The sequence below is a fragment of the Peromyscus eremicus genome, chromosome 22, assembly GCF_949786415.1.
Source record: "Peromyscus eremicus chromosome 22, PerEre_H2_v1, whole genome shotgun sequence".
In the NCBI taxonomy this organism is placed as follows: Eukaryota; Metazoa; Chordata; class Mammalia; order Rodentia; family Cricetidae; genus Peromyscus; species Peromyscus eremicus.
In genome coordinates, this window is record NC_081437.1 from 37,380,759 (window position 1) to 37,452,585 (window position 71,827).

The 71,827-nt window shown below is 50.5% G+C and overlaps 1 long non-coding RNA gene across 1 annotated transcript; it reads left to right on the forward strand.

Annotated features, from left to right (window-relative positions):
* The first annotated feature begins 14,618 nt into the window (after positions 1 to 14,618).
* On the forward strand, positions 14,619 to 57,437 carry LOC131897312 (uncharacterized). The gene is made up of 3 exons (XR_009375648.1): positions 14,619 to 14,729; positions 54,448 to 54,522; positions 57,266 to 57,437. It is a non-coding gene; the product is annotated as an uncharacterized LOC131897312 (long non-coding RNA).
* Positions 57,438 to 71,827: the final 14,390 nt, after the last annotated feature.

Consider the following 71,827-nt stretch of genomic DNA (forward strand, 5'->3'; position numbering starts at 1 on the left):
TGCGCTGTGAGGATTTCCAGAAAGGTATCAGGGATGTTCCCGGTGAGTATCTGGTACTCATCTGCTGATTATTTCTGTTTTCCTTCTACACACTGAACTCCTTAGGGTGTCTGCCAATGGTGTCTCTCATTCTCTGTCAGTTCCCAGCATCTAGCACAGGAAACCAGTGCAGAGAAATTCTAGGTGATATTCTGAGCAGACACGGAATCAGTCTGTAGGGAAGACGCAAAGGACCCGCGTGTAGATAGATGCCTCTTTCTCTGGAGCGAGCGGTGCCACGTGTTGGTAGATTTATTTGACAGTTTTCTACCTCAGGAACGTCAGGGCCTGAGGAGGCCTGAGTTTTGCTGTCAGGTTTGCTGGTGAACCGTGTGTGACTTTGGACAGTAAGGCTGCGTCAGGAGAGGCACACAGCCACCAGATTGGATCTGTGACAGAGCCTGGAGGAGCACAGAGAAATGAGCAGAGATGGAGGCTTGGGTCTTGCTGCCTCGGCTGGCTGACTGGAGCAGACTGAGGGATGGAGCCTTCAGCCTTGCATTCCAGCTCTCCCCTCCCTTATCTCCCCGAGGCCCAGCCAGGGCAGGAGGGCAGGGTGTGGGCTCTGGAACTGCTGGAGCTGGAGAGCTGCTTAGTGGAGCTTTTACTGTTGTGTTGCCGAAAGGTGCAGCACCGTGAGAAGCGCTACCTCTTCAAGAGAAGGGCCTTTCACAACTTTTTTCTTTGGGTTGTGTGTGTGTTTGTGTATGTGATGGGTAGAAGCCAGAGGACAATCTTAGGTCTCACTTCTCATTTCCACCTTGTTTGAGACAGTCTCTCTCATTCACGGTTGCTTAAACAGGCTAGCTGGTCCTTCCAACTTCTTGGGGTGGCGGGGAGGTTCTCCCATCTCCACCTCCTCTTTTCCGTTAGGGACATGCTTCAGTTACACACATGTGTTTAGGATCCGAGCTCTGGTCTTCAGTCTGCTATAGCCAGTGTTTTCTCCACTGAGGTGGTCACCAGCCCTATCCTTTTTTTTTTTTTCCTTCGGTTTTTCAAGACAGGGTTTCTCTGTGTAGCTTTGGTGCCTGTCCTGGATCTCGCTCTGTAGCCCAGGCTGGCCTTGAACTCACAGAGCTCTGCTTGTGTCTGCCTTCCAAGTCCTGGGATTAAAGGCATGCACCGCCGCCGCCGCCACCACCACCCGGCAACCAGCCCCATCCTATTGTCTTGGTTTTACTGACATTTCTTGAGATGCCTTTTCCCAGAGAACACTGTATGATGATCGGAAGTTCCCAGCCTCTGGTTAACAGAGACCTACGTTTTCCAAGGCAGGTCGGGAAGTGGAGAGCTGGCCCTAGTGGGAGGTACTAACTGCAAGATCCAACAGTGTAGACATGTCCCAGGGTAGCTCCTCTCTACCTGTAAGCAGCCATACCACAAAGCCTGCCGGCCCTCTTGGCTTTGGAGGGAGATGTGACCCCTCCAGCCCTTGACTTCTCCAGGCTACAGTCACTTCTTTCCACTGAGCTACCGATTCCTTTGAAGGAATTGAGGAAACAGAGGTTGTTTCACTGAGGAAAGGGTCAGAGTGTGAGATGGATATCACATCACTGTTAAGTCTTAAGGGGTTTTAGGGCGGGGCTTAGCCTCTGCATGTCCCCTTGACGTAGGCTGCTCAGTGCTTCTTAAATTTGGGAATGAGGTGCCGGGCAGTGGTGGCGCACACCTTTAATCCCAGCACTTGGGAGGCAGAGGCAGGGGGATCTCTGTGAGTTCAAGGCCAGCACATTATTTATGGAGAATATCAAGTCTCTCTGTTCTCTGTATAAGCTAGTTACTTTGGTCAAGACCAGACTGCAGAGAACCAGGTGGTGGTCTGGGTGGACAGAGAATCCTGGCATCTGTGTGCAATATTAGAGGGGATGACAATACCTTCAGCTTTATTTACTTTTGGTTGAAGGTAGGGAAAGCAGAAGCTGGAACAAGTGGATATCAGTGGTACTCGATGGCTAGGGCCCCTGAGCCTAGAGGACAGGCCATACGGATCGTGTTAATGTCACTGTTTGAAGAACTTTTTGTGAGATGGCTCCACCTCTAAGAGCCTGTACTTCTCTTGCAAAAGAATGAAGTTTGGTTCCAGCACCTGTGTCCAGTAATGACCGTCTGTGACTGCAGCTCCAGGGGATCCAGCATTCTCTTCTGACCTCCACTGATATGTACATACCGCACCACAGACACACGCGTGCACACACAGAGACACAGACACACATACACACACACACTCACACCCCCACCCCCACACACATACACACACACACAGATATACATACACCCCACACAGACACACATACACAGACACACACACACACAGACATACACAGACACACTCATACCCACACACAGACACCCCCACACCCCCCCACACACCCCACATAGACACACATACATAGACACACTCACACCCCCTCCCCCACACACATACACAGACACACACACACAGACATACATACACCCCACACAGACACACATACACAGACACACACACAGACATACATACACAGACACACTCACACCCCCCCCACAGACACCCCCACACCCCACACACACCCCACATAGACACACATACACAGACACACTCACCCCCCCACCCCCCCCCACATACATAGACACACTCACACACCCACCCACACACCACACACAGACACACATACATAGACACACATCCATAGACACACATCCCCACAGACACATGCACACACACAGATACACATAAACATGCACAGATACACAGACACACATACACAGACACACCCACACACACCCCACACAGACACACACATACACACAGACTCACTCACACCCACACACAGACAACCCCCCAGACACACAGACACACATACACACAGATACATACACACACACACACACACAGATACATACAAACATGCACAGATGCATACACAGACACATACACCTCTCTCTCTCTTACACACACACACACACACACACACACACACACACATACACACAGATACATACACACACACACACAGATACATACAAACATGCACAGATGCATACACAGACACATACACCTCTCTCTCTCTTACACACACACACACACACACACACACACACACACAGTCTCTCTTTTTCTCTCTCACATACACATAGCCTCCCCCCTCTCTCCCTCTCTCTCTCTGTCTTACACACACACACACACACACACATACACACACACACACACACATACACACACACACACACACCCTTCCACATAATTAATAATAAAATAAATCTTTAAAACAGACGAAGAGGCTTGGTAATAAACAGCCGAGCATGTACCACGGGATAGACGTACACATCCACTCACTCACTTCATTCATTGATATGATTTGAACATTAGTGCTGTGGCAACTGCCCAGACGGCAGCATAGGAACCTTTTTTTTTTATCAGTGAGGCAGATAACACAAAAATACATCGTAATACAGGGGGGTGAATTTCAAGAGACAGGAGGCCAGATCAGGGGCTCAGACCAGCTTGGGAAGCATGAGACCAGGAACTAAGACTTCTGGGTCTCAGGAGCTGGTGTCGGGGGCAGTTAAGGTCATGGTGGTTGAGTGTGTCGGGGACTATGCTGGTGCGTCCCCGTGCGTTCCTTCCTCACGATGGCCTTTGGAGGTTGGCACCGTTGACTATCTGGGTGTCAAGTGGTAGTTCAAGAGGGCAGGGAGGTTGAGGGTGTGCATATGAAGCTGCGGCAAGCCTCGCCCTCCTGGTCTAACTGTTCGTGTAGACATTAAGGTAGGGGCTTCAGACCAGGCCACATCCTGAGGGACTGGAGCTGTGCTCCCCTGCCCCCTGGGAGGGGTGTTTCCCGTGGGTGTTCAGTGGCTGACTTGGGACAGGTTAGTGACAACGTCAGATTCGCTGTGGCTCCCTATTTGGAGGGGTCCCCAGAGCCTCTGGATGGAGCACCTCAGAGGGAGTGAAGAAAGGCCTTGGCTAGGGACCCCAGCATCACAGTATGTAGGAGATAGGAGGGTCAGGTCAGGGCACCCTATGAGCTCCAACCTGTGCTTCAGGGGAGACACTGGGGTTCGACGTGGACTTTGGGAAGGTGGCAAACTGGTCGCTGTCCATTGTTACTTTATGACCCCCGGGTTAGCTGGCTTTCTACTGTACCATAGAAACAGTGACCATTTGCCTCACCCTTCTGAGGTTTTGTCTGAGTCTTTGACTGTAGCCTGCCGGGCTACAGACGGGTCCATTTCAGGGTCAGGGAAGGGAGAAACCCTTCTGCCCGAGCCTCTCTCTTCCCTTCTGCTTCGGTGGGCGTCTGGGAGCTTTGAATGGATGCCCCGGGGTTCCTGGCTTGCTTGGGTTAGTGGCTGACTCTGAGAGCAAATCAGCCTGTCTGTGTGGCCAGTCACAGTGGCTGCTGCAGGGTCCCCAGATAACACAGCAAATGACAGACCAGGGCCCTCTCTCACCTCGCAGAAATTCTTCCTCTTTCAAGTGGCTTCTTTTTTTATGTTGTGGGATTGCCTGAGGCCTGCCAGACGGAGCTAGCTCACTTTTACAGAGCTAGCTCACTTTTACAGAGCTTTGCAAATTGCTAGGAACATGTGGAAAGTCATGTTGGAGATCAGCGGATGTTTGGAAGCCTGCCTTCCACCCTGACAATAAGTTTGCAGCTTCTTTGATAAGACTGAAGAAACTTTGTTTAAAATGGCTGAGAAGGCACCTTGATGCTGACCCAGGCCACTGTTGGGAGTTCAGTAAGGAGGACTGTGGATAGAGCCTATAGCGGCCCCGCTGCTGGCACTGGCCCAGTGAGTGGCTACTCAGACCGTCCCTTTAATTAAATCCCTGGAGTATCCAAGTCACGGCCTCTCTTTCCTTGGAAATCCTCAGTAATGCCACTAATGACCAGATCGCTCTGCACACACCTTCCTTTCACAGCCCGGGTTACTCAGGCCAGCACTGTCCAGCTTCCCTAGCACCTGACCCCTTCACAATTGCCGCCTCCAGCCGAACACGGCAACTTCCTGCAGGATGCACAGGCATCCGCTCAGTCCAGGCTGGCACTCAGTCAGTGGCCCAGGCTTTGGGCTGGGCCCGAGGTCACAGAGGAAACGGGGGTCATTGAGCAGGATTCCACGCAAGAGCGTTTCCAGCTCCTGAGTGGAGGGGTTCAGCTGAGGTGTTTTCATTTTGCGGGAGGTGAAGGGAACAAGTCCGTGGAGGAACACAGACAGGAACGAGGGAGCTGTGGGTGCTGGGTCATGAATACTGTCTTTCATTTCTCCCAGAAACAAAATCAAGGAGATTACCACTAACAAAACAGCAAAGGGGGTAAAAAGCAAATATCTCAAAACTCATACCTTGAAACACTCAAAGGCTGCGTTTTTCAGGGGTAAAGTAAACTAGAAAGCAAAAATCTATGAACATTGTTCCTATCTTTAAAAACTGTGTATAGAGAGTTGGAGAGATGGCCCTGTGGTTAAGAGTGCTGGTTGCCCTTCCAGAGGACCTGGGTTCAATTCCCAGCACCCACTTGGAAGCTCATGACCATCTCTAACTCCAGTTCTAAGGGATCCAATGCCGTCTTCTGACTTCTGTGGGCACTGCGGGAATGTGGTGCACAGACATGCAGGTAGCCAAAACACCCATACACATAACAGTGAAAAGTATTGTTCATCATGGATTGGTTTCGATTTCTTACAATATTTCATTAAAATGTGATTTATCGTAATGCCACCATAGTGTCTGCATTCAAGGCTTTGACGTTCTCAAAGCTCACTCCGCTTCTGTGTGTAGCTGCCAGTGCCAACGTAAAAAAGGCCAGGACTCCTTCAGAAAGTGCTCTCAATGGCTCAGCTGGCTTCCTGCATGGCTTTGTTGGCCATCTCCTGGGCTCACCCTCTCTCACTCTGCACGGAAAATCTCCCCCTTCAAGGGCCTACTCAAATGCTCTCCCTCACTGTAAAGCCTTTCTGACAATTCCTCTCTGGGGCACCCCCATCTTCTTCCCATTGTGCTCACTTTGACCCTGGCCCTGACCCCTGGAATGGTACAGTCCTCACTTCAAACTCTTCAAAGTTGGCTGCTATACTTTGCCTAGTTCTCTTAGAATATGGTCTGAAGTCATCCGCGTCGTGAGTGGAGTTATTAGTCTGGGGTAGAGTTGAGTATTAGAGCATTTGCCTAGCGTGTGTGAGACTCTGCATCTGATTCCCAGCACTGCAAACAGAACAAATGCAAAAAAAATCAAAAACCAAACCAAAACAAAAAAAAACAAAAGACAAAAAAGCCCCAAACAAAACAAAACCCAGAAAATTGGAATTGGTTTTGACGGTATTCATGATTCTGAGTCTAGAACAAGTCCCTGGCTGCAGGTGTGGCATGCCCTTGTCATATGTGTCCTGGGGACTTCCATAGGTCCTTCTGTGGTTCTGAGGATTACGGGTCGGGTCTCTGTTGGCCTTGTGGGCCAGGGAAGAGTGTAAAGGTGACTACCCCAACAGGAAGTTTGGCAGACTGAGGAAGGGCCAGGCAGAGGAGCAGGGGCTGTAGGGGAGAGAGAGAGTTCGGGGCAGACTAAAGACACCACACTGCCCGGTTCCTCCACCAAAGACCTGTTAGCCAGCTGGGGCATCTGGATGAATAGGAGAGCAGTGGGTCGGCTGGGAAACACCTGTCAACAGGGAGGAGGCCAGCAGGAAGGGCCAGAGGCCCTGAGGTGAGGATGTTGGGAGCATAAGGAGGTACTGGAGATCCTGAATGCTGGGGATGGAGTAGATACCAATGGAGAAAGAAAAGATGACTCTGTGGAATGTTCTCCCCAAGTGACCTGTGTGTGTACATAATGTACATATACACACACACACAAACACACATATGTGTGCACAGACACACACACACACAGACACAGACCCATGTGCAGTGCACACACAGGTATACATACGTATACAGACACTATCTCTCTCTTACAGACAGGTAGACACACATGCACACACACACACTTCAACATAAAGATAAACCATTTACAGGTCAAATGCTGTGAAGAGGCCAGTGGAAGCCGCAGCCGTGGTACCTGTGAACACTTCCAGTTCTTCTCGCCTCAGTCGTTAAGGAATAAATAACCTTTTTGATGTGATGGTGGGCACAAACTGGCTATTGGAAACTGGGCTTCAGGAGAGGCATTCGTAAAAGGAAGAGTTATATAACAGGAACGTATTGCCCTGTGTTTCTGGAGTCCGAAGTGGAAGGCCAAGTGTGTATATGGTTGCTGCTTTGAGGAACGTGAGGAAGGACCGGTCCAGGCCTCTCTCCTCAGCTGGTACATGGCTGTCTTCCCTCACAGCTTTATACCTTTAGCATATTTGTGTCAAAATTTCCCCCTTCTTACAAGGATATAGGTCAGGTGGGTTGGGGCCACCCTGGGGAACCTCACTTTAACTCGACTGCCCCTGTGTAAACTCTATCTTCAAATCAGGTTATACTCTGAGGTACTGGGGGTTGGGACTTCAATTAAGAGAAGGAAATTACTTGCTTGATACCTGACCCACAGCTCCATGGAGAAGTCCTCAGACAGATCGGGCTGGAGTGAGGCCATGGGACCTCAGAGTCTGTGACCCCCGGTTCTGTAGACAGGAGTGGACAGAGAGGAGCTCAGGCCGGTGGCCTGTCCCTCCTGAGGGAGAAGGGCAGCGAGCGCAAGTGTGGCTGTGCTACAAGAAGTCTCTGAAGTCACTCTGAGCGAGACGCTGAAGGACAGAAAAGGGAGTCTCCGGCAAAGCTGGCTTCTCTGTGGCTTTGTCTCTGTTCCCCTGCAGGGCAGGTCTGACTTCTGTGTTTTCTAGATGCTATATGAGAGACCTCGTAGAAACAGGTTCAGGGAGTAAGGGTATATTTTGGCTCATGGTTGGAGGGATACATTAGGGCTGGGTGTGGTGGCGGGGGCTTGGTAGCAAGGACCGTGAGGCAGCTTCTTGTCACGAGAGGCTAACACAGAAGAGGAGAGAGACTGGTCAGAACTGGGGCCAGGCTAGACCCAAGGTCTAGCCTGAGTGGCTAGCTTCCTTTGGGGAGGTTCTACTCCTCATGGATCCTTTAAATTCCCCAAACAGTTTCATCAGCTAGGGACCAAGTGTTCAAACACAGGAACCTCCCTCTGGGAATGTCTCACATCGAACCATACCGGCTTCTTGGGCCCCTTTGGGAAGAACCGCCATATACATTCTATCGCCAGCTGAGAATGCCCAGGCAAGCACATTTTACACTCGCTTGCAAGCCTGCTAATCAGAGTTCAAGCCTTGAATCTCATAGGGCAGGCGAGAACTTTCCTATTGCGTGTTGTCCTCTGACCTCCACATGTTTACCCTGGCATGTGCCACCCCCATACATGCACTCAAATAAAATAAATAAATGCAATTGAAAAACACCAGCCAAACAAAATGCAGCTTGTTTAATTAATACACCCCTAACTCCTGTCCTCAGGTATGCCCTGGGAATGCCCAGCGAAGGAGCCTGACTCATACCTCCCCACCGAAGCAGCGCTCTGCATAGGAGGGCTGGCAGCTGTTTGCAACCAATGTGACATTTATTCTCCCCACCCCCCCTTCCCATGTGCAGAGTCAGGTGAAGTGATAGCAAATGGAACCCAGAAATCTCCATTTTCCCCTCCAACAAGAGTTTGTAAATGTCAAACTAAATTAAATGAAATCATTGTATCGGATGGAGCACATAGTCGACGCCAATAATGCTGGTCTAGAGACCCTCTCTGCCTTACTGCTTTCCCAAGAAGCATTTTATTGACCTGGGCCATTTAAATTAAGTTCAAATACACTTACTTATTGGTTGAGCAAATGCTATTTGCTGGAGTCTGAGAAAAATTCATTAGCTACCCCCTACTTTTTTTCCCCTCGGTTTGGCTTTCCCTGCTGGGGTAATTATAAGATTTTCTGTTAGCAAGTGTATAGGAAGTAAAGTTAGCTCTGCCTTCCACCTTTAACATCTGATCGAGCAGGGAAAGGTCCCAAAGTAGCATCCAAGCATTGGGGTGCAGGGCAAGGATCCCACGGGAGGACACAAAGGATTTGAGAAGGAATGGGAGGGAGGGGCCATGGGGCTAGTGGGCCTACACCCCAGGAGTGCTGGGGCCTGGCCTCACTCCGTGTGAGCCGGTGTGGGAGGCACAGCCCAGGAATAGGCAGGCTCAGTTCCAGTGTCAGGGATCCTGCGCACAGATGTTGCCGTGTTATGAGATAATTTCCAGGCCTCAATGGGGTGAAAGGGTGGATTTGTCAGAAAGGAGCATACCTCTGGGGGGCTTTTCAGGGAGCTGACCATGACTCCATTACCATGTCAATCCCCGAGTAGGCACTGATTTAACACAGCAGTGGGCTGAACGCATATGGAGTGGATGGGCCCCTCAATGAATAGTGAATGGGAAGCCGGCTGGAATCTGCCTCCAGCTTTGTTCAGGGATGACCAATGTAAGAGAGCCCTGAGCTTGGGCACAGATGGTGGGAGGCGCCCTGACATCCACCGGCCTACTCTTTTCTTTTACATTCTGCCGCTTGCCCGGCTCGGCAGTGTCTGTAGACATATTTCAATGGCCTAACCGAATTGCTTTGATTTCCTTGTTCCCCAAAAGCAAAATTAGCTGGGGGTGCGGTGAAGTTGGGCTGGTGGGGCCAGGGGAGGAGGAGAATTGCAGTGTAAGCGGTTAAAATTCTGTTGTTGAAATTTAAAAGACCCGATTTTGTGAGGTCCAGACCTAATCAAAACCGTCGTTAAGAAATCATGAAAAAGACAATTAAAATTTAAACGACATGGTCAGGATCGCTTCTTGAGTTCTATGGAATTTTTGAATCCGCTCAGTGTTTGGAAAGGAGGAGACACATTCAGGTGTGGGCTGGGGGGCCCTGTCCAAAGGGCCAGGAGTGTGTAAATCAAAGGGCACCTCGGCATTATTTAGACTTCTTTCTGTTTAGTTAGAACAGATGTCACGAGGGGGGCAAAGTAGATTTTTGCCCACTGAGAGGGGCCTTTCTGGCCACCCTTAAGAAGAGGCGCTTTGAATGTTAATAACACAGGGAGTGTTGCTGGGTTTGCATAGAGATGGTGGGAAACAGCCCTGATCCCAAGCAAATCTTTTGTTATGAATCGAGAAAATCTGGTCCACTGAAGCAGCAGCAAAGAGCTGGAACTGAGCGAGCCACCGGCTAGGAGGGCAGTGTGCAGACACGCAGCGATGTTTCTCCAGGTCCCTTGCTTTCTGCGACCTCCCCAGCACCCACGGTGAACGCAGCAAGGCCATGTCTCCTGTATGTTAAGCTTTGAAAATACTGTTTTGTTTCCCTGTGATTTTGAGAACAGGTTTGGGGATCATCGGTGGAGAGTCTGCCAGTGAGCCGGTTCTGAGGGAGAGAAGCTGATGGCTACTGCCAACATGGGGCATTCTGCTGGCTGACAGGCTCACGGAGACATCACGGCTGGAGGCATCACGGGTCCTTTAGACACTTGAGTTTTGTTTTGTGTCCAGGAAAAGGGAAACTCCCATTTGGTTTTAAACAGACATGCTCACACACCACAAATTGTCCTAACTTAAAATCTGCAAGAACAGAAGGAGGTTTTTGTGTCCAACGGAGGAAGGAATGGAAACAGGCCCACTGAAACGTGGACACGGATCAGTTCAGCCTTGAAGTCTGGTTTTATTTCCGTCTATCTTTTTCATCTTTCCCCACGTGCATATACATGGTTTTGCATGTGTGTGGAGATACATGTACAAGGGTCTGCACGTACGTGTTCGCGCTTGCGGAGATCTGAGGCTGCTTTAGGGAGCTGGTCTCAACCGTCCTTCAATTTTATTCACTGAGCCAAGGACGCTCCAGCAAACATTGAGTTCACCAATTTGGATAATCTGGCTGGCCGGTTTGTTCTGGGTAGCCCCTGCCCCTGCTTTCTGAGGCTGGAGTTACTGCCACTCCTGCCCAGCATTTACAGGGGTTCTAGGGCTCCGAACTCTGGTCACTATGCTTTGTGGCAAGGACTCTAACCATTGGGCAATCCCTCTAACTCCTACCCTCCTTATGAGTGGAAACAGAGGTCTAGAATTCAACCAAGTGCAGGTCTGCAGCTGCCCCGGGTGTTTTCCCTGGTTCTCACAATCGTCATTTGGTTACACAGTACTACGTGGTACCCTTTGGGGATAGGGTGCTGTGATGTGGGCTTTGGGAACTGGAGCTAAGGATCTGGTACCCAAGGAGACAGGGGCACAGAGATGTGGGGAAGGACGTTCCCTGAAGACCAATGTCACCTCCTCCTCCGCACTCTGACTGATGTGTGTGTTGTGGGGAAGTGGGGACCCCTGTCTGATTCCTCTTTCTCTTGGAACTGACCCCAGTTATTCGTGTGGGACATGAGCAGCTCTTGGGACTGATCTTGTGGTCTAGCCTGGGGACATATAGGGTGGTAGACAAACTGCCTCAGAGAGACAGGAGACTTTTGCACTGGAGTCATTTAACTTGGCAGTCACTTTCTGGAACACAGTGCTGGGGCAGGTAACACAGGGCTATGGTACCCACCCCCCACCCACTTCTCAGTCTTGTCCTATGGGCTTGGGTAATGGCCTATCCAGTGCACAAAGGTGGCCGCTTTCTCCCCATTGATCTCTCTCCACCCCAAGTGCTACAACACAATCCTGTTTAAGGTAATGCGGTTCACTCCCAGGCCTTAAGAAAATAGTCTGGCAAAGTGTGGGACGCTGCAGCTCATTCTCCCAGGCTGAGAGCTCATCTGTTGAGACTGAACTTGGAACATAAAAAAAGATACTTTAAAAACAGACAACAGAGGAGATGTGGGGGCCCCAGGCTAGCTCAGGCGGTGGGGAGGGGGTTCTGCATGGAGCTCACAGCCAACAGGAAAGCTTCGGGAGCCTTTGTGTTTGGACCAAAACTCAGGAACTTCCCAGGAGGAGCACAAAGCTTCTTTTGCCCTCTGCAGCTTTCATAGGCTCCTTTGGAGCCCTGCTGGGGGGCCTCAGGAGTTGATTTCTGGGGCTCTCTTCTGGGGAGTTACCTGAGGTCATGTGGATGGCCCTTCTGAGATAGTATAGACAAGTCTACGTCATCACAATGGATGGTTTCGGTATTGCCTAGAAGCATGTGTACCTTGGTTGGGGGGTGGGTCTGGGGTGGGGGTGGGGAGGTGTCGGAGAAGCTGGGATCCAGAAACGTGTAGAGGAAACTGAGGGCTCACTGAGCCCTTTCCAGGTGGATCCAAGAGGACCCTACCCTACTGACCTTTGAAATCAGAAATACCGGGTTAAAAATCCACTCCTCTAATTAAATCGTTATCTAGATGTGGCCCAGGGAGATGGCTCAGGGGTCAAAGCCCTAGATGTTCAAGCCTGAGTTCTATACCCAGAACCCACATAAAACGCCAGATGTGGTGGTGTGCATCTGTAATCCAGCATACCCAAAATGGAATGGGAGAGAGAGACGGGAGAATCATCAGGACGCTCATGCATGGCCCGCGAGGCTGGAGGATGCTGTACAGCAGCAGAAACATCGAGAGACCCCACGCAAAGAGCTCCTGTACACACAGGCTGTGGCATGTTTGTGCCCAAACACACATATGTAACTTACAAAATACTTTGTCCATATGTAATATTTTGCTGATAGGAACTCTTTCACACATACCCATAGATCACACACACACACACACACACACACACACACACACACACACACACACACACGGGCTAGAGAGATGGCTCAGTGGTGAAGGGCACTTGTTGCTCTTTCAGAGGACCAGAGTTAGCTTTTCAGTATCCACATGCACCCTGCCTTCACAGTGGCCTATACCTCCAGCTCCAGGGGAGCTGATGCCCTCTTCTGGCCTCTGTGACCACCTGCATGCGTGTGTGCATGCACTTGTGTATACACACGCATACACATACATACTTAAATAAAAAATAAATCTTAAAGGTATACTATCTATAGTGTGTCATATCACATCATATTTATATACAATGGGTATATCGTATAACATATTATTAATACGTACACTGTGTAAAATGATGACATTTCCCCTGTTTTTGTCAGGGAGAATCAGGGGAGACTGGCTGAAGTGATGTTGTGGCCGTCATTGCTCATGATGTCCTAGTCTTCAGGAGATGTTCTCACAGGGCTGTGACCTCGCATGGTGAGGGTCACGTGTTCTGAGAGGCAAAGGCCCTTTCTGTGCATTGGGGTTGGGACAGATGGCCACTGAGGAATGTTCCCTGGTGGCTTCCAGGGAACGGACACACTGGCATCCTCCATGTGCTGTACCGTGCTGGGAGGATGCCCTGGCTTCCACATCTCTGTCAGGTATCTCCCTAGCGGGCTCTAGGGCTAATCAGTCTCCTTTGATTTGGAGCTTTGCCTTTTCTCCTTCTCCAGAATGAGAAGAACAGAGAGGAGGCTGGAAAACGCCATCGTAACTTGCTCGCTTGGAAAAGAGGACCCGCTACTGTTAAAGTGATCTAGGGACAGACAGGGAACGTCAAACCTTGAGGTACATTGAGTGAACTGTAGTGAAAACCGTAGTGAAAAAAAAACGGTGAAAAACTGAGGCTTTTTCCGGGGAGATCTGCTGAGCAGTGTGCTGTCTTTTCCCGTTGGTCAAATGGCTACCGTCCTATGGAGATGCTGGGTCCTGTTTCTGTAGAGTTTTCTCTTCTCATGGATTCCGACAAGATCCTCATTTGGGTCGTAGATGGGCCACAGGGCTGGGAGAGAGTGTATCTGTCATTACAAGGGAGGAGGATGAAATGATCAATGAGGGATTCATCAGCTGTGTTCCTCCTGTGCTTCAAGAGACGCTGCTGAGGGCCACAGGGTCAGGATGAGGTCAAGGCAAAGCTGTAGGCCTGGAGATACGTGGAGGGTGAGGTGGAGAGCGGCTGCAGACGCTGAGGGCCGGGGAGAGAGTCCACGAGCACAGAATGCACTGTGCATCTTCAAAGTTGCGGCCTCTGGTGGCATTTTCACAGCTGTCCGACTTCACATTAGTGAGTCACGTGCTTGCTGTTAGCGGCCTGAGGAGGATTCATTGGGATTGAGTGTGGAGGGGTCTGGGGTCGGGGGACAGGATGGTGGGGGTGGAGGGACCGGATGGCAGATACCAGTAGAGAGCCTGTTTTCTGTTTAACTCCGCCCTGCCCCTGTGAGCCCCTCTGTGTTCCAAGTAATTGATCCTCAAAGACCCTTGATCTCTGCCTTCTCAGGGTGGGGAGCTGAACTCTGGGCTTTATGGAGCCTTGGAGGGTCTCTGATAACACTCAGCAAATATCCCCTTGTTGACTGAGCCAAACCCCTCAGCTCGGAAGAGACCGCTTCTGGCCTTGACGTCTCCCGCCATGCCGACTCCACAGGCCTTCAGTTTTGTATAATGCAAACAAGCTGGGCTCAGATTGCCTCTGTTACCTCTGTTTACACTGCAGGGAACAGGGGAAGTTAGGAGAGTTGATGGGGATGAACACACAATAGCCCTGCATCTGCTGGGGCCTTTCTCAAGGGGCTTCCGCCCAGAGCTGTGTGTCCTTACCTCACAGAGGAGATGTTGAGACACAGAGGGCGGCATGGCCTGCTCAGAGCTGTGTGTGACTGGGCTTGGCACTCTGTTGTCCTGGGCTCCACAAAAGGTTCCCACGGAGGCGCTTCATGGCTTTAGAACAATTGATAAGGTTCGTGAGAATTGGTATATGTTATATATTCTATATATTGGTATATGTTATAAAGGAGCATGTTTGTGGTGATTCCCTTAGGGGCTGGGGAGATGTCTCCATGAGTAAAATGCTGGCTGGGCAAGCCTGAGGGCCTGAGTGTGGATCCCCAGCACCCACGTAAAAAGCCGAGCACATTTGGAATCCCGAGCACATTTGGAATCCACAGGGTTCTGGCCAGTCAACACTCAGTGAGTGCCTGGTTCCTGAACAGAGAGCCCCGTCTCAAAACACAAGGTGGAAAGAGCTACAGGAAGACATCAAACGTTTGCCGCTGTCCCTTCCTCCAAAGAAACACTAGAACTTAGCACAGTCCAGGGTTTGGCCCCATATCATCACCTCAGTGTGGTATGTTCTTAGGATTGGGGTGGGGAGGAAGTGGGGGCAAGGGAGGGAGAGAGGGAAGGAGAGGGAGAAAGGGAGGGAGGGAGGGAGGGAGGGAGGGAGGGAGACAGCAGCTACTGGGCTTCACATACTGCCTTGCAAGAGTGCATCATGGGAAAGAAGCTGTAGTGGGCCTTGTCCCAGTTCCAACCTGCTGCTTGCACGGCCTCTTCAGAGCCTCTGGGTTGAGGTCAGAGAACCCAGACCCAGTGGGTGCAGCTGTGTGTCCAAGGCACACAGCTGGTGACGTGGGCACAATTGTGTTCCTGCGATGCTACATTTGAGTCTTAATCTCCTGCCTTTGAAAACATGGCTTTATTTGGATACAGTGTTTTTTTTCTTCTTCTGGATATAATCAAGATAGGATGAGATCTCATGCCTGGGCCCTAACCCAGTGACTAGTGTCCTTATAGGAAGGAGGGATACATACCACACAAAGATGGCAGTGGCGTTTGGAACGTTGCATCTACAAGCCAGAGTACTGGCCCACTTCGAGCTGAGCAGGGGTAAGGAAGGGCCCGCTCCTGAGCTTTTGGAGCACAGCTCCAGGACATCCTGACCACGCAGTTCTAGCATAGAACTATGAAGAGATAGGTTCCTGTTGTTACAGCCACCCTTACAGCAGCCCAGGGTCCACAGAGGCCCAGGCTTGCCTTTCCTGTGTGTGGAAGGCTGCAGAGGAGACAGGAAGGTGCTGGGTCCATTCAGTCACAGGGCCACGTAGGGAGTGCAGCCTGTTCTCTGGGCTTGAAAGGAGATCATGGGGCCAAGGGGATCTTCAGGAGGGAGGAGTGATTCTCACAGCCAAGGCAGAACCAGAGAAGTGGTACCGCAGATGGAGGGGGCAACCACCATCAGGGGTAGGGGTAACGCCCCTTCTGCTCGCTGGGACCTTCAGAAGGAACAGAATGGGGCAGATACTGGAGCCAGAGGCCACCGGTGTTAAAAACAAAGAGGGACTTGAACTTCGGTGTCCCTTGCGGGATAGGGAGCTTTGGAAATAAAACAGCGAAGGCACAGGAGTGGTAAGATGTTTGCTCATCTTAAGATGTGAGGATGAAGGACATGGTTGTTTCTGTGGCACCCTGGTACCCAAAGCGGGGAAGAGAACCACCAATTTCCTTAAGCACTCCAGGGAAGGGAGTAATTTAGGGGTGGTCAGGGGGTTGGGAGCCCAACACTGCTGTTCAGGGTCGTGATGCAGAGAAGGCCCCAGTGACCTGAGGGGTGACAGAGGGAGGAGGCACGAGAAAGAAGGGGGATTGGAGACGTTGAAATGGAGATGCGGCTTCCAAAGGGAGCCATCGACATACGAAGCAAGTGTGGTTCCCCTGAGGTGACAAGGAAGCCCCGGAAGGATTGAAAATCCCCATGAAGTTGTGATTCAGAACCCAAGCACGCCGGCCCTCTCACCCTGTGGGCGGCTGAGTTATGCTGGATGAGATGAAGAGGTTAGGAACTCACGCGCGTGTGTGGGAGGCTGGCTGCAACCGGGGAAAGAATTAATAATTAAACTGTTTGTGCTACTGTGGCCGGCCAGGGCTGGTGCAGGGTCCCTGGAGTTGACCTGACTCTGTGCCCGGCCCATTGGTATGTGGCCCACAGGGGAAAGTGACAGGAAGTCCCAAACAGCCTGAGTTTCAGAAACTGCCAGGACCGGAAACTAGTGAGGCTGATTAGGAAAAGCCATTTGGCCTCACTTTAAATGAGGAGGGTGTGAGCTGAGGTGGGGCGGGGACCAGTCTCTGGTGAGGTGGGAAGGATTTGTTCTTCTCTAGTGGGGGAAACTGAGGCTCGCAGAAATTGGACAGTGGGAAAAGGTGGCTCTGTCATGAAGTATGCCTGTGCCTCCCAGTCCCGTTTGAGGCCCCACAGCTGCTCTGATCTCCTGGGCCCCCAGGAGCTGTAAGGAAGATACAGTCTTCTGGACAGGGAGTACGGGCTGGCTCCCATCTTGGCTCTGTCTCAGAGGATTTTCTGAATCCAGCTGGCCACCAGGACCTATTTGACAGCATATGGGTTCTGTTAACAATGTTAGCTAATGGTCCTTTCCCCATAGGTAGTGAGGCCAGCTGAGGTTTTTTGGGGAGCTGTACCGTTTAAGGGTGGCACGAGTCTGTGTTGTCTGTGATTAGAAGTCGTTCTTCAAGGCCTTTATGACGGGAGCAGCTGGGCTCTGGGGTGGGAAGTTTCTCCTTGTGAGATGCGGAGCTGCCGTGTCTCCAGGGCCCAGTGGGCTTCATTCCTCTGGGCTGCAGGGAGTCAAAGGGTACCATTCCCCATCCTACCCCTTCCCCACATATCCTGAGATGGTAGAGTCCCTGGCCTGGCCTCAGGCTCCAGCCACCATTTTGTATCTTTACCCAACTGTCCTGCCATCTTCCCTCTGTGTCTGTGCCTAAGTGATGCCACTTGATCAGAGAAAAGTGCTTGAGTTTTGGAGGTCCTTGGGTACCCCTCAGGACCCCCATCCACACCATCTTATTCCTGCTTCTGGCCACCACAGTGGAGTCCTCAGGATATCCTTGTGGCCTGGGTTGCAATGAAATTTAGTGCCCTTTCCCGTAGGGTCTAGGGGCTGTGGTCCTGCCCTTCTAGCTGCCTTCTGCCTGTGACATACACTGTGGAAGAAATGGTACCTTTCCAGGACTGCGGGGGGCCTGGGAGAGCCCTTCCCACTTGTGGAATATTTCTTTACACTGTGTGAAGATGTGTCACTATGATTGGTCTAGTAAAGAGCCGAATGGCCAATAGCTAGGCAGGAGAGGATAGGTGAGATTTCCAGGGGGAGAGAAAACTCTGGAAAGAAGAGAGGTTGAGAGATGCCAGGGGACTTGGAACAAGTTGTGTGTACAGAAACAGAGAAGAGGTTAAAAAAAAAAAGCTTCTTGGTAGAATGTAGATTAATAGAAGCAGAGTAATTTAAGTTATAAGAGCAAGTTGGGGGCAAGCCTATGCTAAAGGCCAAGCTTTCATAATTAATAAAAAATCTCTGTGTCATTATTTGCGGGCTGGTGGTCCCGATGAGAAAGTACATGGTCTTCTGGACTATGAGCTGTGTTGAGGTGTGAGTCCTGTTCTCTTCTTCCATGACCATGAGGAGGGGGTCTACCATGCTGACACCTTCATGGTCTCAACACCTTAGCCTCTGAGAGATACTTGGTGTCCTGGTTGGCCTGTGCTTGTTGAGCCTGGGAGACTCCAAGGTAGCTTGTTACCTCTGCACAATTGGCATGTGTAAAGGATTCACGGGGCTCAGGAAGGGACCTGTGATATCGCCCCCCCCCAACGTCCAAGGTGCCTTTGTGAGTCAGCACAGTGAGTTAATGAGTGTTCTGGGAAGTCTCAGGGAGACCACAGGGTACAAGGTCAGTGCCAGAGGCAGAGGACAAAGGCCACCTGGGAGAAATCTTTACCTTCCCACTTCCCAGCCAGAGGGTGCTAGTTCCAAGGTGCCTCTGAAGTCTCTCTCTGCTCCAGCTGTGAGTCCTTCAGTCTTTTTGGGGACCTTAGTCTGGACCTGCGAGCAATGAAAAGTGCTAGAACATCTTACTCATGGGACGAAGGCAGTCATGTGTGGGCTAGCCAAGAGCAGGAGCTCTTAAATGTAAGGGTGTTCAGAAAAACAAAACTTGGGACTCGATTTTGATATCAGTAGAACTACACGCAAATCCCATTTATTTGAATGGATTCTGTTATTTTATGTAAAAATCCTGTTTTCTGAGCCCCTAAAGTTATAAGTCTGAGCCAGACACAGTGGTGTACAGCTTTAATCCTGGTGCCCGGGAGGCAGAGGCAGGCGGATCTCTGTGGGTTTGAGGTCAGCCTGGTCTACATTGTGGGTTCCAGGACAGTCAGAGCTACATAATAAGACCCCGTCTTTAAAAAACAACAACAACCAAAAAACCAAACAAACAACCTCCCCCGCCGAAAAAAGTAAATCTGTTATACTTAGTAACAGCAGCCCAAGCCCTTTAGAGTAGATTTTAAGTGAAGGTGAAGGTGTGGAGTATGGTATGTTCTTGGAGGCATTTGCTAATTATATGCACATCACTCAGGGGATGAGTCCATCCACTGTTTTGGACTCCTGTAGTGGGTATAATAAGCAAAGTCTAAAAATTATATAGGTGTCATGCTGGCTAGTATATCAACTTGACATAGGCTAGACCAATCTGAGAGGAGGGGACCTCCTCCCACTCCTTCACCCCCGCTCTCGCTGAGAAAATGTCTCCATTAAGATTGGTCTATAGGCAAGCCTGTAGGGTATTTTCTTAATTAGTGATTGATGGAGAAGGGCCCAGCCCATGGTGGACAGTGTTATCCCTGGTGGTCCTGGGTTCTGTAAGAAAGCAGTTTGAACAATCCATGGGGAGCAAGCCAGTAAGCAGCACCCCTCCATGGCCTCTGCATCAGCTCCTGCCTCCAGGTCCCTGCTCCGTTTGAGTTCTTGTCCTGACTTCCTTCAGTGATGAAAAGTGATGTGGAAGTGTAAGTCAATTAAACCCTTTCCTCTCCAAGTTGCTTTTTGGTTATAATGTTTCATCACAGCACTAGAAACCCTAACAAGACAGGTGCCAGGACTCTTGCTAATAAAGTTTTCTGTAAGTAATCTGATCAATACCTGATCATCGATTGGAAATGTTTTTAGGACATTTTAGATATGACCATAGTCACAGATCATGGAATGCTCCCTGGCAGATAGTGGAGTGCTCCCTGACAGACTGTGGAGTGCTCCCCTCAGATCATGGGGTGCTCCCTGACAGATAGTGGAGTGCTCCCTGACAGATAGTGGAGTGCTCCCTGACAGATAGTGGAGTGCTCCCTGACAGATCGTGGAGTGCTCCCTGACAGATCGTGGAGTGCTCCCTGACAGATTGTGGAGTTCTCCCTGGGTTCTGGCCACCTGCCATGGTTCACAAGCATTCCTTTACTGACTTATCACAGTCTATCACATTATCACAAATGTTTGATTTGATGGTTTCTATAATAACCCTTAATCCAGAGGCAGGAAGGCATGTAAGAATGGGTAGTTGGTTAGAAGTCATAAAGTGGATGATGAGACACACAGCTAGAGCCAGACTGTCCACGGGGTTGGGTTCCTCTGCTGTCTGGGAGGTAGAAGGAGACAGTCTTCCCACTCGTGATGGGTGGCCAGGAGGCACTAGGCAGTGAAAGTGCCCCTGTGTAGTGAGGAGGGCCACACTAGCCACTAGCCAGGTTCTCCCTGGGCAGCAGGGAGGCAGCCCTAGGAGGTAGGGAGGAGCCTGGGGGTTATTAGAACAGGTCTTCTAGGAATACTGATGGCTTGGCTCCCTGACCCAGGCAGGAGCTACAGGCACAGGGTCCTCTGGCTGAAACAGGGACCAGGGGCAGTGCCTGCCAAGCTTTCACACCCCCAGACAGAGCAGACCTCCAGGGGCTTCTGTGCCAGTACTTAAGGCACTGGGGAGGAAGGGAGACCCAGAGTTGACACTTTTCTCATTTTAAAATTCATTATAGCAACCGCCAAGTAGAAATTAGAACCATGCTGACTTCTGGATGTTCACACACCTAAAAAAACCCAGAGGTGACAGGCAACACTTTGCAATCTCCTGATGCACATTCGCCAGCAGGGTGTCTTAAAGGTACCCGAGCCAGGGTTCTGAGTCCCGCTTCATGTAGGAGCCTCTGGGATAGCTTTTCCTTGTATGCCAAGAAAAGAGTCCCGGACCCAGGGTTTTAAAAAGAAGCTCTGAAAACTTATTTTTACCCCAAACATCCGTTCTCCAGGGATAACAGCTGGGGGATGGAGTGGGCCGACTCATCCTGCCTGTGTGGCTATGGGCATTGTCATCTTCAACCTTGACTTTGTCCATGGTCCAAAGAGACATGGAGCTGAGGTACACGCCTAAGTAGGGACATTATTCTGGTGCTTTGGAAGCCCGGAATACAAAGGATGTTAGCCTCAGTGGGCCTCACAGAGCTTTTACCTCCCAGCCACACCGGCCACAGGCTGTGGCTGAGCTGGCTCAGACATAGACGTGTTTGACAAGACCTGTCGCTAGGACACGGTCACAGCTCTGTGAAGATATGAATGTGGAGGTGTGACGGTCAGCTCTAATTATCGACTCCACACAGCCTAGAATCATGAGAGAAGGGGAGACTCAGTGAGGGGTTGTCTACATCAGGTTGGCCTGTGGGTATGTCTGGGGTGATTATCTTGCTTGCTAATTGAGGTAGAAAGACCCACTGGAATTTGGGTGGCACCATTTCATGGTCTCGGCCCTGAATAGAGAGTCAAGAAAGCTACCTGGGCTTAAGTGCCACGGAAGCAAGGACATCTTTATTCTCTCCTTGCTTTCGACTGTGCGTGTGACATGACAGCTGCTTGAGTGTCTGCCTTGATGTCCCTGAAATGATGACCATCAACCTGGAACCGTGGGCCAAACCAACCCCTCCACCCCAGCTGCTCTTTGTTAGAGTGTTTGCCACAGTGACCGAAATGAAACCAGACCACAGGGTTAAGTCCACGAAGCCCCGTGTCCACCCGAGTCCCTCACAAGAAGGAACTCTGTCATCTAGCTGTGGCTTGGGATCCTCTGTTGGAGGCTCGATGCAGCTCCCCAAAGCATGGAGCTCCTCTGTTCCGAGCAGCCAGGGCACCTGCCCCTCGGACATCCTGTCCCAGCATGCCCGGTTCTCCTGCCCCGCACACCGCTGATGATCAGTCATAGTTGGTGTCCTGCACCTTTGGCTTCTGCACCTTTCTGAGATGTGCTTGAGTTAGTGGAATTGTGGGAAGTTCATATCTCAGAGTAAGATTTAATTAGAGGTTCATGTTTACAAAATTAAAGCAGGAAAATCAGGTAACGCTGATCCTCTGATGGACAGAATGTTATCAAGGCAAAGTAGCCATGATGGCCGCGGGCTGGGCAGGGCCTGTGAAGCTGGGCAGGTGCCTCTGGGACAGCCGTTCTCAACCTGTGGGTCATGGTGACCCCTTTTGGGGTCAATGACTCTTTCACAGGGGTAGCATATCAGATATCCTGCATATCAGATATTTACATTATGATTCATAACAGTAGCAAAATTACAGTTATAAAGTAGCAACGAAAATAATTTTACGGTTGGGGGTCACCATGACTGTATTAAAGAGTCACACATGGGAGGTTGAGAACCAGTGCTCTGGGAACTCCTGACCCCACATACCCTGTGATCTCAGACAGGCTTTGGATCAGGCAGATCTCCCTCTGCCGTGTCCTCAGAGGGAGATGAGTGGAGAAGCCCCCGGGACAGCCCTACTGTACTATGCAGGGACACAGTACAGGATTTCTCTCCGGGATCTCCCTACCCACAGCTGGCCCCATGATTCCTGCCTCCCTCTCTCACCGCGGTTTCCGCCACCCCCTGGCTTCTGTCAGCGGACCTATGCCACATGTTAAGGTACTCTCTGAGCCTCAGCTTCCTCCCCTGTGTAACAGGGAAGACCATTGTACACCGGAAGGTTCATGGGAAGGTGCCGGCCATGGCACACAGGCCTGGCATTTAATTAACAAATGCAGGAGCCTAAGAGCCTGTCACTTTTTACTCACGCTCCTGCTGACCCTCCTACCCTCTCTCCTGCTATTGACAAGCTAGACGCGGTGGCTCTCTGAGCTTCTCTCTGCTGCGTTACTCTGTTGCACCTGAGGGTTCTTCACAACTCTCCCGGATTGTGGCCACTTGTACACCACTCCCAGGCTAGGGTGGGGACAGCTCTAGAGACTCACAGGGAGGGGCCCAGAGGATTCTTTGGATGAAACTGTGGGATTCCCGATGACATGGCCACATTGCCTGACTTGGGTGTCCTCCAGACCTTTGGGTGGTGTCTGGGCTAGGGGTGCCTGGTTGGGCCAGGATGAAGTCTTGGATTCTGGCTGTGCTAGGAACACCTACATTCTGGCAGCAATTAGCATTCTCCGGAGTCTGAGACTTCTTGTCAGTAAAAATGTGAAGAAGAAAATGTTCTGTGTTTGGCTATTTGATGGCATCTGCTAGTTCAGTGGGACCCCAGGGGCTCATAGCCAGGAATGGGGGTTTCATGAGGTTGAAAAGATGCCAGGCTGTGGTTCACCTGCCCAGCAGGGCACAGCAAACCTCTGAGCGGTCTTTGGAAAGCGAGTATCACGGGGAGGGAACACACTCTTGTTTATCACTTATACCCAGTGAAAAGCTGTCCCATGTCCGGGCTGACCCTCGCCGGTGTGGCTCAGCCATCAGATGTGGCCACTGTAATGGCCACATGGCCAGGACTGGTCTTTCCTTTGCTAACAAGGCAATTGGGGGGTGTCAAGGGCATTTTTCTGGGCTTGATAATGACATTGCCGTGAGAGTAGCCTTTGGTGAGTCTGATGTCACAGAATCTCTTGGGGTGGGATGAGGCCAAGCAATCAAGGCCCTACTATGAGAGCTGGAATTCATTTTATGGTTTCCACATCCCGTGCTGGGTCATCCAGGAAGTCATCCAAACTCCCTTTGCTTGTCTGTGAGGCAGATCCCCAAAGTCTGGAGGTTTTCAGGGTAACTGGAGCCTGGGCTCACCTTTTCTAGTTACTGGGACTGAGGGTGAAATCCTTGTATGGTGGTGAGGTGTGAAACCCTCCATCATGAATTGAGGACCACTCCCTGCCATAGAGATCAATGCCAAGCATGGGGACCTGGCCCTGACCTGAGCCTTGGGGACCTGATTTTATGGGGCAGCTGAGGGGGATGGGGTCTGCTCTCTGTTTGCCCACCTGCCTGGGTTGCTGTGAGCCTGACTCAGGTCACCATAGCTGTTATCACCACTCCCTGCTCAGAAAAATCCTTGTCATCTGGGGCTGTCCTTTTTATCTTCTAGTTTTATGGCCATTTGGTGAAATGACTATGGCCATGGCCTTGTAGAGTTAAGTTACACCTGAACTGACATTTCTTTCCTATACATACACGTACCTTCTCATGCTCTCTCACAGACAGACTCATAGTTCATCTACTCTGGTTCTAGCAGCTTCTTTCCAGGGCATCATAGTCACCCTCCACGGTAGAGGCCCCAGGCCCAGCAGAGCTGTACTCTCCTAGTACTATTTCTGGTGGATCCTTAGGCCCTGGCTGAGGGACAGCCGTGGGCTGGGCTGGGCTGGGCTGGGCTGGGCTGGGCTGGGCGAAAGCTGGTGTATTCTAGTGGGTTCTGTATTTTCTCTTCAGTCTAGCTTCACTTCTCTTGTTTTGTCTTCTGTAGCTCTTTATGAGAGTTTATGTATGTATGGAAATAATTTTATCATTGATAAGGATTGAAAAGTACTAGCCTACCCGGCACAGGGTTAAGGTCCCTGGGGAGTGTGCATTTGGCTCCCACAGTCCTCCTTGGGATGCAGGAGGCAGGTGAGGGACTGTGCATGAGCAGGGCTGGAGCACTGAGGCTGGGACTTGTGGGTAAGGAGGGTGAGAGACAGTGCTGGGGTAGAGCGTGGTCCTCTTTAGAGTAGGTTGTTTGTTTTGGTAGAAGGAATGCTGTTTTCTATCCCGGCGTGTATATCCACCAAGCTGTTCATTCCCAATTCCTGTCCATCCACCAGACTATGCCACTGCATTTTCCAGGGCTGTCTACAATCCTACTAACTGTTCCTGGTAGCATTAGAAAACACAGCAGCCTGAGGAACGGTGAGGAATGGTGAGGAACAGTGAGGGACGATGGCTGTGAGGGGAGTGATGGTTGGGGTGAGGGGACTGTGTGTGATTAACTGCCAAGGAGAAGCTGGCTGTGGACTTGGACCACTGATGGTCTGGGAATGAGAAGGAGGGACCCTGTTTCGGGAGGAATTCGGCCCTGCAGGTTGATCAGGATGTGAGCCAAGCTTGGGGAGACAGACTCTCTGCTTCTAGCCCGGGCCAGACTGGACTCCCAGGGGGCAGACTTGGACCCATCTGCAATGCCGTTAGATGCCCAGGTCAGAATCTGCAACTAAGGCACAGGAATGAAGTCTGGGCTGTTGAGACATCTGTGGACATTGCAGCACACGCCCAGCCATCTCTTCCCCTGGGATGGGCTTGCCTCCGACATCATGCTCTTTAGCTACCATCCCTCAGTGAGGTCCATATTGACAATCCATTTAATGTTCAACCTGCCTCTGCCCTCTCCACCCATTTCAACTTCCCTCAGGCCCCTTCTCCGTGTGATCTTTAACCTACTGTGTAACTTATTTATGTACCAAGCCTGACACTGATGGTCTGTCTCCCCATCTAGAGTGTGGGTCCTCAAAAGTGCTTAGTGGATAAATGAGGAAACTTGTGAGCCCTAAGTCTGGCTCTTGAGGACAGAGACGTTCCCTTTCCTACCTCCTGTAAGGAAGGGGAAAAAAAAATGTGTGACTGTTGGAAATATGGTGAGTCTGCCAAGACACATAGAATCAGCCCCATGAGCGGGAAATACTTCAGTCAAATTCTGGTGTTCCGGGGTGATGGGAAATGACTGATTTGCCAACGGAGGTGATGATGAAGGCAGGCATCCTGTGTGTCCCTACTTCTGTCTTGTTCCTGGTTTACCTGTGGGGTTAACACCCTCGCTCTCCACATGGCTTACTCACCAGGGATCAGTAGCTTTCAGGTGAGATGGCTACTCACCCTGCTTTGACTCTAGAAGTTTCTGATTGTGCCCTTTGCCCTAGTCCATGCTTCTTTCCCAACCCAGTCTTTCCCTCCAAGTCTTCAGAAAAATGACATGGTCTCCCTGGATGCACCAAGGTGTTTTCTGTTGTTTAATGGTCTGGGGTGGGGGGAGGAAGAGAGAAAGAGAGAGACAGGGACAAAGAGATTGAGAGAGAGATAGATTTGAGTTACATATATATAAAATGTCTGAGGCTGGTACACAACAACGCCTGTTTCAGGCACTCAAGGCAGGTGCTCACACTGGGCCTCAGCCTGCAGGAAGCTCAGAAACTCACTTGTTCCCAGCATTTTGCCGCTGCCCTCCTCACAAGCCCTTGAGGCTCTGTGCTGCCTTTACACGGTAGGATTCTCTGTGATAGCAGAGTTGCTCCGTCCACACACCAGCCCCCACTGGTAGCCAGTCGGACTGTGACCCAGAAACTGCGGTTTCAATAAAAAAGGTACATGGAGCCCCTTGGAGCTGGAGACTGCCTTATCAGATTGCATGGATCTACCCTGCAAAGCAGGAGAATGCTTTTGCCCTCCATGGACTTGGGCAGTGGAGGAATGTGGCTCATCTTTGTTGCTGTCTCTAGCATGCCTCAACTTTGATTTCAGAGGGATTATTCTAGAATTAAACTAGCAGTCACAGTTGGCTCAGTTTAAATGAGCCTGGCACCATGGGAGAAGCTTTTGTGATGGTCCCTCCTGTCATAGGCGAGGGAATGGACTGCCAACGATCTCTAATGGGCCATTAAAGGGCCTTTAGAGTGGCAGCCTCATGGGCTCCGTGTCTCCCTCCAGGTACCTCACAATCTCCAAAGCTCAGCAGGTTCACCTGTGTGACTGTCTTGTCATCTAAGTTGGCTCCCAGGCCCTGCAGCCACCAGCTGCCATAAAACAGATTGGGTTGGTAAAAATATGTGTGTTTGTTCTCACAGAACCTGAGAGAATCGCACCTCCACTTTGACAAAAAAAAAAAAAAAAAAAAAAAAAAAAAAAAAAAAAATCTGTTTGCGCTGTTCCAATAATCGCTTCCTAACTGGTGGGATAGCGAGCCATATGTCTGTGAAGTGGCTAGCTGGAGAGGTACACCACCTCCATCACACCTTAGAAAGGGCCCTCCTTAGTGGACAGTATCTGTCATAAATCATCGTAGGAGCACCAGGCTGTGTTCTGAGAAACACCCATGAGGTGAGTCGTTGCTGGAGCTATGGTGGAAGGGCCTGAGGGTTTACCTTGTAGACTCTGTAGGCCTGGTGTGTCCAAGAAGCAAGTAGCCCACAAGATTAGGCTTAGGGGTTGCTCTGCATCTCTACCTGAAGGTTTGAAGCAGGCTTCCACTGGAATGAGGAAGGTTCCATTTGCAGAAAGCAGAACTTGTTTGGGGGTTTTATTTCTTAGGGAGACACCAGGCTTCCCTGGAGACTGATATTTCAACTCTGCAAGCTGCCACCTTTGAGTCTCTTGTTGGCAAGATTTTGTGACATTCTACTGGGCTCACAGGACAAGGAGAGCCACTCTCTCCCCACCGTGGCAGGGAGCCCGTTTCCAGGGGACTGTTGGCTTGTTCTGAGCATGGCTTGGGAGTTCAACTTCGGAGCTGTTGTCCCATGGGAGCCAGTGCACACACAGAAAAATGACAGTCCCCTAGAAGAGTCTAAGGATGGTCCCTTCGCTCTGTATCCCTTCCCTGGAGTCAGCTTAGATCGTTGGAGGACACAGACCTTCCCATAGCTGTTTCCAGAACACAGCTCTCTGACCATCTCCAACTCTGTAGTCTCACATGACCCAAATTCCGCCTGCCAGATCGGTGACTTTTCTCCGTGCTGTGGAATACCTGGCAACATCAACTGAAGGAGTGAAGAGTTTATTTGGGCATTAAATCTGCAGCCCGGAGGCTAGTACAGAGCTTCACTAGTCTCCACTTTCCTTTCTTACCTTTTCCTTTTAGACAGGGTCTCATTAAGTCGCCCTGGATGGCCAGGAGCTCAGGCTGGCACTGAACTTGGGATCTCTCTGCCTCAGCTTCCAGACGAGTTTGGACAACAGGCCTGCCTGCACACTGGACCAGTCTTGAGTGCTAAGGCCTCTTAGTGTTTCTCAGAAAGCTTTATGGTCCCCGTTGACTGACCGGTGCAGCAGGATGCAGGCTCAGCTTGGACGCACAGGGAGGGAACAGAGCCCATCTATCCCAGCATTTCCTCCGGAGGCCACAGCTCTAGCACTCCAGGAAGGTGTCTGGAGTTTTTCGAGAGGCACAAAGGCATTTTCTGTTCTGAGTAATTCTATATCCAGATACTGTTAATGATCAAAGCCAAAATAAACCAGCTAGGGGAGAGGTGTGTCAGCGAGGACCGAAAACCCCTCCTGTGGCCTGTGAAAGGAAGCTGGTCTGGCGACAGCATGACTTTGGCCTGTGTGCGACTTCAGGATCCCCAGGGTTACACAGGCAGCCAGCTCTAAAACAAAAACAAAAACAAAACCAGCCGCAGGGTGGTTGCTACACCCTCACTTTATGAGCCATGATGAGGAGAGGTTTGGAAAATGCCCTGGGCTTTATAATCTGTCCTTCCGAGTCAAGCTCTTCAATGGAAGAACCAAGCTAAGTGCCTCTGTTTGGTGCCCATTGGGAAGGGCTTCCTTCATCAGGGCAAGCACTGGGGTCTCAGCAGGACCCAAGCTCTTAGGGGGGTTGTTCCTTTTCACTTCTGGAAGTGGGTCTTCAAACCTATCACTAATGCGTTTATTCAGGTAACTGACCTTTTCAGATCCTTAGTCTGGCTTCTTACCTAGAAAATAGTAAGAATGACACCCAAAGGGAATCTGGGAACTAATGGGGTCTTGGCAGTTCCCGGGGTGCTCAGTGTAGGGCTCCTCCTGTACTATTTACCTTGCTGGAGCATCCATTGATTTGGGTTGGATTGGCAATGCCTAGCTGCTGGAGGAGATTTTTCAGTTGTGAATATTATGTTTAACTCTTTCTGAGAGATGCATGATTATTTTTTCCAGGTTTTTAAAGAAACTTAAAAATTTATAATCAACGTATCATCATTATACACACTTAGAGGATACGGTGTGACAGTTCGACATACATACTGTCTATGATGACCAAATCAGAAACATTAATATTCCTGAGTCCTTAAACAGTTATCATTTCCTTGTATTTGGAATCCCCCAACTCTCTAGTCTGGTTCTTTATAAAATCTGTAACAAGTCATTGTAAACCCCAGTTGCCGGTTGTGCTGGAGAACTGTGGAATCCGGTCCTACTTTCTCACTGCGTTTGATCAGCACACAGCTCTGCAGGCACAGGGACATTCGTTCTCACTGCTCTTGCTCTGCCTCGCATGCTCATGCCTGCACCAAGTTTCTCTTTTATTCATACAGGAGAGATGGGGGCTCCCAGGGATTCCCCGCCCAATGTCGTTCAGGGTGTAAGAGGATAATAAAAAAATCTAGGAACTCAAACAGACCGCCAGTTTGAATTCCGTCAGTGTTCTGTTTTCCCCAGACAGGTTCTTTCTTCATAATCCTGGCTGTCCTGGATTCGTTACGCCAAACAAACTGGCCTGGAACTCACAGAGATCCACCTGCCTCTGCCTCCTGAGTTCTGGGATTAAAAGCTTGTACCACCACATCCAGCTAAGTGTTTTGTTTCTAGGTTAAGCTGGAAGCCAACAGATGCTCCTGTGGTGTGCTGGAACTTTTCACAGCCCCCCCCCCCCCAGCAGCCCACCGAGTGCCCTTCAGTTTATCTGAGTGTGCGGGTTTATGGTCACTGTGCAAGCAGGTCTGGTTGGAGTGACTGCTTGTCTTTACCGAGGCATCATCCACTCCTCCACATTGTAAAACCATTCACGTATAATCTACTTAAACATGCATTCAAGGTTGAGATCGGAGATAGCCCAAGGAAGACAAATGACTCAATGTGTTTATTGTCAGTGTTTGCAAAGGATCAGTAACGGCTGGTCATGGGACACAGAGCCCTGACTGAGGCTGCCCAGGGCTGGAATTCCACAAGGCATGGAGATTTAATCTGTGTGGAGTTAACTCAGGGACAGCCACAGAGGTGAACTCGTGCTTCTCACCTGGAATTCTCCTAATCTCAGGTCAGCACCTGACATCTTTATGGCTTCTGCATGGGCCCAGCTGGGGAGGAGGCATCTCCTTCTGCAACAGACTTTCCTCTCTGCAATTGCATACCAAAGCTGTCATTTGAGGAGGGAATTCTGGGTGGTTTTGCCTCCAGGAGAGACTATCAAGGGGATGTTTTACCTTAGTCTTTCCTGCAGAGATGTCCATCTGCCTAGGTCAAAGGGCAGCTAAACAAAACAATACAGACCCATGCAGCCTTGTGATAATCGGTTTCTACTACGGCTTGAGAGGCACCCAAATTAGTAGGACAGTAACCTCATCAGTAGGCAGGGGCTGGGGTGGTGGTGTCTGCCAGTCCTGAAATGTTGGCATCATCCAAAGAGCTGGCAGTGGCATTTAGTTCATGGGGCGGGGGAGGGGGCTAAGAACGTCCCTTGGATTCTTTTGGAGCTGGTAAAGTGTCGGATTCTCTAACTTGCAGCTGGTAAAGCGTCGGAGGGTGCACAGAAGATCCACTTTGGGTTCCGACATCCTAGTTCTAAAGCCAAAAACAGCAAGGGGCTGAAATGTATCTCTTCATTCATCTGTCCAAGTCCTGACCCTCATTAACATGTAGTTATTCAGAAATGGGGTTGTGGATGGTAACGGAGCATAAATGAGGTCATGAGGAAGAATTCCTATCTAATCTGATGGCATTGGTGGCATTATGAGATGAGGGAGGGAACACACACACACACCACACACACACACTACACGCATTACACACACATTACACAACACACACACTACACACATATACTACACACACACACCACAAACACACACCACACACACACACACTACATACACACCACACACATTCACAACACACACACACTACACACACATACAATACACACACACATACACTACATACACACACTACACACACACTACACACACACACACACTACACACACACACTATATACACACACTACACACACACACACATACACTACATACACACACTACACAGACACACTACACACACACACATACACTATATACACACACTACACACACACATACACTACATGCACACACTACACACACACACTACACACACACACACACACACACACACACAGAGTAGTAGACAGCATGAGCATGTGTGAAAGCAAGTGCTTGGAATGTGAAGATGGTCCGGAGGTCAGGGATGGCTGTGCCCCTATGGAGACCAGCCCCAGCCTCGCTAGACTCTTAAGAGCAAGCTTGCCCTAAATGAGATCGAGAACAGACCTGTAAGGGTGCGTAGGTGTTGTATTTGTCCTGGGTGTTGTTTGGGGTGACTGGACCAACTTCTTCCCACCCACAGTGGACAAGGAAGAGGGGGAGGGAGTGAGAGCCACTTTGGAAGGCCGTAGAGCTGGGAGCTCCTCCTTGGCCTCTAGCTCACTGGGTAGGCTGGACACATGTTGATCCACCTGCCTCAGCCTCAGTTTCTTCATCTGGAAGTGGGGGTAACAATCCCGACCTTGCAGGGGTTCTCTGAGACTGATGGGCTATAGTGCTTGTGTGAAATATATAAGGCCACGGAGGACTGGGGATATAGCTCACTTGGTAGAGCACCTACCTAGCTTGCACCAAACCTTAAATTCAATCCTCCCCAGCACTGCCTAAACAGGTCACGTGGGACATAGCTGTAGTCCTGACCCCGGGAGGAGAAGGTGGGAAGATCAGAAGTTCAGAGTCATCCTCAGCTCTAAAAAGAGTTTGAGGCCAGCCTGGGCTCCAGGAGGTTCTGTCTTCAAAACGTGCAAAATAAAACACAATGGCCGCTGAGCCTGGAGGTTATTTCTGGGAGCTCTGAGGATGGGAGCGGGGGTAAGGATTTGGGAGATGTGCCCACAGGACAATGAGAAAGACCAGGAGGAGAGTGATGGAAGCCCTGAAGGAAAAGAGTCCTCGTGGCCTATGTGACCTGGTTCTGGCTCCTGCTCTGCAAATGCTGTGGCCCCCTCACTCACACACTCTGCTCTCTGTAGCAGGAACTTGCTCAGTGTGGTCCAGCCTTGGGTCATCTCTGCGTCTCCACTGGAGGCTGTCCTGTGGGTACATCCTGGGGTAGGAGATCACCCTGTATCTACTCCTGCAGTCTGTTATTATCTGGGCCGCTCACACACCCCTCCAACCCTTAGCCCCACCTTGGGAGCTTGTCTGTCCACTGTTTTTGCCTTCTCTGCCTGCCTGCCTGCCCGGGGTCCCAGTGCCTCAAAGGCTGCCCCGAGGGCCTGCCCTCTGGTTTTAATGCTCGCTGGCATGTTTTCTCCAATAACTCTGTCAGGCCCTTGGGTATAGGATCACATCTCTATTGTCCCCAAAGACAGAACTCTGGACCAGGCTTGCAGGAAGACGCCTTTGGAGGGACATGATTAGTTTCAGTCGATGCCAATTGGCTTCAGGTTTCTTTTGAAATAGGGTCAAGGCATGGTGGAGCTTTTAGGCTGGCGACCCCTGTGCTCCTGGAAGCAGGTCCCCTATGCCTGGGTATGGCGCTCATCATGGAAGATTTGGCTTGGAGACTGGGTCTGTGTTGTGGCGGTAAGGTAATCCTAGATCCTGGGCCATCATCCCAGCCCCAGGCCCCAGCTCCACAGCCACACGACATCACATATGACAGGGAGAGGTGGCTTCTCTGTCATCTACAGTGTTCTTCTCACCTCCAAAGTTCTATGTGTTTAGAGCAGATGTTCTCAACCTTCCTAATGCTGCGACCCTTTAATACAGTTCCTCATGTTGTGCTGACCCCCAACTATAAGATTATTTTCATTGCTACTTCCTAGCTGTAGTTTTGCTACTCTTATGAATCAGAATGTAAATATCTGATATGCAGGGTATCTGATAGGTGACCCCTGTGGGGGTCGGGACCCACAGGTTGGGAACCACTGCTTTAGCCTATCAATGAGTAGTTAATTCCTCAAGGAGTGAACCTTGGCCAGTATATCTAACTTACAATGACCTTTTTCTTTCTCTATGAAAAATAAAAGAATAGATCGTCCTGCTAAATTGGCAAACTCTTGAGCTTCCCACGTGTTGGGCTAGGCAACTCCTCATGACTGAGTGGGCTTTGGCTCTGCCAGATCCTTTTTCCAGAACATCACGATCTCTTATGAGTTAATACCTTCAGCATTTCCCAGGCCTGGTGGAGGGAGAGGCAAACAGTTGCTGAGGTGGGGGCAGAGAGAACCCAAGGGTCACAGGGCTGTGGCCCTTTCCTGTTACACAAGGCTGAGGGATTTGTGTGTCATGACTGCCCATGGTGTCTGGGGTAGGGTCAGGACTCCTGTTCCATTTGTCTGTGACTTTGCAAACACCTCTGATGTAGGTACAATGGCTGGTGAGTATGGGTTGGTCTTCTCTGAGAAAACATGTAGCTGGACCAAGTAGGGAGGAACCTTGGCTTACATATCTTCCAGGATGGAGAAACCCAGAGACAAATTCCACTCTGCTTTGTCCCAACATAGGCAAAATCTCTGCATAGACGTGTAGGAGTTTCTCTGAAAGCAAGATGAGAGGCATTCTCTGTGTTCCCTGGGCGTTTTTAAGGAAGTGGAATTTGGTGTTTGGTGGGTGGCCTCAGTGACACAGCTCTGAGTGCAGATTCAGGATAGTTGGATGTCATTTCGTCCCCACACCTTGGCTTCCTCATCCTCAGGTAATGGAACCAAAGCTTGGGTCTGGTGGTAATGTCCTTGCATCTGGGCTGCCTGACCATCGTGTGGATGAGCTTCAGGCTGGCTTCCCTGGTGATTCAGGACAGAGAGCTCAGACCTGTGGCTGAAATCAGAGTCACAGATCCCAGCCCTGCCCAGCGGGAACAAGTGTCTGCTGCCCCTGAGCTGAGAGCTGCGTGCCCCAGTGGTGGTGTCCCAGGGCTAAGGGTCCCTCTACTAGTACACTCCTTGGATGAAGTTCCTGACGTCATGGGGGTTGGACTTCTCCCCTTTTTCTTCCTCCTCCTCTTCATTCTCCTATCCTTCTTCTTATTTATCTCCCTCCTCCTCTTCCTCTCTCCCGTCTTCCTCTCTCATTCTCTCCTCCTCTTTTTCCTCTTCTTCTTTTCCTCCTTTTAAAACAATATTCTTAATAATATTTATTATATTAGTAAATATATTTCTATATAGATATATAAATATACCTTTACATTAGCATATAGTATACACAATTATATATGAATATATTTATAATATATAAAATTTGTATTATATGAAATGTATTATATTAATTTATAATATAATAATTTTTAAAAAATAAATTCTAGATCCTAAGCCCTTATCAGATAAATGATTTGAATTTTTTTTTCCATTTCCTAAGCTGCCTTCAGTTTCCTTAATTTTCGTGAAGTTCAGTTTGTTACGGCCCCTGCCCACTGGCTGTTGTGTGTTTGATGTCGTGTTTTAGGAATATTACCTAATGCCAGCTCTTGAACATTTATAGGCAGACTATGCAGTCTAGGGTCTTAAGGTTTACACATGCTTCCTTTTAAGAGGCTTTTAGTTTTAGCATTTAACCCTCTGATATTTTTATCTTTAAATTATCAGGCTTTCCTCTAGGAACACTTTTTTGTGTTCAAGGAATTTTTTTTTATTATATGAAATGAAAAATTAAGGACTTATAATTAAAGGAAAATGAAACTTTAAAATGAATTTAGCGAATTGCTTTCTTTATTTAATATTTCAGACCATGCCTCTCTGCCATTGAGCCACATGTCATAGATTTGAGTCATGTAACATAATCTGCATCATAACTTTGGTCTGGCAGTACATCCATCGGGTGGCTGTCCACTGTGTGACACATCCCTTGTTATTGGGCACCTACGTTGTTCCCGTGAAAAACGGGAAGAGCAGAGAAGCAAGTGTGTAACGCTTCCTTAGGATAAATTCTCAAAGCACAGCCCCTGCCCCCGGCATCCCAATTAAACAAGTGCACAGTGTTTCCTTGAGTGTTTTTTAGACCACAGAGGTTAGTTAGAGAGTCAGGTAAGTGAATGAGTTTAAGAACAGCCTTCATCTGGGAGAAATGCCTTCTTACCTGGCCCAGTGTTCAGTTATTTTCTAGGGATTATCGTGTCACATGACATCGTTTCCTTATGCTGTCCAGATGTTGAAGATTGATGTTGCATTCTCGTTTTAATTTATAAAGACCACCGCCACAGTGAAAGCGGATCATGCACATAGCATTCTTGTTCTTCTGCATAGTTTCCTTAGGGCAGGGTCCCAGCGAGGGGATTTCCAGGTCAAGCAGTTGGAATGTTCTGGAAAGTGTCTAAGCTGCAGCATTCTGATAGGTAGTGCAGGAGGGTCCACAGTCCAAGCACCGCCTCCTCTGTCAGGCACTTGAACTGTTTCAGTGACGATTTCAGGGGGATGGTGGCTGAATTACGTAAGGGAGGGTAAAGTCAGCCCCGACTTTATTAGTGTTTTTAACGTAAAAGCCACACCAATGGGGGATTCTCTGCTCTTCACAACATCTGTGGATTTCATAGTCATCCAATCTCTTCCACAGTGGCAGTCTGCAGATGATTTTTTAGAAAGCAAGGTGTATGTGTCTGGGTTAGAAGTATCCATGTCCATGGATCTCTGAACTGTGAAATATTTGGTGTTCCCAGAGAGCTACAACATAGAGTTCAAGTTTAAAACTTGGGTTTCTCTATCCAGGACAGGGTCCTCCATTTTCATATGTACACACACACACACACACACACACACACACACACACACACACACGTATATGTGTATATATGTTTGAGATGGGGTCTTGCTGTGTAGCCTTAAGACCTGATAATGGCTATGTAGCTCAAGCTGGTCTTGAATTTGCAGCCATCCTCCTGCCTCAGACTCTACTGGGATTACAGATGCCTGTCCCCATTCCTGGTTCTCTGTCTTATTTTTCTGACTACAGTGTTGGCAGCTTCCTCTAAAGGAAGACGGTGTAGCCGTGTAGACTGTGCCCTTGGCTCAGGGGACTGGCCATCTAAAGCAATTGACGAGAATCCTCTGCTACGGTAAAAGCAGAGGTCTAGAATGTTCTGTCAGTAACTTCTAGTCATCCAGACCCGAGGGGGGTCTGTACTGAGAGAGTATTGATTACAGAGCCTCAAAAGAGAAGGGAACTACCCCTTCCGTTGACTGCCATGTGAGGCGAGAGCCCATAGAGGTATATATCAATTTACTAAGGGGTGTGATGGGGAAACACTCACTAGTGTAAAGCAAGGTAGATGTGCTGCAGATCCACTGCTGATCCAGCTGCCCTTCTCCTCGAGGCCAGTGGGGACCAACTGCAAGCCACTTTTCACCACCTGACCTGGTCTCCTTACCCCAAGAGAGAGCGCCACCCTCTCTCTCCTCTTAAGGGGCCACATATGCAGACAAGAGGCCACGCCCCACGGCTTGTACCCCAAAGCTATTGGAGGAAACAAATTCCCACAACATGTTCCCTTTTTGTTTAAATAAGAAGGTTCTGAGCCTAATATAAGACTATGTACAGTAAGAACGATGATCAAGCATTACCCAGGAGAAAGAAAGGGTAATAACATAACAAAAAATGGAACTACAACTAACAAGAACCACATCAAGTAAGAAACACATACTAAATGTCCAGGCCAAGGGTAATTGGCAAGTTACTGGGGGGCTGGAGAGATGACTCAGAGGTTAAGAGCACTGGCTGTTCTTCCAGAGGTCCTGAGTTCAATTCCCAGCACCCACATGATGGCTCACAACCATCTGTAATGAGAACCATGGGGCCCCCGAACTCAAGAGAACAGGAAACTGGTCTCTGAGAGGCTAGGGTCAGGGGGCACAGAGAACAGTAAGGCAGAAAGAGTTCAGTTTTAGGGGGGCTTCCTCTCTGAAAACAAGGAGCTCCTCCCCACCCCAGCTGATAGAACACAGCCTGCCCCGTTTCCTGGGGAAGGCTGTGAAAGTGTAAACGGTGCTCACGTGGTCACCAGTGCTGTACCGTGGGCTGGTGACAGTGGTCACCGGTGCTGTACAGGGGCTGGTGACAGCCAGCTCCGGGTATGTGTGGGTCCTTGAGAAGGCTGGACTGGAATCCAGGTTCTGATTGGTACGCATTTCAGATGGGATTCATGAGGCTGAGGGAGAAAACCCACTCTGTGTCTGGGAAGCCGGCAGCTAACCCTGGCTCTCGGCCCGGGTCTGAGTGTGGCATCACCTGAAAGGGGTCCCTTTGAGGGCAAGTGAACCGGACCCTCTGCTTTCTCCCTGATCCACCTGCTGGTCCTGTGCCTCCCTTCTGTGGCACTCCCTCTTTCTTCTGGCCTTGTGTCTCTGAGTCCCCACGGCTGCTGGTAGACATGAACTATGGCTTCTCCTCATGTCGGCTTGGGAGCGTCTGGGGCCAGCCCTCTTCCTTAACATATGATCATTGCTTTCTCTGTGTTGTGTGTTTCCTGTCCATCTGTAGCATTGTATATTGCATGCTGTGTATTACACAATTATCACACACTCACTCACATCAGGGCCCTGATGTGGTACCCCTGTGCCTGTTCACTCCAGTTCTAAGTGTCCTTCCATGCCCTGACCTCTACTTGGGGATCTATAGTGCAATGCTTTTCTCTGCAGCCTTTCTCCAATGCATAATTTGCACACATGCTTAGTTTTGCACATGCATGCTTGTAGACATGACATATGGATTTACACACAAGGAACCATGCGGGAGAGTGTGCTCATGAAGGCACACTCTGCCAGCGTGCACATGTGTACCCTCGAATCACACAACACACAGCGCACATATACATCCCTCACATACCACATTTCATATACTATATAGGCTCCACAACACCTATCAACTATATACCATATATACATATTACATCTTCAAGACATACACAAACACGTACATGCATGTGAACACAGTCCCCATTTGTGTCCTGGTCACAAATGGGCCTGGAAAGTGAGGGATTCTGCAATAGGCTACCAAGATAGCCTCAGTCACCCAGGTGTCCAGACAGTCTTTTACCCTCTGCCATGGTGCCCTATTAGTAGAGGCTGCCTATGTCTATGGACGATCTGGACAAGTTCTCTGTAGATTGATAACTATGTCCTTTGTGAGAGAGGGCACTGGGACAGAAACACATTTGGGTGGTGCTCGTGGCAGCGTAGGGCTGTGCCAGGCCCAGCAGGTTCAGTAGGAGCTGGAGTCTATTGTCCCAGCATTGACCCCACACCCTCTGCTTCCTCTGCAAAGCCAAACGTTGAGTTTCTATAGATTTTCTGGGTGTCTCAACATCTGGACACACAGCCATGTGTCACTCCATGAAGGTGGGTGTGGAAAAGCAAAGAAAAAGGGGGGGGGGGAGAAGAGCAGCCAATCTTGCCGTAGTGAGACTGTGTGTAAACTACACAGCTCATGTCAGCTTGCTTCCAGAAGATAGGTCAGCTGACGTGAAACTGCGGGGGTCATCCCTGCATAGGGCTGGCATGCTGAGTGTACGTTTTGCAGGGTTAGCCAGGTACCACTACTATTCTGAATTAAAGGAAAGATTTTCAGAGCAATTAATGAGAAGTTACTGAATATTCTGGAACATGCAGAGGTTCACTGGATGACCGTCTAACTTTTCACATGGCTTGATGGAGTTGGCCATGGGTATACCCTCAGGGAATCAGCCTTTTCTCCTCCTCCCTAGAGAAGCCCAGGCTGGAGCATCTCAGAGGTAACAAGTCAAGCCAGCTGGAGATTTGGTCGAGAGGAGAGCCACAGATGTGTTGCCACGAAGCTTGGATGTGGGTTTGAGAGGATCTGACATTTGTGCAAAAGTCCTGGGCAGGAGTTTGGCTTGGGAGCCCATGGTGTGCTGGGGCTGTGTCTCATGCTTCGGGGCACCAGAGAGGGCAGGAGGGTACAACCTTCTCACTGTGTACTCAGAAGAGGGCCCAAGGGATCCCCAAAGGCCGTCAGACAGGGGGCTGCAAGGGGCAAGGGTTGGGCCTTGTGTTCTTGGGAGGGCTCCCCAGCCCCACTCTCGGATTGGTTGGAACAAAGAACATCTTGGAACGACTTGCTTGGGAAAGGACCTTTTGTGCTATTGAACTGGCTTGATGGCCCAGGGGTGGGAGGGAAGAGAATTCCCTTATAGGCAAGAAATTCTCCCCCCTGACAAGTTTAAAATGAGCATGTAACCGAGGGGTGCTGCTCCCCACTCTTGTTGGAGCATAGAGTGCATACCAAATCTCTGACAGGGCATTTGGATTTGGGGAGGGAGGAGAGAGAAGAGTATCGTGTCTCTCCAGGGGCCAAATGGACAGGGTTGGACGCTTGCTTTCTCAGGCCCTGGGTGACCATCGATAGCCCACAAGTCCCCTTCTTAGCTTTTGCTCATTTTATATTCTTACCCTCACATCTGTCCCAGAAAAGCACATGTCTCGGAAAGAGAAAGCCCAAAGCCCTTGGTATCTGTTTGATTTAAAGAGTCGTTTAGTGAAAATGGCATTGGCCTACAGACAAGGATAATTTTTAAAAAATCGTGTGTGCATGCGTGTGTGCTTGTGGTGTGTGTGTGTGTGTGTGTGTGTGTGTGTGTGCGCGCGCGCGCTATGGCCTGGGTGTGGAGGCCAGAGGACAGCATCGTGTGTAATGGTGCTCTCCTTTCACCTTTATGTGGGATCCAGAGATCAAAGTCATGGTGCCAGGCTTGTGCAGCCAGTGTCTTTACCTGTTGAGATATTTGGCCAGCCTCAGGAGCAATTTTAATAAAGATGAACACAAAGTTTGATTAGGGGATGCGTTGGAGGGCTTCTACACAGAGAAGCCCCATCTTAAACAAACAAACAACTCCCCCCCCAAAAAAAACTGGGGTTGTCATAATTTTTTTCATGGATTTTTCACTGAATGGAGAGGTAGTTTACCTTAGGTCGATCTTTCCAGAAAGGAAGAGGGACTTCACTATTGCTTCTGCACATTGGACTGAATATTAATTTAAGAGTTCAAGAAGCAGAAGCCACTGACACTTGGATCATGGCATGTGTGTAGGGGGTATGTTTGCGGCTAAACTTGGAGTCTGTTTCTAGAGTAGCTGCACCCTGGGAAATGACCATCGTGCAACCTTAAACACCAAGGACTTGTGAATCCCCAGGGATACCAGAGCACTGAGAAGCTGTCCTGGCTAGTGTTATGTCAACTTGACACAAGCTGGAGTCATCAGAGAGGAGGGAGACTGGGTTGAAAAAATCCCTCCACAAGACTGGGCTGCAGGCAAGCCTGTACGGCATTTTCTTAATTAGTGATGGATGGGGGAAAGGCAAGCCCATGGTAGGTGGTGCCACCCCTGGGCTGGTGGTCCTGGGTTCTATAAGAAAGCAGGCTGAGCAAGCCACGAGGAGCAAGCCAGTAAGCAGCACCCCTCCATGGCCTCTGCATCAGCTCCTGCCTCCAGGTTCCTGCCCTGCTTGAGTTCCTGCCCTTGCTGCTTCTGATGATGAGCTGTGTTGTGGCACCATGAGAGAAATCAACCCTCTCATTCCTACGTTGCTTTGGTCATGGTGTTTCATCACATCAATAGTCACCTTAACTAAGGCAGAAGCTGAGTTGTCTCTTTCAGGAAGGACCTTTGGCCGTCTTGGGACGCTTCCCAGCCTGCTCAAGCCCTACTGAGCTACCACAGAGCCTCAGTGACTTGTCTGTTGCTGTGATAAAACACCATGACCAAGGCAACTTACAGAAAGAAGAGTTTGTCTGAAGGTGCAATTCTAGAGGTAGAGTCCATGATGGCAGGGGATGGGGCAGCAGACTCCGTAGCAGGAGCAAGGAGAGCAAACTGCAAGTGGGGCCAGAGGCTATGGACCCTCAAACCCCACTCATAGAGATGTACCTCCCCAGGTGAGGCACCGTCATCTCCCCAAACACCACCACCAGGGTCAGGTGTTCAAATGTGTGAGCCTATGAGGGACATATCTCAAATGCTCACTCGAGGGTCGCAGGCATGTGCCCTTCAGGTAGCCTTTAGTGCTGCTCAAGGAACTATTCTGGTGAGGAGATAAATCTGCTTTTTGAAATGTACCTGCACCGTTATTTATGGAAAGGGAAAGGAAAGTCTATTTTCTACTTTGGATACACAACTGGAAATTCTGGGCAGCGCTACAGTAGCCTGAGGAAATCTTACCCGTGAGACGACGGAGCAGCTATGTGCAGGGGGATGTGTGAGGCACAGGTGTGGAAGGCAAGAAGGCTCATTTGTTAGAGTGTTTGCTAGGCAATGACAGGGCCTCGGCCTGGATATCTAGGACATGGGAAGGAGCCAGGAGCTTCAGCATGTGTCTGTAAGCCCAGCACTGGAGCTTCAGTATCAGGAGGAAGAGAACAGCTGGCGTCGACCTTTGGCCTCTACACACACATTTCCATATGTGCATGTACGCGTGAACATGCCCACATAGACCACACACATAATGCCACGTGCATAATACCCCCTCCTCTCTCTCTCTCTCTCTCTCTCTCTCTCTCTCACACACACACACACACACACACACACACACACACATACTGATTTATTTTAATAGATTAAACAAAGACTGAGGTCTGGGTAGTCCAATAGTGGCTGCCTCATGATTGAAAGGCTGGTCACTTATCGAGACTGGATGCCCCAGCAGTCCTAATCTGGTGCCGGAGTCCTGGAGGATTTCTGGAGTGCTGCTCCTCTTCAGTCCATGTTGGAATCCCCAAGAAGTCGATTCTAATACGGGCCAAGGAATGCCTCAGCAGCAGGGTACACGAACTTGTCAGAGAGTGAGGGCAAGCCAGCCAAAAAAGGAGGGCATCCTTCCATCTGCTTTTATGTGGGCTGTCTGTCACCGGAAGGTGTAGCCCAGATTTAGGATGGGTCTTCCCACCTCAGATAATCTGATCAAGAAACTCTCTCAGAGACCTGCCCAGGAGCTTGGTTTTTAGATGGTTCCAGATGTAGTCAAGTTGACATCCAAGATCAGTCATCACACCGTGTGGATTCAGGAGAAGGTGCTCAGCATCTGAGCTTCACGAGTGTCAAACAGAAGGAAGTGTCCTGTTTCTGTCATTCCTGGGTCACCTGCTGTGAAGACTGTGGCAGGAAGGAACAGTGTTCTCGAGCATCGAGGCAAGCATACTCTGTGCTCCAGTCTAGATCCTATGTAACTTGCAACACGAGAGCATGCCTGTGCAGGCTGGCAGTCCTTCTAGGAATTCGCCCTCCGGATGTACTGTGGGGTACAGGCAACACTGAGGCGGCGATGAGCCTCCCTGCGGCGAGATTTGTTATAGCCGTGGATTAGAAGGGTGGCGGATGAACCCCAACATGAAATCTTACATTGCCCTTTAAAGGGATGAGGCAGGGTTTGTTTGGAAGTGCCAAGGTACGTTACTAAGTTAAAACAACAAGGCAAAGACTCATTGCGATGGTATATGGCAAGGTTTGCAGAAAGACATTTGTCTTTATCTGTGTAGACAGGAGATTTCCGGACAGGCAATGGAGAGCTGTGGATGGAGGTCTCTTCTGGAAGGTCTATGGAGGTGTGAAGGCACAGGTAAGGAATTTGAGATCATATAAACACTTGTGATTAAACTTGGTCATGAAGAGCGTGTCAGACTTTGGTGCTCAAAGGCAACCTCCCCCTGCCCACCCCCTACCCCTCAGCCCGAGTCAAAACCTAACCCCTTACAGGCTGTTGGGCTCAACAGGGTGGACACCTCAATTTGGTCCATTTTGTTCATCACTTACATTATATTTCAACCATCGGCTAAAGGTTGTGAAAAATGCTTCCACAAACTGTTAGCCACCATAAAAACAGAGCAGAAAGTGTTTATTCAGAAAGGACAGCTGATCAACCAAAAATATTTGTGAGAATTAGCCTCAGTCTGGAAGAAAGGACACTCCTGAACAGCAAGATGCGTTGTAAGCAACAGCCATTGTTACTTTATTGAGGTAACGTCCTCCTAGGCTTGCCACCTTACAGAGCACACGCGGCACCTCCCTCCGGAACCTTCCAAAAAGGGGGTGTGAAGACAGCTCGAGACTTAGGATAGATTGTTATAACTGTCACAAGACAGGGTGGGGAAAGAGGAGGGGGAGGGTTGTAAATGTTAAATGCTATCAGAGGGCCTCTGTAAGGGCACCGGCTCTTGCTCAGTGCTCGGTTACATGACTTCAATCCCATGGTTCCCCGCTGCTGGGACTTCTTGGCAATATTTGGATACTCCATTGCATGGAGTCTGCTCTTGGTGCCCAGCACCTTCCTGCTGTGCCCTTCCGGGCTGTTGATACCTCTGTGTCCTCTGAGGCCCACTGGCGTTAGTGGGCGGGAACACACCAGTGGAGTTGTCTCTTCTGTTCACTTATCACTGGCTTCTTGCGGGGTCATGAGTCCTAATGACCCAGGAAGCCATGAGAGGGCTGTATTTCAAAATTATCTCCCAGAGCCTATGAATCAGGAGGTGAGGAGTTCATCTCTGCCTCAAGGATGTTCTTCCTGGCTGTCTTTAAGGAAGACAGAGGTCAGGCTGTCGTCACGCCACACCTCTGTTGCTGATTTCTTTTGCCTGGGGCTCCCAGAGGCAGCATGGCCCAGCTCGGTGTGCAGTGTGGAGGGAGGAAGGTGAGTAGGGTCTGTGGGGATCCAGATGGTGACTAAGATCTGTTGCACCAGGTGACAAATGTCATGGTGGAGTAGACCTTGGAGCTACATGTATGGCCTGGGCTCAGATCCCGACATCGCTTCTCAGTGCTGGATGACAGCTCGTGAGTTCTCTGTGCCTTCGTGCATCCTGTGGAGAGGGACCACCGAGAAGTGGCCCTGCAGGTCCCCCTGGACAGCCGGAGCACAGAACCACAGGTTGTTCAGTTAAAGAACCAGGGACCTGGCTTTGAGAGAAAGGGATCCAGCCAGCCTGGCGGCAACTTCCAGTCCTATTCTGGAACAGTGCTTGCTTGTGAGATTCTTTGCTGGGAGTCCTCCTGCAGTCCTCCCGCAGTCCTCCCGTAGTCCTCCCGTAGTCCTCCCGCAGAAGCAGAAGTGTCTATTCTCTGTGGCGCTTGAGCAGAGAAGGGCTGTGTGGGCTGCTTTGAGTGGGCTCTGGGACAAAGCACAGTCCAGCAGACCTGCCCCCTAATTGGACTCTGTTGCTTACTCAGTAGCTTTCCCGTGCTGCGACCCCTCTCACCCCCCACCCCTCCCAACCCCTCACCCCTCAGCCCCCTCCAACCCCCGAGGCCTAGCTTCCAGATCTGCAGGATCTGACTTGATGGTTTGCCAAACCATACTGGGCACTGCAGGAGGGCGGGGGAGGGGGCAGGGCATTCAGTGCAGAGTACTTGGCTCATATTTATTTTTGGTTTTAATTCCTTTATAGTTCAGCAGACAAAATAATGGGTTTCCCAGTGATATTTGCATACCTGCTGATATTGAACACAGCTTACTCTGCTCATCATTGAATTGGTATTTATTACTGGTGCTTTTAATGCAAGGACGGGGTCACTATTAGAGAGAAGAGAAAGAAAAGAGAAACCATAGCTCAGGATGGACGCCCTGTCTAGATGGGAACAAAGGGTACAGGGGCTCCACCTGGCTGTACCTAGACCCCGAGGGACTGGGCATAGAGCTGTAGTCCTCTTAGTCAAAGGCCTGTCCACTGCAGTCAGGAGGCCTCTTCAGGTGGCTTAAGGGAGACATGTCAGAGAGGGAGTGGTATCACGGCCGGGTGCTCACTTGGACGTCCAGGACTTGAGGTAGAATGCTGGCCCTGTTTGGGGGCTGTAGTTTGCACTATGTCAGGTTCTTAGAAAGTTGCAGGCGAGTGAGGTTCCCTGTGCACAATCCTGCCCTCTTGGCTGGGGAGGTGACTGTTCTGTGGGGACATGAGTCCTAGGGAGGCCAAGGGCCTTCAAACTCCCACGCAAAGCCCTCCCTTAACCTCATGAAGTTCTCACAGCAGGTCCTAAACTCAAGATTTTCTCAGATCTTATTTTTTCCTGTGTAGACTTGGAAGGTTTCTGAGTCTCCGAACTCCAGCTTTTGGGCTTGGTAGCAAGCCTGTCCCACACAGGGTTGCCTCATAGTTTGAATTCACATGTTGCCTATACCCAGATTAATCAAAACTGTTCTGGCTTCTGGCATGGGAATGCACCAAGCTACCTCCCTGCTGGGCCCTCCCAGGACTCTTCTATCTGTTCAGAGGGTCACATATGCTCTTCCTCTCTCCCCATCCACTCAAACAGGGTCCTGCTGGACACTAGGGTCTCTAGTTCCTTCTCCACCACGACCTCCACAGCCCTCATCCCCTCAGGCAGCTGTGAGCATGCAAGGAGCCAACTGGAGGCCTCTGTGCTGCGTGCTCAGGCTCTGGCTTCTGGTTCCAGGTCTAGGGTCCATTCCTAGATATCTACTTGTGGTTCTTCAGCACCGTGGGCCCCAGGCTCCCTTTGCTCAAGGTCAAGTGTGAGTTTGTCCTTAGGAAGAGATAGTGGGACTCATCTGAGCAGGGCCTTCTTCTATGGTGAGCTGAAGGTTTGACTTCGTGCTGGTGATGACTGAGACTGTGTCAAAGGAGGGGTGTGGCTACTTGACAGACATCTGTGAGTAGTAATTCAAGCTGGTGGGCATTGTTGTGAGTGTTATTCCACACACACTCAGGAGCCGGGCTGTTAGTGGCTCATAGGGTACCCTTCACACAGTGACCTTTCTTCACTGTCAGAACAGGATGACTCCTCAAATGTCAAGATCTCTTAATTCACTCATAGCTGCATCACCATGAGGTGACTTACAGTCAACTTTGAGGTGGGAAGTTCAGACGTTGTTAGTGGTTTGAATAACGATATTAAAAAAGGATCTTAAAGCAAAATGTAAAAGGCCCCAGAAAACCCAAGCTTTCACGGGTCTGCAACACCACCACACTTCTCCCAGCACGCTCCTGCTTCTGCTCCAGAGACCTGTTCAGTCTCTCAGGTCCCAAACAGATCAGGGGAGTTACAATTCCCAAGGCTACCTGGATGCTCATCTACCACCCACAGGGCGGTCCCCTGCCTGCAGGTGTGGCTGTAGGTGCCTCTCACTGCCCCCTAACTATCACAGTGAAACACAGAGTTCTCAGTTTTGGTGTTTTTTTTTTTTTTTTTTTTGTACAGCTTGTTGCCCCTCAATGAGTTCATGATCTGTCATACCATCTAGGGTTTGACTTCTGCCTTGGCAAAAGATTGCATGAGAAAGTGACTTTGCTTTTCTGGCCACCCTGCTTCTTACGAAGTGCAAAGATATATATGCGTGTATTAACCTGGCAGGGTTGTTGTAAAGGGCAGGTGCAGCCACGTGTCACCTCTGGGTGCGGTAAACTCTTCACAGCCCTTCGGAGGACTCACTGTCTCCTCCTAGCCCAGCAGCCAGGCCTTCCCATGGTCTCCATTTAGGAAATTCACGGGGCTGGGGATGGAGCTCGGTTGGTAGAATGCTTGCCTAGCGTGTATGAATCTCTGGGCTCCATGTAGTAGCGTGTAAAACCAGGTGTGGTACAGAACAGACCTGTTACCTTAGCGCTTGGGAGGTGGAGCCAACAGGGTTAGAAACCCAAGACCCCTCAATGACATCAAATTAAAGGCCAACATAGACTACATGAAACTGTACACAAAACAAAACAAAACACAAAAGCAGTTTAGTGGGAGCCATTCATTGTAGCTGGAGAGTTTCTCTCCAGCTCCCGCCAAACCCCGGCAGTCCTGCAGCCCACTTATAAAATAAACACACAGATACTTATATTATTTAAACTGTTTGGCCTGATGGCTCAGGCTTTTTGCTATCTAGTTCCTATATCTCAAATTAACCCATATCTATTAGTCTATAAGTTGCCACGTGGCTCATGGCTTACTGGTGGTATCTTTACATCTCACTTTTCATAGCGGCAGCTGGCAGCATCTCTCTGCCTCAGCCTTCCATTTCCCAGAATTCTCCTCCTCCTTGTCCCGCCTACATTATCCTTCCTGCCTGGCTACTGGCCAATCAGTTTTATTTATCAATTAATCATAGCAACATATATTTACAGCATACAGGACGTCCCACAGCAATTTATAGTTTGTTCATGTAAAGTGTACAGCCCATCACCTCTTGGCGTGTTATGTTATTGGTATACCTGAAGGCTCTGGAGCTGTTGAAATCTTTCTTTGGTGGCTACAGAGGGAGGGTGGGGGCTGGGCTTCTGGAGGTTGGGTGGCGCTAGGAGAGAAAACTTCTATCAAGGTTCAAGAGTGATGAAAAGCCTTAAGCAAGGATGTAGACTTGAACAAAAAAGGAGGGATTTAGGCTTAGGGGTGTAGCCTATTGGTCAAGTATTTTCTCAGCGTGCCCCAGTCCCAGTGTTCCAGCCCTAGAACCAAAACAAAATGGAAAGTGGTGTGGTTGCTCACTAGAGGACAGGTGTTTCTTCACACGTGGAAAGCTTGGGAGTGGAAGGGTGTGTCTGGAGAGTCTGGTTTTCAGAGGAAGGGTAAGCCAGGGACACATGACAGGTGCTGAGGGGTTAGGGGAAATGGAGAAAGCCACAGAGGCATTAACAAGGGCAACGTGTGGGGTGCACCCTGAAATCCACCCTGTAAGGAGTCTCTGCACCCTCCCTGAGTCTTCGTGCAGAGGCCCAGAAGAGGAACCCTGCGTGCGGCCAACTAGGACAACCTGTTTCTGTAGCCCAACCCGGAAGTGCTGGTGCAGGTGGCCCGTGAATAAGGGTTCCTCTTTGCCTACAGTGTCTGGAAGGGGAATTCAGCAAGAAGGACTTCCTTCTGGAGCTCTGACCCCAACTTCCTCATACAGACGCTTCAGGAGGGCTGCCTGTGTAAGCTGGGTGCCTGCTTCCACGAGGACACCCAGGGCAGGGTGACACATTCACACCTGGAAGCCCCTGTGCCTGACTGTGTGGAGACCTGCAAATGGCCACCCCCTCCCCGTCTTCTCTTCCTCTAGACCTGTGCCAGTGCCTCAGGGTGCTGCCAGGCCCCTGCTGTGCCTTCCCCAGACATGCAGGAACCGTGGCTCTGGGTCCTAGCCATCGCGGGGGACTACCTTCCTTGAGTCCTACCCTGACAAAGACTCTTCACTTGTCACTTGTGAGCGTCTGTTTCCCACACTCCTAGCAGGGCCCAGGGCCTTAGTTGGTGTTTAGGAAGTCGGATTGTAACTGTCTAAGATACTTGTCCCTTCCTCAGAGCGGGTGATTGGCAGAACCTGACCTCTCCTGGCTAGGCTGTCTTGTGGTTTCTCTCCTGTAGGAATGAGGGTACCAGCTCCCAACTGGGGAAAGGGCGGGGCAGTGGCTTCCTTTCTCTTAGACCTTGGGCTGCAAAATGCTCGTTCCCCAGGGATGGTGACCTTTGTGTGTTCTCAGGGCTGGATATGACCTCAAAGCCTGTTTATTTCTGTCGTCTGCTGTCCCTTAAGAAGCCCAGGGCACCCGCCTCTGAGCCTGAACATCTCTGGCCAAACTTCTCCGAGAATCTGTGCCCGTGTGTCTGCCCCTGTCCTCAGATCAAGGTCCCGGGGACTGTTGAGATCTGTGATGGCCATTGGCTTGTTCCCTAATCTCAGTGCTGTGAGGAGCAGCTGGTCCTTGCTCAGTCTCCTACATACTCAGTGTCCTGGGAAGTGGTCTCAGTTTGCTGGAAGGAGGAAGGAGGACCCAGCTCTTAGCATGCAGCTCTTAGAATTCAGTGTTATTCTGGAAGCCTGCAAGTCGCTCCCTGTCTGAGCCCCTGTGGTCCTGGTCAGGGCCTGGACTGCACCAGAATTACCTGTTCCCAGCTGGATACCTGCAGCACTCACTGCGAGAGGCCAGTCCCAGGGGCAGTAAGGCATGGGGACAGGAAGGCATGGTGCCAGGAACCCTGCCCTGGCTTGAGTCTCTTAGCTGGAGCTTGCCAGTCCCTTCTCTGTGAGGCTGTCATCACTTCTGTCTTCCCACCACTCGGGGTTGACCCTAAAGCAAGTCACAAAGGCCCCGTGAGTGACTCTGGGAGGGCTTCCTAAAGAACTCTGGAGTGGAGCCTTTGTTGGGGCTAAAAGTGGAGTTGCCGGGTTGCCGTAACCTGGGCCAGCGTCTTGTAGCTGCCTGTGGTGACTCTGACCTTGCCTGTTCCTCCTCCACCCATGCTGCCATGCCTTAGGCTTTGCCACCTCCCAGAAGTGGCCTTAGCTTAGTAGGGAGGCATCTGGATGTTGGGGGTGAGGGGAACAGGCCTTGGCATTTAGGGTAGCTGCCCGCTCACTGGGTTCTGTGATTCGTGTGCCCAATGAGACCGAGCCAAGCAAATGAATGTGGAATCAGAAGAATAAGAGGCTTTGGGACTCCTTTGCTGAAGGAGGTAGGATTTGAGAACCATGGGGGCCTTGATCTGGGCAGTTTGGTGTCCCTACTTAAAAGCAAGACGTGAAATGTTTAAAGAAACCGTTGCAGAGTCACAGTGCATCAGATCTTCCATCTCGGTCCCCTCCATGGACCCGTGTGAGAGGCTTAATTTCTGTGAAACTCAAAGATTCCCTAGAGGGCCACCTCTCTGGGTCTGGAACCTTCTGTGGGGTTCTAGTCACGTGATGGCCGCAACGGGGAAAGGTCTTCAGCCTGGTGCAGAGTTGCTGCCAAGCACCCAAGGGGTTGAGGCCCTGGGGCCTGGGCCGGCTGTGAAAATGCAAGGATCCCCCTGCTGCCCCACACCACATACTTGTTAAGTCTTGAATCAGCCCCAGAGCCAAGCGCCCTGCCCCAGTTCTGTGGCTGCTCTCTGGCTGCCAAGGTACTCCAACCCTTTCCTCCCTCCGCCGTCCCTTCCCACGGTGCCCATGGCCTTGGTGTTATCCAGGCTTCCTGTCAGGCTGTCCTTACCACAGAGGGCAATCTGATAAAACGGTTCTGTAGGACTGGATTGGAAGGTGCCTCAGGGACATTCCCTCTGAGGAGGCCACTGTTAAGGGGTCCAGGAAAAATGATCAAGCTCTGTCTCCCACAAACTGGTTGGCCTGGGTTTCTGCTCAGTGTACACTGAAGCCACTATTCACGGGCCTGTTCTCCCTGCAAGCCACGTGATCCTCAAGGGTGAAGCCTGGGAGGCTTTAATTTGTTTTTGAGATGGGGTCTTAATGCTTTGGATTTCTGGACTTGGGATTCTTGGGTCCTAGCCTCCCAAGTACCTGCGACTCTAATGTGTCCCTGCACTCAGCTTCCAACTTTTCTGTGTCCGCGTCCAGCCCCTAGATGAGAGTCGGCTGTGCTGGACACTGGGGAGGCAGATGGCTGCTGACAGACAGTTACCTCATCTGCATGGGTGGTGAGGGCAGTGGGTATCTGGTGCTCTGCCAGGCTGTGTCCAGGAACTATGTCTGAGCGGCACCCTTTGCTTAGGAGCTACTGGATTCCCTGGATGGCTCTCAGTAGGCCCCTCCCAGCCCTCTTGTCTTCCAGGTCACGGGGCATTGCCTCGGCTGTAGGGTCATCCACCAGAGTTCTCAGAAGAATCCATTCATCTAGGCTGGGCCCTGTCTTCCTAGAAGCTGGCTTGGGCCTGGGAGCGGGGGTGGGCACTCTGCTCTTCCTCCAGAGGGGACCTAGCTGGGTGACCTTAGGGCAGCCCCACTCTTTCCGTCTCTAGGAGGCAAATTCTCCCTTGCATTTCGCCGTCCCTCTAGGTCACAGTGTTTGGAGACACCAGCAGAGCCACACAGTCCCCCATGGGTCCACCCCCTTTGTGACTTGCAAGCTTGTCTTCCATGAAGGGATAGAAAGGTTCTCTTGTGTGACTAATTCTCAGACTTTAAGGGCAGAGAGGGTCACAGGACCTCTGCTCACGGTCAGGGTGAGATTTGATATGGTCACTAAGGGCTTCTCTAGGGAGCGTTGTAGAATGTATCTGATTTTTCCCGTTGTCCCAGAATCAAATCGACCATAATTGTTTCATGACGCATGTCACCGGTCATAGTCTGTCTTGTGGAAAGTGTTTGACAAGGTCTCTAAGGGGAAAACTATGAGGCCATGGGCTGGGGGTGGTGCTGATAACTGTCTGATGTACGCAAAGGGCATGCCTGTTCCTCCCCGACCTACCTCCTCCCCATCGTGCCCTATCGCCTGGAATGCCAGACTCATCAAAAGTCAGAGCAATTAAAAAAAAAAAAATCTACTTTGGTGGTTTGTAGAGTTTGACCTCCCAAGCACGGATGATTGATTCGGGTGTTCGTTCATTCATTCATACGCTAGTGCTGGTCATGATGCTCGGTGGCTCGTGGGGATGCCACCCTGAGCAAACTTACCATCCTGGCACTTATGGACTTGGGGGACAATTGGTTTGGATCCTGATTCTGACGTTTCCTGTGTCACAGTGGGCAAGTCATTTAAAGCTTTGGGCTCTCAGCTTTTACTTAGAAAGTGAAGATAAGAATATTCCTGCTTCCCGGAGGAGGGTGTGGCAGGTGCTGGACTAGGGCAGATGCATTGTTGCTGCTTTCTCGACTATCTGCTGTCCTCTGTCCCTCGGAGTGGGAGAACTAGGAAGCTCTGAATCGCTGGCCTTCCAAACTCCTAATCGCTGGTTATCTTGAGTCTTAAAGTCCCTGGAAGAGGCTCAAAGAACTTCTTCGCTGCCCCTGGGATTCCAGGCTGCAGACAGCGTAGCCACCAGAATCCAAGCGGTAGCTGCACCCTGTTCTAAATTCTGTTTCCCCGTGTGCTCTGTAACTGGGCCGCTCCTGAATCGCTAATGACCTTGAGAAGCAGTCCCAGCTCTGAATGTGGGATTCTGCTCTTTGAAGTCACCCACTTTCTTTGTGGGTCTGTTCTCCCCTCTCGGGCACACCCCCTTCCAGCTTTGATGGTGCCATTGTAACAACTGGGTTTGCAGTTATTAATTTCTGCGCACAGCAAGGTGCAGTTTTAATATACAGAAAATATAATTGCTATCTTGTGTAATCATTTTCTGAGGGCTGAAAGTGTAACCTTTAATTAATATTTCATCCGCAGGCGGGGCGGGTTACTTGAATAGGGCCTAAAAATATTGCTGTCCCTGTGTGTAGAGAATGTGAGTCGTGAGATGCACAGCCAGTGTCTGCTCCGCCATTGTTTGAGGTTGCTTCTAAAATTAAAGTGGTTAACCCGTTCACCTGGAATCACACGGGCTGCAGCTCCTGGAGGTGCAGGGCTTGGAGCAGTGGGAAAGGGGCATGCGGGCATGCGTCTAGGCTGCAGTTCTCAGCTGCCACCTGCCTGCCACAGCGGAGCCATTGCACCTACCTGAGATGTGAACATGGGGCAGGGGGCTGGAAGGCCAGTGCGTCTCCCATGAAAGCCAGCTTCGTGGAGTGTGTCCTGCCGAGCCTGGACCTCCACTCTCCACAGGCAGGACAGATGCTGTCTTTGATGTGCCAGAGGGGACACCTCAAATTTCCAAGTACAGCCTGGGGAAGACAAAGAGTGTTCCCTAGTTAGCCTGGGAAGCCCAGATAGGGAAGGAGGGCAGGTGGGGGCTGGCTAAGAGGCCCGGAGGGCAACGTCAAGGCTCCCATGGACCATTGTGGTTCTGAACAACTTCTTTTCCAGTTTGGGGGTTCTGGCTGGATAGGGTCATAGGGCTCATTCTGACCTTCGTGACATCCCCCGAGACCTGGGGCAACCTGTGGACAGTGTCAACCACTCCATCCTTTCACGACCGGATCTCTGACTGCACTTAGCCCTGCTCTCCACCCCCACAGCCATGGGGAAGGAGCCGCTTGCTGTGACTGAGGACACTGAGCCAAGTGTGGCCGATGTCACTGATCTGGATGTCACTGATCTGTCAGTCTACGGAAGTCAGCTGTGGGGTCCCGGGTCCGTGTGCAGTGGTTAGTGGGCACTACTGCGGTTGGATGTATGAGGTCCACTGCCCTGTGCACCCTTGGACCAACCCTTCAGAGTCCCCCTGTGATCCATCTGAGTTCTGATCCCTTAAGTAAAGGGGTTCATCAGTTGACTTCATAAACCCCATGGGGGGTCATTTAAGATCACCCCAAGGAGGCTGTCTCCTAGTTCTGGGCTTATCGAATTCTTTTGCAACTACCCGTCAGATGTTGTCAGGTGCCATGGGGTCATTAGAAGCTTCTGCGAGTGACAAAGGCGTAGGGTCGGCCACCCCTTCCTCTGGCGGCGTGCCTCAAGGGACCAGTGTGGGGAGGTGGGAAAGGGTGAGGACCTGATTCCATTTTGCTTCTGGGAGGAAGTGTTCTGTGCCACCTACGAGGAAAAGGGGACGGAATGTGGACAATGGCCCTTGTGGAATCCTACAAGCCCCGTCTCACCAGCTTTCGGGGCCAATGCTACAGCTACAGCGTTTGTTCTTCCCATCTGGCATATGAAGATCTCTCTAGGGGAGGAGATACCCAGCTGTGGGGGCTGAGGATACACAGTCAACGGTCCTCCTAAGGGACCTGGCCCTGGAGGGAAGGGCTGTGGGCCTTGTGGCAGGACACAGCCATCTTCTTCTCCAACCCTATGTTTCTCCGGCTCAGCTTCTTCTGGCTGTCACCCAGCTCTCAGTCACTCCCAGGAGGCCTCGAGGGGTCATCTTGGGTGTTTCCTCTCTACTCTGTCCCTTTTCAAACACTCCAGAGCAATACTGGGTTGGGGAAAGTTTTTTTTTTTTTTTTTCCTCTAGTCGTGTCTCAGAGGTCACCTAGTCAGTAACTGGCACATTTCAGATTTTGTTTTGATGCAAACAAGATCCTTGAGTGCAGTGTATCAGTATTAATGCATATAGGGTCAGGTTTATACAACATGCGCATGTTTTGGCTCATTTCTACCAGCTGTGTCTGGGGAAGCCCAGACAAAGCACACAAGACATAGTCCTCTGGGGGTTTCAGTGTGACACGTGAGGATTCAGACGTTTGGGGAAATTACTCCTCTGTCACTGCAGAAGTGCCAAGCAGCCCTCTGCACAGGTGGGGAGGCCCATTCTGTGTCAGAGTCTCGGCAGGGGCAGTCGCTACCTGGGTGGCGCATCTGGACACAGCTCCGGGGGTTCCTACGTGGGGTTGATGGTCATTTCAGTAGTTGAATTTCTCTGGGCCAAGCTGCCGATAACCTTGGATGCCTCCAGAGAGCTGCAGCCAGAGGCGGTTACTCAGGCTGCCCTGTGGGGGTGGGAGTGTCGGTGTCCTGCTGCAAAGGAGTCATTGGCATTCATTTAAGTGAATGAGTGTTGGGAGGATGGAAGCAGGGCTAGCTAGGCAGGGTGGTGGCGGCAGGGGCCACAGATTCAAACTGAAACCTCTTAAGGGACATGGCCTCAGAATTGTTCAAATGGCCACCCTGAACAACCCAACTATTTGTATTTGCAGGTGTCGGGCTCAGAGAAGCCACGTGGCTGGTCTCAGGTCACACAGCAAGGCAATGGCTGGGCTGGGGCTTAGGAACTTTCTGGGGACGCTTTGAAGTCCTTGGGCCCGGGGTGGGCAGGGCAGAGATCAGGTATCTTTCCTAGTCTTCCTATGCCCATCTTCTTTCTTTTCAGTTTACTTTCTTTCCTGCCCTTTCTCCCTATAGCCTACCATGTTCTTTTTGTTACACAAACCCCATATCAGAGCTGGGAAATCTTTAACAGCTTTGTGGAAATCCTGGGTGAGCATTATTCTCCTTGGAACCTGTGTGTGTGTGTGTGTGTGTGTGTGTGTGTGTGTGTGTGGTATGTGTGATGTTTGTGGTGTGTGTGCTTGAGACGTAACTAGTAAGTGAGTTAGGTGGGTGACTGCATGTGTGATGTGCATATATGGCATACACAAACTTATTCGTGTGGTGTGTGCGCATGTGTGAGCTATGCGCACAGATGCATTGGTGCGTGGTGTGCATGAATATACATGCAAGTGTGTATACATGTTTGTGCACGTGTGTATACTTGTGTACCAAAGGAGAAAAAGGTGACTCTATGGTAGAGGGTTTGACCCCGGTGTGGGGCTGCCCCAGGGTGTCCTGCTCCTCAGTTTCACTGGCCACCAGTGGGGGAGGGACCTGACACCCACCTCCGGTGCATCCTGAGGTGTGAGCTCTCAGGAACGGGCCACTGCTGTTTTCTTACTGCTGTTTGCCTTTGTTAACCCAGGTAGCAATTACCCATTTGGAGTATTTGGTGACTAATTAGTTTGCCCCATGGAGATGGCAGGATGATGTGTCCATTCGGCCTGATCTACTTTCTCAGCTCCCTGGAGAGGGCTGGGGAGGTCAGGGATGACAGGGTACAGGACTGGAAAGAGATGAGTTCCGAGCTCAGGATGCCCTGTGGCTGCCGGGGTCCCAGCTGCAGATCCCTGGGAAGATAAAAATAGCTTCCTGCCTCGGTTCGGCCCTTGCTGTTGTGTTACAGGCCACTTCCTCTGTGGGTGAAGCTCTTGGCTGTCTGCCCAAGAATGTAGGGTGGTGTCAGAGCCCCAGTCGGACCTGCCCTCTGAGTGCAGCGTCACTGTTGGCGGGGGAGCTGTGTCCTCTGCATCCCAGGATGATTTGAACCAGGACTGCAGAGGTGGGATGCTCATGGTAGAGGTGTTCCAAGACCCCAAGAGGAGGGAGGAAGGTGGGGAGTTGGCTCTGATACTTGCCTGAGCTGAACTGTGAGTTCAGTCACATATTGGTTCTCATGGGCCACAGGCTGAGCCCCAAAGAGTTGGTGATGCATTATTGCTCTCCCAAAGGTATCAGTCAAAGAGGACTCAGACAAGTAGGTGAACTGTCAGTCTAGGCGAACACATTGTAGGTGTGAGAACCATGCCCAAGTAGAGCTCTATTTTGGAGAATGACTCTGCCTTTCCTGATGTTAGGGATATGGTTTGACACTCAAGCCCTGCAGACTACTGGCCCATCCTCAGGTACCTTTTTCTAGATAGGCAGAGGCTTTATTCAGGCTGCTTTGGTGTACATCTTCCAAAATGTGCCCAAGTCAGATGAGAAGGCTCTAGGCACCATCCCTGAAGGGTTCTAGAACCTCTCTGGGTGTGGGCCAGACTGGCCACCTTATAACACTTGCTGTACATCGACACAAGTCATCTCCTGGTAGCTCACGCTGGCATCAGGTGGGGTCCTTGACATTCAGCGGTCTGTCTATGCAGCTGGGGCAAGCTCCACCGAGATGAGGCTTTGACCAGGGTCATTGGCACATGGTTGTGTCAGCTCTGCCTCTCTGCTATAATTCAAGGCCAAGGACCTCGCCTTCTGAACACTTGGGGTTTCCCCAGGGCTCGGGCTTGTGCCTTGCCCTAGAGGACAGCCAGTGCCTGGTCACATGGTCAGGTTGCTTTCTCCGAAGCTGCAGCTGCTGTTCGTATGCAGTAAGGCTTGGATAGAGTATGGAGGCTTGGACTTGGGACAGCCCTGAGTCCTGTTCTTCTAGTTCCCTGTGACCTTGCACAAGGCCCTGGAATCTTTGAGTCACACCTTCAGAAGTTGTGATGTCTGTGTCTGGGGCTGTACTTCTTATGTGTTGGTCATAGGACGAACCAGATGCTCAGGCTCCCGGTAAGACGAACAGGGGTTTCTGGAGAAGAGCCTGTGGGCAATGACCTTGTGGTCCAGAGCCTGGACAAGTAGCCTTGAGTCTCCCTTTCGGTCCCAGGAGCCGTGGGGAGAGCACCCTGACTCTGGCAGGAGATACAGGGTACAAGGAAACCCCCGGGGAGAATGGGTGGTGCCATATGGCTCTGAACTGAGGTCAAGGGTGACCCCAGGTGCTTTCCAAAGCACCCCAGGAACAGATTTAAATAGTGCTATCACAGAGGACCTAGGCTGGGACAAGAGTGGCCATTCTGGGAGGTGCATGGCAGCTCCTCCAGGCCACCCATGACCATGGCTGGGGAACCAGTGCTGGTAAAGCCTCACACACAATTCCCTTCAACAAAAACACCAGGTGCAGCCTGTGGGTTAGAATTTCCATTTACATCACCTGGGGCTTTTCTGTCCAGTCTCCCCCTCCCCCACCTCTAGGAGGCTGTCATTCCCAAACCCAGTGGACTGAGTCTCTTTCCAGGGCTGTCCTCTTATTACGTGTTGGTACCTGGCAGGGCTGCTATTTACCGGAGACAGAATGCCCAGCTTATGCACGAGACATGGGATCCCCCAAAAACTAACCTGCAAAGGCAGAGCTGCGTGCCAGCGGTGGGGTCAGGAGTCCTGGGTCTAAAAGCCAGTCATGACCAGAATGGCCTTGGGAAAGCCAAGCTAGTTCCTATGTGTCGTCTGAACACAAGGGCAAAAATGCTTCCTCAGAGTCTGGGGGCGGGGTTCAAATAAGCAAGGAGGATGAAGGGTCTGGGATGGGGCCTGCCAGGTTGCAGTTAAGAATTCAACAGGGCATCTGTATCACTTCCACCGCCTGCAGGTTCAGGAAACATGGCTGAAGAGCGGGTAGTGAGGATTGAAGAGCCGGAGGACGGAGAAGAAGGTCATGAAACATCGCCATTGCGACCCTCAACACACAGTAGCTATGGATCCCTTCATAAGATTCCACCATGGATAAAGGATGTGCCCGGGGGTCCATCCCTACCCGAAGAGCTGATGACTATTAATGATTACTGGGGGTGTGTGGGGTCTTTTTCTCTAATGGTGTGTCCACTGGGGAGTGAGATGAGGAGAAAGGGTTCAGAGGGAAAGAAAGGGAGGTGCCCGATGGTAATGAGGGGCAGGGGCTAGTGTAATCACAACACATTATATACATGTGTGTGTGTGAGTGTGTGTGTGTATGTAACTGTCAAAAATTAAAAAAAAAAAAAAGGGAACAGATCAACGAGAATGGAAGAATTATAGTAACCCAGCTCAGGCAGCCTTGTGCTCCTTGCTCGGCACATCCCCCAGGAGGCAGCCCACTGAACGAGCACAGAATTCTCGAAACACAGAAAGCATGCTTATCATTCTTTTAAACGACGAGGAACCAGGAGCCAGATGGTAAGAACACAGATGACCACCACGTCCGTCTTGTTCTCTGCTTGTGCCTGGGCCACCAAATACCAGAGCCGTGGCAGACACTCAGGATACGTGTTCTGAGTGAGTAGTGCATCCATACAGGCGGCCTAGAGGAAGGGGCGTGGAAGCGGAGACACACAGCATGGGTTCTGTTTGGATTAGGGGAGAGGAGGGCACGGTGGGAGTCAGGATGAGACACATGACAGCACCTAACCGGAGGCAGATGGTTGCCAATCTGCAAGCTTGCCAGAGTCCTGGGGGCTTTGCCTTGCCACAGGCTGTGCGCTTGGGTGAGCCGAGGGCCTCAGAGGAAAGAAATCAAGACGGTATGTTTGTTCATCAAACATTTGCTTACCTTGTGTCTGTCCTGTTTGTACCTCCAGGAAGGCCATTAGGAGGCTGTGGAGAGAGCTGCCTGGCTAGCATGGATCTCCAGGAGGGCCTCAGGCTGGAGTGGAAAGACTTGGGCGGGGCACAGGGCAGGGAGGGGCTGCATGCGGCAGAGGGCAGATGTCAGAGAGTCGGTCTCATGCAGCTGAGGCTGCAGGTGGCACAGGAGCCGCCTGGGGAGATGAGGGAGGCTGTGCATGGACACTGTGGGGAAGCTGCCCTAGGGATGTGAGAGTCTGTCATCACGGGACAGCCGCTGTCACAGGACGGGCGGTCCAGGCTCCGCGTGCACTCACGACTTCTTCACTTCGTGAAGTTTCCAAGAAAGTGCATGGTTTCTGAGTCTCCTCCGTCCAGAACTAGCCCCAGTGGGGCTTTGAAAGGTGCCCTTTGATTTTATGGGCAAGTTTGAGGTTCCTAGGAAACGCTGCTGTGGGTTCTCTAGAAGTACTTCTAAACATCCAGGATGGAAACCCTGTGAAGTCCACCACAAGTTGCGTAAGCGGCACCACGAAGTATGTTCCCACACTGCTCATTCTCTTCCAGTCCTGCTTGGAGCCACGAGGAACACTTCAGAGATAGGCAGAAGCCTCTCCCTGGACCCCGGTCCTCTCCTTTGTCAGGGATGACTGGCAGCTCTTCGTTTGCGTCTGTTGTTTCATTTCAGTTTTCTTATATCCTCTTGTTGGAGAAAGAAATTCAGAGACATTATATTACTATTGTTATTATTTGGAGACAGGGTCTCACTGCATAGCCCCGCTGGCCTGGAACTCACAGAGCTGTGCACCACCACACCTGGCAAGATGGATTATACAAGTATGAAAGTATATCACGAATTAAAAGTGGAGTGAGTAATATAGCAAAGGAGACGCAAAAGGGGAGAATAGGAATACTTTTCCTCGACAGCCACTTTGTTCAAACTTGTTGTTTACGGCTGCCCTGTGGACCTATGAGGGTCCAGGTCTCAGTCACCAGCAAGTGCCCCTCGGGTCTGTCTGAATCTAGAGCTGCTAATCCAGGGCTTGTGTAGCTTAATGACGTGCGCTTTTGAGCTGGGGGAGTGGCTCAGTGGGTAGAACACATGGAACCCTGAATTCCATCTCCAGCAGTGAGGACTTCAGTTGTGGTGATAAACACTTGTAATTCTACTGCTTGGGAGTTAAGAGGCAGGAGGATCAGGACTTCAAGGTCATCCTTGGCTACATAGCCTGGGCTATGTGAGACCTTTTCTCAACATAACCAAATTTAAAAAAGAAAGAAAAAAAGAAAAGAAAAATGTGCTGGCAGCTGATGTCCATGGCTATGTGTGCAAGTTGTCACGGTGTCGAGCGGAGTCAGACCTGAAGTGTCCTGCAGCTAGCTGGCAGGTTAATTTGGCCTTTGTACCTGATGCAAAGTTCCCAAGCCCTGTAGGCTACCATGACCTAGCTCTTACAGGCTAGGGTAGGTTCAGGGTCCTCAGGAGGACCCCCATGTTGTCGGCTTTCGGGGTGTGAAGTGAGGAAGCAGCTGTGATTTACTCTGGGGGTGCTGAAGAGGGAGAAGTCTATGCTAGAAGGACTTACAAAGGGGATTCAAGATGGGGGAGGGATCGTGCCTCTGCTGGACAATGTTTGGATGCCACCTGCACCTCACCCCCAGGTCAGGCCTGTGCACGGCGCTGTTCTCTACACAGCATGTCATTCATTCCTGCACGTGGCCCTGCTCTCCTCCACCTGCAGGTCAGGCCTGTCACACTGCCGTTCCCCAGGTCACACGCCGTTCATTCTTGTGTGTGATCTGCTCTCCTCCACCCTGCGGGTCACACCTGAACACTGTGTGTCCCAGCTAGGGTGAATCACCTTAGGTGTGAATGGAACTTCGCACTCAGATCTTGTTGCGTGAAACTGAACCCTGTCTGCTGTCCACCCCTGGGCTCTGCTCTGTTGCCAGTGCCCTCTTAGGGAATGACGCTGAGGAGGCTCGTCATGAGATCTGTGGTCATTTAAACCCAGCGTGCAGAACATTGTAGTTGACTCTCATCCTGGGATTTTTCTGGTTTGGCTTTGAATTTCCTTGGGAAATATTCAAATGTAGCTTCTGGGTGTTTGCTTTCATTTATTTACTTGTTTCTGTTGTGACTTTCTCTAAATAGTAATCTGTCTTCTAGGATGCTCTTTGCAAGTAGCTGCCTCGTGGACTCTCTCAAGTTGAGATTGTTGGTTTTTAGCGGTGCTCGTACCCTGTGAGGAAAAGTCACGAAACACGACAGAATCCACTAACAAGAGTTTTATTAAGATGAGAGAAGAGGGATAGATGTGCACAGGCCTGTGGAAGGATACATGTGTGAAGGGGGCCGGGGAATCATGCGCTGGCTTATAAAGGATGAGCTGCGCCTGTGCACACAGGCCCATGTGGCTATTCCACGCATGCGCATAGATCAAATGGTTACGCTGCATACTTTATGCAACCACATGGCCATGGGGTCATGGGTCATGCAGGACGTTTGACCTAGAAGTGACTAGGTGGAAATGACTAAGGGTCCCCGCCAGGCATGTGCGACCATGCCCAACCGTGGGGGCGTGTTGGGAATTTCTATCAGAGATGGCAAAGGGCTAGGCTCTGTCTCTCTAGAGGACTCAAGAAGAATGAGTTCACAGCTGAAGGGACTCTCTTGCCTGGCACTTGCCTGGCCAGAGGAGGGTAGTTTTCACTGGGCGCATATCTCTACCTTTTCTTCTTTCATCCAGGAAGATGCCAGCTGATCTCATCTTGTCCTCCTCATAATCCCTAGGATGTGCGAAGGCACCACAGAGGCCAGGCCCCGCTCTGCATCCAAAGCGTTCACTCTCACCTTGAGCCTCCACTGCGAAGCGATGGCCCAGGGTGTTCAGTGGACTGTCTCACGTCTGCAGGAGGGACATAGGCCATGGTGTGCGGCACCCAGAGAGACTTTAGAAGGCTAGGTAACAGAGGCAGGCAGCATCTGGAAAGCCAGGGCATGACAACATGGCCCCAGGGTGACAGCAGGCAGGGGACACTCATAGGCAAAGCCGGAGCTGGGCTGGTGGTAAGAGTCACGGGAGCAGCAATGTGGAAGGGGTACTGGGGTGCACTGGTCTGAGGCTCCTCGGTGGGATAAAGCAGCCGCTGCAGGGAGCCTGGCTTGGGGTAGATAGCTAGGGCATGGGCCGGCTAGTGCAGTTTCCCAGAGGGCTGATGAGTCTCATCTCCCCACTTTTATTACCCCCAAGCCTTCCTTACCTCTCTTTCTCTTTCCCTTCCCTTGTTCTTGGCTCTCTTTGTATCTCCTTCCTCTTCCTCCTCCTCCCTCTCCTCCTCCAAAACGTGATGTGTGATAAACGGATGGTGGGTGTGAGACTCATTTGAGGCTGGCAGTGGAGGGTTAGATGTGGATCCAGTGAACTTTCGGAACCCGTCTTTAGATGGAGACCTGGGAGACGCGGTTCTAACAAGTGTTTATATACGCTGTAGTTTGATGGTCGCTCTGGATGGGTGTCTGGGAGATGAAGTTCCAGCAGTGTTGAAGCACGCGGTAGTTTGATAGAGTTTGTAGGCGTAGCGTAGGTTTTCCTGGGCAGATATATTTCTACTCCACTACTCATCCGCCTGCTGTGTGTTCATCCTCTGCTGGAGTCCATGTTCCATGCTCTGGTTAAACTCTGGTATGCATGGCATCATCTCCTCCAGTATATGATGCCTCATTGTTCTTGTGGTAGTCAAGATTCTGTGTGTGTGTGTGTGTGTGTGTGTGTGTGTGTGTGTGTGTGTGTAGACTGATACATCCCAAGTGATGGAGACCAGAGCAGGTTGAGGCCACAGTTCCAGCCCTGAGGTTCAGGGAATCTGGGCTGCTCTGTCTTGCCTTCAGCTGGCTGGAAGAGATCCACCCTTGGGATAGGACAATCTGCTCTATGCGGGCTCTACACACTTACATCCGTTTCTCACTCAGAAACACTCGCAAAACACCCAGAATAACATCTGACCAAATATCTGGGTACCTTGGGCAAGCTACATTGGCACATTAAACTGACTTTCACAGCCTCTAAAATATCATGTTTCCGATATTCATAAGCATATCTAGTCCTATGAAGAAGCATGTGCGGCTATGGACAGGCACAGAGCTTCACAAACAAGCCTGAGTTCTCTCTGTCAATTAACTAGCTGGCGTGGAGTCTCCCTTTTGTTACCTGCCTTAGACAAGAGTGTGCTTTGTGTCATTTTATTAACATAAATCCTGTCTGTGTTCCTTGACGAAAGTGCTTTTTGTAAGTTAAACTTCTCTTTTCCCCCTTTCCCTTCCTCCCTCTCCTCTTCTCTGCTCAACAGTATTTATTTGGCACTTAGCAATTTTCTCAGGCACAGGGCAATATGAAATTATGAAGACATTTCTGCAACCAGCTATGACATGGGTATGATGTGTCTGTCAGATTTGGAGCCACTGGCTGTCTCCCCGGCCTGAGCTTCCCTCAGCACACCAGGCACTAACCTGCAGCCTGCAATAACACTGGGGTGTCTCAAGAAATACCTACCACACGGCTGTTCTACACAGAAGCGTCTGGTCTCTTCCTCCTGAAGTCAGGACCGAGGACCAAGAAGGCATAATGTTCAGCCGCTGGCCCAGACCTCGGTCCAATCAGTCTCTTCATGGCATGTGTGGGTGATCCGTGCACAGGGCAGTCAGAGAATACTTCTGACAGATGGATCAGGAAGGTTTCCCCATAGGATTCAGGAGAAATTGACAGCCTGGCTGCTGGGCTGCTTTCTTGGGACAGTGTTGATGCTTGGTAGTTGGGAGAGAGAGGGATTGGACTCTTTCTGGGTCAGCCCTCCAGAGAGGCCCCCAGTGGCCCTCCTGGGGCTCAGGGGCAAGGTTCAAATGCACATGAAGTGAGAGCACCAGCCAAGGGTGCTGGCAAGAGGGGCAGCTCCAGTTCACACCCCCACCTGTTTCTGGAGGTGTCCTGGGCAGAGCCCTTCACCTCTCCAGGGCAGCTTTCTCTCTAGCATCTGAAGTTGATAAAAACCATGCCAGTTGGGAGCTGCTTCAGGACAACTCTTGGCTCCTCGTGGGCACTGTAGGAGTAGCCTGTCATAGTGGGCTGTCCTGGGGATTATGGGAGCTCATGCATGAGAAACACCATAGCAGCAGCTAGTCATCATTTTAAAGGCAACAATTGACATTTGTAACTGCCCTGCAACATACAAGCTTTGGGGTAGCCCCAGCACCTGGACTCTTACCCAGAGCCAGGTAGGTTCAGGTAGAAGGAGGAGCCGTGTTTGACCATGGCAATAACTTCTAGATGGTTCTGATCAGACCCTAGAGTCTCAAGAAGATTGTTAGGAAGTGCAGAAGTTAATGTGGCATGTTGCTAAGTCGATTTCTTTGAAAAGGTATTCTCTCTTTCTGAGGTATGGCAGCTGAGGCGGTTGCCATGGTGACAGGTTGTCTGGTTAGCATATAGAGCAGTAGCAAAGATGGCTGGCCTGCAATTGATGGCCGTGGAAGGTAAGCATCCACATCCCCCTCTGGAACATTCTACTGGTGCATCTTCCTCTTTTGGGGCTCGCGTTTCCCAAGCTGATGTTATTTTGTGCCTTGGGTGGTTAGGCAAGGTGGGGAAGCCGCTGTGTGCAGTCAGGACAGACTGCACAGCACCCAGTCATCTCTGAGGTAAAACAGAGAGTCCCCAGGTTCCTGTGAACGTTGACTGAAGATCACATGCTGGGAGGGCATGGAGGGGAGGGGGTAGTTAGGAGTGCAAGCCTCAGAAAGGGAAGAGAGTATCCTGAGAAGATGCTGGAAAGAGCGACCCGTGTTCATGGGGGCCGCTGGAAGCTCTATAGTAACTCACCAGAACCTCTGTGATGTGAGCAGATGCCAGCTAACATCCCATAATGTGTTCAGTTCTGGGGGTCCCCAAACCTGTGGGGGACCATATTGTGGGGGCACATGGAGGAGATGGTTCCCCTCTTCATCTTGGAATCATTTGCCTTTCTTCTCACCTGCACTTGGCTCCTCACATGGAGAGAGAGAGAGAGAGAGAGAGAGAGAGAGAGAGAGAGAGGGAGAGAGAGGGGGGAGGGAAGGAGAGAGGGAGGGAGGGAGGAAAAGAGAGAGAGTCCTGGGAGAAGCGCTACATCAGCTTGTATCCATCTCCTCCAACTGTAGACAAAATGAGGACGAGGTCTGTCTTAGAGTTTCTATTGCTGTGAAGAGACACCATGGCCATGACCACTCTTATAAAGAAAAACATTAAATTTGGTGGAGGCTTACAGTTTCAGAGGTTTAGTCCATCATCATCATGGTGGGGGGCATGGTGGTGTGCAGGCAGACATGGTGCTGGAGAAGCAGCAGAAATTCCCACATCTTGCGAAGGCAACAGGAAGTGGACTGAGACACTGGGTGGTATCCCGAGCATAGGAGACCCCAAAGCCCGCCCCCATAGTGACACACTTCCTCCAAAAAAGCCACACCTCCTAATAGTGCCACTCCCTCTGAGCTTATGGGGGCCAACTACATTCTAACTAACACAAGTTCCTGCACAAGATGTCTGGGCACAGCTGGGATAACTAACCACAGAAGGCATTGCCAACTATAGCTGTGACTCAATTCCATGGGATTTGAAAGATGACACCAAATTGTTCCTAGATCCTAAGATTGGCATCTGTTCATAGTATGCATCTGAGAGAGAGAGAGAGAGAGAGAGAGAGAGAGAGAGAGAGAGAGAGAGAGAGAGAGAGAGAGAGAGAGAGAGAGAGACTTAACCTGCTATGGCACCACCTGGGTATAAATATTGTTCGTTTATTTGTATGTGTTTATGTGTTTGTGTATGTGCAGGTGTGCATGTATGGGTATGTATATGGGCTAGTATAGTGGTCAGAGGTTGGCACTAGGTGCCTTCCTCAGTCACTTTCAACCTTATTGTTATTGTTTTTCAAAGATTCTTTTGTGTATGTGTGTGTGTGTGTGTGTGTGTGTGTGTGTGTGTGTGTGTGTGTGTGGTTTGTTTGTGAATGTGTATGTAGATGCCCAACAGACTGGAAGAGAGCATCAGATCCCCCAGAGTTGCAGTTAGAGGCTGTTGTGAACCACTTAATGTGGGCGCTGGGAACAGAATTTTTGGGTCATCTCCAGCCCTTGGCCTTGTTTTAGGCACAGGATCTCTCATTGAAGCTAGACTCACTAATTTGGCTGAGTCTGCCCCACAACATGGGGATTACAGCTGCATGCTGCCTTGCCCAGATTTCCCATGTGGGTTCTAGGAGCATGAACTTAGGTCTTCATGCTTGTGAGGCAAGCAAGCACCTTACCAACCGAGCTGCCTCCCCAGCTCCATGGCTCTTACCTTGTAGTGTAAACTATCATTTTTTTCTACGAGGCTATACATCCATCTGTGGTTTCTGTTTCCTTTGGCCTGTACTGGATCATATTCTATGTACAGGTTTGAAAACCTTCCCTACCTCATTTAGCAATCTCTTACAGCATTTCCTGTTAGCTGGGATTCTGATCCAGCATCATTTACAGCTCCTGTGACCTCATCCTCCAGCACCTACACTCTGCAGAGTGGTCTCCTCCTCCATCCACACTTACACAGCAGTCTCCTCCTCCATCCACACTTAACACATCAATCTCCTCCTCTATCCACACTTAGACAACGGTCTCCTCCCCCCTCCACACTTACACAGCAGTCTCCTCCATCCACACTTACACAGTGGTCTCCTCCCCCATCCACACTTACACAGCGGTCTCCTCCTCCATCCACACTTACACAGTGGTGTAACAGTAACACCTGCGTTACTGTCACCCGTTCACCATGTCCAAGCGAGGGGCTGCGGATTAAAAAATAGAGACAAGAGACAGCGAGTCATTCGCCACGGCTGAAAGCTGAATGCCAGCCGAATGCCGTTTATTGAAAGAGGGAGGAAACCTTAAATACAGGCTTACAGCACAATGGTGACAGTAATGCAGGCATTACTGTTACACAGCGGTCTCCTCCTCCATCCACACTTACACAGTGGTCTCCTCCATCCACATCTACACAACAGTCTCCTTCTTCATCCACACTTATACATCGATCTCCTCCCCTATCTACAGTTACACAGCGGTCTCCTCCTCCATCCACACTTACACATTGGTCTCCTCCTCCATCCATACTTACACATTGGTCTCCTCCATCCACACTTACACATCAATCTCCTCCTCCATCCACACTTACACAGCAGTCTCCTCCATCCACACTTACACAGCGGTCTCCTCCTCAGTACTGCGCAGGTTTCTGCCACACTTTGCAGACTCTAGCAGTGCCGCTGTGGCTGGTGTTCTGAGAGCCCCTGCCTTCTAAACTGGGCCATTAAGAGAAGCCATGTGGACAAGGATGGAGTCCACTTTAAAGAAATGTGTTCCTAGGACTTCCTTTTGGCTGTCCATGGCTCCTGGTGATTTTTTTTTTTTTTAATAGGCCCTGTCACTGTCTGGTAGACTGTTTTAGTTTGCTTTTCTGTTGACGTGATAAAACACCAGGACTAAAAGCCAGTTGAGGAGGAAAGAGTTTATTCCATCTCACAGCTCACGTTCCACCATTCTGGGAAGTCGGGGCAGGAACTGAAGGCAAGACCTGAAACAGAGGTCATGGGAGAGTGCTGATAACTGTCTCGCTCATCTCGGCTCCCTCCACCTGTCTTTTTACACCATCCAGGACCATGGGTTCCAGGAGCATCACCACCCCCAGTGGGTTTGATCCTTCCTTATCAATCATCAACTAATCAAGAAAATGCTCCACATGCGCTTGTCCACAGATCAATTTAGTGAGGACATTTTTCTCAACTTAAGTTTCCTCTTTTTAAATAACTCTAGCCTGTGTCAAGTTGACAAGGACTTTCTTCTACAATATCAGCCTGGACTCCCCTGGGCTGTCTGCCCATCCCTGCAGCATGCACGGTGAGTCTACTTTTCTCTAGGTCCTGGGGCAGAGCTGCACTTGTTTTCCTTTTCTGAGTCACTGAGTTTCTGGTTCTAGATGTAAAGGTCCTCCCTGAAGAAGCCCTGCTCTCTAGTGACGGAGCTCCTGATCTCTTCAGGACACTTGCTGCAGAGTTGTAAGGAGTAAGCTGATGCCTTGGCTAGAGCTGCCAGCCGTAGAGAACCTGTTAGGACTTGCTCTTTGGCCTCAGAACCTATGCCTTTACTAACAGCTGGCTGTTCACCATAGAGTTGGGCTGCCTGCTTCACCATACCCTTGCCAGCTGGCCCTTGCCTGGTAGGAGGGCAGAAAGTGAGTGATTTATAACAAACAGAAACTCATCTCACAGTTCATGTGATTGGAAAGTTCAAGGTCAAGGGTTTGCAGAGAGCCTTGCGCTATCATGACATGGTGGAGGATCACCGGACATTGTGTCTGTTAAAGGTAGATGGATGGATGGATAAATACATAAAAATAGATAAGAGACAGACAAACTTAATGTTGGCTCACTGAACCATTCCATGCTCTTGACTGGCTGACTTCTCAAAGCTTCCTCTGAACACAGTGGTATTGGGAATTGAGTTTGCAACACAGGAATGTTGGGATGCATCCAAGTCGTTACAGTCTGTGTGAGGTTGCACCATCCGTTCTAACTCAGCAGGTCACAGAGCACACCACTCTACCTGGACACACTTGGTTTGCATGGCAGTGCATGAAAGGTCACACCGGGCTACCTGTGGCCAGAAAGAAAGTTCTCACGGTTCAGCAGCTTGCACCTGCTCTGCAGGTTTAGCGGAGTCCCTAATCCCAGGAATGACCCACAGTAACCATACGCACAGTGCTGGTGTGTATATTGATCAGGTGCTTGCTTAATATTATTACCATAATAGTAATTCTTGTTATTTTACCTTATGGCTGAGCCATGTTGAGATGTCAGAGCTGGGCATGTTTAACGTATGCAATTTGACCTTTGAAGAGAAGTATTAATCTGTGATTAATTATATACATACGTATATATATTTCATATATATACAAATGAAATGTTTCTTGACCGTATCTACCCCAATTTCACCATCCTATCCCCTTGACACCTCTCCGCCAACACATGCCCTTCTCGTTTTCATGTTTCCGACCCTTTGTAACCCCTCAAGTCTAGTCCATGCTGCCTGCTAGACTATTGACTTGTCATGTTGACTTGACATTTCCCAGGGCTCGTGCAGGTAAATGCAGCTACAGCGAGTGAGTTCCAGGAGTGCAATGGTCGTGCTGGCGATTGTTGTTTTTTTGTTTGTTTTCTCTTTTCCTCTGTCCTCTTGACACAATCCAGAACTGTCTGGAAAGAAGGAACAGTCTATGGGATGTTTTCTTGATTAATGGTTGATGTGGGCATTGCCATTCCTGGGCCGGCGGTCCTGGGTTCTATAAGAAAGCAGACTGAGCAAGTCAGTAAGCAGCACCCCTCCACGGCCTCTGCATCAGCTCCTGCCTCCAGGTTCCTGCTTGAGTATCTGCCGTGACTTTCCTCAACGATAGATCATGATGGAGAAGTGTAAGCCAAATAAACCCTTTCCTCCTCAAGCTGCTTTTGGTCATGATCTTTATCGCAGCAACAGAGAGCAGAGTAGGGCAGTGGCCACGTTGGAGTCCGGAAGAGCAAAATTTACACCACTGTTATTCGTCTCCAGACGCTTTAGTAAAGCTGGGGAAATGGATGATGTGGTCCAACTCAGAGAAGGAGAGTAGAGTGGTGGGTGCTTGGGGCTGAGAAGAGAGGGAACCAGTGTGGGGAGGGGTGTGGTGAGTGGTGGGGGGGGGGGTAGAGAGAGGAGAGGGGCAGGAGGGTGGTGGTGGGAGGTAGTGCTTGTCAAAGTTTTAGCCATAAAAGGTGTCTATGGCACCTGTAATCATCAGAACCCCCGCTGCATACTTAAAACTTGACTAACAGGGTAGTTTGACACTAGATGCCTTTATATCAAAAGATTATAATATAATACGCTGTGCCGTATGTTAATAGTGAATTAATTGCTCATTTCAATGCTGCGACAAAATGCCCGAGAGCATGTTAAGTAAGGAAGGCTTATACTGGCCCACAGTCTGAGGCTGTTGTCCATTGTGGTGGGAAAAGAGAGGAAGCAGGCCGGGCGGTGGTGGCGCATGCCTTTAATCCCAGCACTCGGGAGGCAGAGGCAGGCGGATCTCTGTGAGTTCGAGGCCAGCCTGGACTACCAAGTGAGCCCCAGGAAAGGCGCAAAGCTACACAGAGAAACCCTGTCTCGAAAAACCAAAAAAAAAAAAAAAAAAAAAAAAAAGAGGAAGCAGGACCAAGACGTCCTCCAGGTTCCTCAGTTTTATTGTGTGTGTATGTGCACGTGCATGTGTGTCTGTGTGTTTGTCTCTGTGTATGTGTGTGTGTGCGATCATTGGAATTGAAGAGTTTTTCAGTGAACACAGGAAAATGGATGGCTGATGTCTCATTATATCTGCCCTTAGGGGATTTCAGAAACTCTACTTTCCTCTCACCCTGTTATAGGGCGAGGGAGCTCATGAAGAGACGGGCATGGCTTGACCGTGGCTCCTACCGTGCTGGAGGCGGGGCCGACCCCTGCGTAGTTGCCTGTGCTGTCCGGCTGGACTCTTGGCCACACCAACCTTTGCCACCTTCTGTTTGCTACCTTCTCTACCAACGGCCATCGGTAGCGGTTGGCAAATGCTTTGGTTGCCTGTGCATACAATTCGGACATTGTCCTGTTGAGCAAACACAGTCTCCCAGTGTCTTTGTCCAGAAGCTTCTTATCGTCTTTCCTGTTCCTTAATCTCATCAGGGAGCTTTGTGCAGAGGGAAGAGGAAGGCCGCGAGAGCCTCACGCCACCTGCTCTTGTGACTTAGCCCAAATCCCTTTGGATAACCCGTCTGTGAAAGGCCTAAGGCTCCTTCTGGCTTCAGGTTTCTGGGGATAACATGAGATGGTGTGTGTGTGCAGTTCCGGACACATGCTGAACTCTGCACCATCAGGACCCAGGCTACCTTCTTCCTCCTTTCTCGCCCATTCTCGCCTCTGAACTGCTTTCTCCTTTCCTCCCCTTCCACCTTTGACCAATGAGTCCTCCATTCCCCTGACCTACACTCGTCTCCTTGGTTCCCAACCTTGGAAATAAGAGTGAGCCATGTCGACACAGGTCATGAGATGTAAAAGGAGTCTGGGATGGAGCTAAGTTCATTATAATTTGAAAATGACTCTGCCTCCCGAGATCCGGGACAGGCATCCAAACTACACAGAGAAACCCTGTCTTGAAAAAAAACAAAACAAAACAAAAAAAAACAAAGAAAAAGAAAGAAAAGAAAATGACCAGTGTCACTGATGATGATGTGGGGTGGACAGAACCCATTTGAATAAACCTGACTGGAGTTCTCCATTGGAAGGGGCTTACTGGGGAGAGGGTGTGGCTGTCTGGCCACTCCGCTGCCCCTTTGCATCCATGGTATGTGCTCAGACTCTGGAAGACACTGCCTGGTTTTCGCTCACACTTCCGTGTGAGTCACCCGTGTCCACCCTGTCACTCTTTGTAAAAGTTCCTCTCGGAGGCTGAGGTTAAACAGCTGGCACTGCTCTTTCATGTGACGCCTGCCTCCGAAGTCCTCTATCTCTCGGTTCAGGGTGTGGCTCTACAGGTGTCTTTCCACCTGGGGAGAGTCCCTTCCAAGCTCTTTGCAAGGAGCCCCAGTGCCCATTTGTGTGGGGCATGCTGGTGTGGCCCTGGCTGGCAGTCTGGAAGATCTCCACTTTGTGCCACAGACACCAGGATGCCTGTGGTGTGAGCTGTCTTGTTCCATAGCACCCACAACTGGGGAGTGTCTGGGCTTAGAGCCCAGCTGAGCTGTGGCTGGGAATCTGTGACTGTGGCCTCAGCGCCTTGCCCAGCACCCGTGATAATGTTGAAGGTGACAGCTGTAGACCATCTGGGCAGCTCCAGGGGAAACACAGGTGCTCGGAGACCACACCCCCCATGCTCTCCCAGCCTGCAAGTCTATTGCAGTGGTCTCCTTTTGCTCATCGGACCTCACTCAGGGAGCTGCAGCCAGGAGGAGCTGCCTGTTTAAGCTTTTCTGGTTTCCTGGGCATGGTGTCCTCTGAGGGCAGGGGCCATGTGATGTTGGGTGGCTGAAGATCCAGAGGTCATGGATGGTCTATGGGACGGTGGGTGACAGCCTCCTCCTGCAGAGATGAGCGCGTTAGGACATGGTTGTAACACGGCCTGCCTGCAATAGTGTTTCGTTGCCAGCTTGGTCCTGACACTGAACTGCAAAGGCCATATCATTGTCTATTCTTAACTGAGGAAATGGGGCACAGAGCTGCTCCTAGGTGAGAAAGCCAGCACCTAAACTGTCAGCTCTGGGATCTGACTTTATCCACCGCATTGTATGGCAGTGTGCCAAACACAGATAGCAAGGGTAGGCCTGGGATGTGTAGAGTGCTTGCTTGCATGCATGAAGCCCTGGGTTCTAGGCCCAGTGCTGCATAAACTGGGTGCGGTGGTGCGTGCCCTGAATCTCAGTACACAGGAAGTTGAGGCAGGAGGATTGCTAAGAGTTTGAGTTCAATCTGGGCTATAGAATGAGGCATTCATAC